Raw genomic sequence first — 71,875 nt, forward strand, 5'->3', positions numbered from 1 at the left:
CTTCTTCTGGTAGTGAATTCCACATTTTAATTACTCTCTGTGTGAAGTAGTATTGCCTTTTGTCCATTCTGAACCTACTATCCATCAGCTTCATTGGATGCTGGAACTCATTGGAGTTCCAATATTTTGGGAGAAAAATTTCTCTTTGTCAATTCTAAAAAGATAAAGGTAGTCCCCCTGTGCAAGCACCAGTCATTGGGAGAGGGAGAAAAATGTATCTTTGTCAACTCTCTCTAAAAAGGTAAAGGTAGTCCCCTGTGCAAGCACCAAACGTTTTTATGGCAGACTTTTTATGGGGTGGTTTGGCATCGCCTTCCCCAGTTGTCTACACTCCCCACCCCCAGCGAGCTGGGAACTCATTTTACCAACCTCGGAAGGATGGAAGGCTGAGCCAACCTTGAGCTGGCTACCTGAACCCAGCTTCCACCAGGATTGAACTCAGGTCGTGACCAGAGAGTTCAGACTGCAGTACTGCAGCTTTACCACTCTGCGCCACAGAGCTGCTCTCAACTCTCTCTACCCTGTGCATAATGTTATAAATTTCATCCCCCCCCCCCGGTTGTCTTTTTTCTAAACTGAAAAATCCCAGACTCTTCAGCCTTTTTTCATAACAAAGGTGCTCTAACACGCTAATAATCTTGGCTGCCCTCCTTTATACTTTTTCCAGTTCTGCAATGTCCTTTCTGAAATGTGGTGACCAGAACTGTACACACTATTTGAAATAAGGCTGCATCATAGATCTATACAGGAGCATTACAATATTGGCTGTTTTGTTCTCAATTCTAATAATCCCTAACCCAGAGTTTGCCTTTTTCACTGCTGCAGCACACTGGCTTGACACATTCACTGAGCTATCCACAACCCCAAGATCTTTTCCCCTCTCAGTCTCAGCAAGTTCAGATCCCATTAACCTATTCTTGAAGTTGGGACTGCTCATCTTAATGTGCATCATTTTATACTTAAAACACTGAACTTCATTTGCCTCATCGTTGTTTAGCTCACCTAGTTTGTGGAAATTTTCTTGGCACTCTTCACAGTCAGCCTTAGTTTTTACCATCCTAAATAATTCTGTGTCATCTGCAAACTTGGTTGCAAATGTGATTTCAAGAGTTTTGCCTTCATTTCATTGAACTGATTATTTTCCTCTCTGTCACTGGTTGAGCCGCTATGATGTTAAGGGAATGCTCGCATACATTCAAAGAATCAAACAGTCAGCAGTAGCACTGATTATGTCGAAGGCATTCTGACTAAACTATGAGTCCGATAGTTCAAAGTTATATGCCACAAATGCGTTAGCTCTTGTCATTTGAAAATAAAATATTTAGGCTATTTTTGTACATGTATATACAGAATTCAGATGATTTACTGATGGCTGGATTCACAGTTGATGTGGGAATGAAAGGGCTTGTGATAGGGTTGCCAAGTTCAATTCAAGAAATATCTGGGGACTTTGGGGGTGGAGCCAGGAGACATGGGGGGTGGAGCCAGGAGAAAGGTTGTGACAAGCATAATTGAACACCAAAAGGAGTTCTGGCCATCACATTTAGAGGGGCTGCACACCTTTTAAATGCCTTCCCTCCATTGGAAATAATGAAGGATAGGAACACCTTCTTTGGGGGCTCATAGAATAGGACCCCTTGGTCCACTCTTTTTGAAACTTGGAGGGTCTTTTGAGGAGAAGCATTGGATGCTATGCTGCAAATTTGGTGCCTCTACCTCAAAACACAGCCCCCCCAGAACCCCAGATACCCTCAGATCAACTCTCCATTATTCCCTATAGGAATCAGTCTCCATAGGGAATAGTAGAGTAACCAGCAGACATCCCCCCCACCGCTTTCTGATGACCCTGAAGCAAGGGCCTCCAAACTGGGGGATCCCCTGCCCCCACCTGGGGATTGGCAACCTTATCTTGTGATGGCTAACATGGGGAAGAATGGCTAGGACAGAGTTGGGGTAGTGTAGGGGTTAGAGTGTTGGTCTAAGATCTGGAAGGAATGGCTTCAGATCCCAACACTATCATGAAACTTTCTGGGTAATCTGGACCCAGTCACACTATCTCAGCCTAACCTACTTCAGGGTTGTTATGAGGGGAAAATGGAGAAAGGAGAACCACATATGCCACTCTGAGCTTCTTGGAAGAGGGGTGGGATGAAAATGAACCAAGTAGATAGAAGGGTCTGATGAGCTGGCTACCTCCCACTTCCTGTTTGGTCAACCAAACTATCCTAGACAGGCCTACAAGAATGAACTGAATGCAGGTATTATGTTTAGGCATCAGGGGTTCAGGGTACCTCTGGATTCTTACTAGTCAGACTTAGAGTAATCACCAAAAGCAGAAGTCAAAGCAAATTTGGAAGATGCAACTTCGGCAAAAATGTAGGGCTCTTGAGCAATCAAAAGAATTTGGATGAGGTTTGTGAAATGTCTCAGACAGTTTCATGCTTTTACATATCTCTAACAGCAGCTGAATTTCAAATGAAGGGGATCTTGCACAAATGTAGGGGATCTTGCACAGTTGAAAACTGTACTGTTTTGAGAATATGTGATTTTGCTTTTAAAAATCAGCAACAGATAGCAGGAATCTCCCACATCTCTAGTTAAAACATCATAGTCAACGCAATGCCATGTCTTTCCTTCCCCTCTTACCAATACCTGCCCTGGGCTACAAGGGACCATAGGCCAAGAAACCCCTTAAAGCTCTGCAAAACTTCCTTGTTGTGTTCCTCCTGTAGGGCTGGGCTTTTTGCCAGTCTTTGGACAGGGAAATGGAATAGCACAAAGGTGCTGGAAAGATATAAAGCAGAGCTAAATTTATACCCTAAATACTGAAATGGAAACTGCTCCATTGGAGACTATCTGCTCCCTGGAGTGAGGCAGGCGAAACCTATTGCAGAAATGCCACCCCAGAAGTTGGAATCTTCTTGTGCAGACTTCACAATTATAGGCCCATAAGGCTGTGATTTTGGGACATGTACAGAACAGCATATGCCTGTTTTTAAGAAGTTATTTTAAGGCCCCTGGTCATTATGTAGACTAGGTGTTGCCCCTTTTTGTGTCTTAAAAAAATGGAAGGACAGGCATCCAGATGGTGCAAAATCTAGAACAGATGGAAAATAGAATATTTGTCAGGGTTCCTGCTTGCTGTTTGTTTATGGTGCTTAATTTCCAAAAGAAATTTGGAAATTTTCTCTGGGCTAAATTTTACTTTGTAGAGCCATATGTGGGTGGGTAGGCTAACTGGGCAGAGCTTAAAGTCCAGACCCAAAGCGTCTGGAAGAGATTTTGTTTATTTAAACCACTGGAGGTGTCACTTGGATTGACTTGCATGCTTTTCTCCTTAGAGGTACAGCAGGACTAAAACAATGTCCTCATGCCACGGCACAGCCATACAGAGAATGCAGGCTACATTGATCAGGTGCACTGCCTGCCATCCCCCACCCCCAAAGGATGCCTGGTGCAAAAGTCTGGGGTATGTTTGGGCAGGGGGCTCTTCATCCCATATCCTATTTGCAGCTGCTTCCCAAAGTCTCATAAAAGCCAGATGAAGAGTTTAATTGACTGGACCACAGGATAAGCATCTTCTGGTCTAGTCAATTTCACTCCTAATGGGAAAACTCAGAACACTCTTATTTCTAATTCGATAGATCCAAGCGGGCAGCCATGTTGGTCTGAAGCAGTTGAACAAAGCAGGAGTCAAGTGGCACCTTTAAGACCAACCAGTTTTTATTTAGAATGTAAGCTTTCATGTGCTCTTAAGCACACTTCATCGGACAAAAGCTTACGTTCTAAATAAAAATTGGTTGGTCTTAAGAGTGCCACTTGACTCCTGCTTTGTTCTTATTTCTAAGTTATTGTTTTGCACTATTTTTTCCTTTATAATGAGCTAAAGGAAAGTTTGTGTAGCTAGGGAGAGAAGCACCCATCTTTTCATGTATTGAAAAACAGCTTAAAAATTAATCCAGATTTTGTTGAGGAATAGAGTTGCCAGCCTCGAAGTGGCGGCTGGAGATCTCCTGGGATTACAGTTGATCTTCAGGCAACAGAGATCAGTTCACATGAAGGAAATGGCCACGTTGAAAGATGGCTGCTATGCTTTATACCCCACTGAAGTCTCTCTCACCTTCCTCAGTCTCCACGTCTCAAATCTCCAGGGATTTCCCAACCTGGAGCTGACAAGCTCTATTGGAGACAGTTGTTACTTGTCTAATGCAAGCACTTACACCAGTGGTATTTACTCTGCATCTTGCAGGGAGCCACATTTGTGATTACTGTCAACCAAAATAGTTACATTTATTTTTACCTGGCAAAGATGCCTGTACCTCAGGGAGGCAGCAGCTTACCTGTTCTTCTGGAGCAGCTGTTTCAAAGTGGCAACCACCTGTCAAGTACAAGCCTCACTGGGTAAGAGCCTTGCCAATTTCTTGGCACATACAGCAATTGCCACACTGGGAAACAGTGTTCAGAAGAGCCACAAGAGGCATGTCAAAGATTACATGTGGCTCTTGAGCCACTGAGTATCATCAATTTACACAATCTTTTGCAGCAATTCTATTCTCATTTTCCGGGGGAGGGGGGAGTTTTTCTTGAGTTTAATTTGAAATGCTATGAAAAGCTGCAGAACGGGTTTTACTCAAGAGCACAGCAACACACAAATGGTGAGCCCATGTACTGTAGAGCAATGGTGAATTCCTACTACCCAAAGCCTCTGCAAATTAAAGAAATGTTTCATTTGCATGCAGCAGCCCAAACTGTTCTGCTCACTGTTTTGGCACCTGAGGGCCCTTGTATTGCATCCTTCTGTCTCTGGAGTAGTTCTTGAAGGGGGAGGGGGATCCAAGAACAGTTCAGTTACTTAGGTGCTCAGAAGCTGTTCTGGAATTGTCTGAGTTCCAGATTTCTTACTGATCTTTCTCCCCTCCTTATTTGAGGATGTAATCTAAGCAGAGCTTTGCTTCCCTGATTAATATTACCATTCATCTCTATTGAGCAAATCCATGGACATTTTTAAAAAATAACACCAACAGAAATCCTAACATCACAATCAAGGCATTATTTAAATAATTGCAGCTCACTAACTCTGGCAGAAGAAATGACAGTATAGAGATTTATCTTCAGTTTTGAAGCTGGAAGGACTATTTGCTGCTTTCCCTCACTGATGCCAGTTCATATCAAAGGATATGACTGGAGCCCCACAGAATTTACACCAGGCTGAGCAAGAAAGACAGAGGAAAAGGCTTCTAATTTAGCAGCAGAAGAAGAAGACATTGGATTTATATTCCGCCCTCCACTCAAGAGTCTTAGAGGGCTCACAATCTCCTTTATCTCCCTCCCCCACAACAGACACCCTGTGAGGTGGGTGGGGCTGAGAGGGCTCTCACAGCAGCTGCCCTTTCAAGGACAACCTCTGCCAGAGCTATGGCTGACCCAAGGCCATTCCAGCAGCTGCAAGTGGAGGAGTGGGGAATCAAACCTGGTTCTCCCAGATAAGAGTCCGCACACTTAACCACTATATCAAACTGGCTCTAACCAGTTTGGAACTAGTTTGGTTTCAGCAGGAAACCACACTGAAACTTCCCTGCTATGATGGGACTAAGGAGAGCTTTGAGTCTCCCGTCTTCCAGAGGGATATAGTCACTGCATCAACTTCTGAATTTAAAATTTCCTTCTGAATTAAATTGAAGAGAATTTAAAAAAAATTAAAATTGCATGAGTTAAAATAGCAGAGACAAATTGAAACCACATCCAAGGGACACTTTGAGGAAGGCTTCAGCTTCATGCCAAAGGAGATGCCTGGCATGGAGGAGGCCCCTGGCTTGATCTTCTGAATTTCCAGTTAAGGCTAGAGAATCTCAGGCAGCAGGCTGGGAGGGAACTGGAGTGTGGCTGCCAGGTGGAGCCCACAATGGCTGCTTCCATGAGGAGGGTGTTCTTCACTTCAGCATTAAAACTGGAGTGTATCCACACAACTTCGTTTTCTTATAATGCTCCAGTTGTCTTTTCTCCATCCTCATTACTCTCTTTCCCAGACCTGTTTTGCTGCAATCTTTTTTGGAAGAATCCAGTCTAAGCATGTCTGGACTGGAAGGTTTGCATTTTTAAAGGTCCCACCCATATCAGCACCATTTTCCTTCCATTTGCCCCTCGCAGTTATATAGTTACAATGCTATCATTTTTTTTAAAAAAAGCTGTCTAGTGATGCAGCAAAGAAAAATGATTGGGAAATGGTAGGTGATGGAGAAAATTGCACAGAAAACTCCTGTGTGGATGCTCAATTACCCGTGTGAATTCTGAGTGGTGATGAATGCAAAACAGGAAATCTTCCCTATGTGCATGTAGGCAATAGTAAGCTAGCTAGCTAGACCAATGGCCTCACTTGCTATAGGGCACCTCCATGTGTTCCCCTGAGTCAAAGCTTCTCCACATGGCAACAATACTGAATAAGCTAAAGCCTGCAAGGAATCCCCCTCCTTCCTCCTCAGTGTGCAGGGGAACATCCTTAGCCCTGTAGCCACTGAGTTCAGACAATATAGCAGGATCAGAAGGAATTCAGCCCTCTGGTCAGGCTTTCTATTTGCCTGCGGCTAGTGTTTGCTGGCATGAATTTGAACGAACTTAGGAGGGTGGTGCAAGATAGGAGGGCCTGGTGTGATGTGGTCCATGGGGTCGCAAAGAGCCGGACTTAGCTGTGCAACGAACAGCAAAAAATGTTTGCTGGAGTGATGTGTAGAATCACCCCAATTCATCTGCATCTCTAGAGCAATATCGGTAAAATCAGAGCTCAACATAAAAGCCATGCTTTGCTGGAGCTTGGCCTTGGAGCCAGAGATAATCCAAGATCTATTGATGCTTGACATAAAACACTCAAATGGTGTCTGCTATGATTTGTGGCCCTTGACAGTTCCCCAGAAACTCAGTGCTTGAGATGGGCCCCCTTCCCTCAAGTGGGGTCATCTCTACTCTTTTCAGTGGGCTCAGGGTGCTTTTGCAATCCAGAAATACATTCCTGCACCAATGCCTTTCTGTACTGGCTGTACAGCATCTACTGAATATCCCTTTATGAATGCTGATGAATCTTCCACTGATCTATCTGGGGCATGCAAATAACATGAAAGGTGAAATGGAAAGCTTTCCCACACAATTAATGAAACCAAAGGCGATTAACAGTCCAGATGAGCGCTGACATGATGCACAGGGCAGCCTTCACATGGCAAACAATTACACAATCGCATTATGGAACAAAATGGGATGAAGCCACAGAGGAACTTCCAGGCACAGAATGACAGGCTGCCTTGCCCAGCATCCTGCCATTGACGGTTCATGAGAGAACACATTTGAGGGAGAGGCCAGTATCCTGCATGCAACAAGGGGACATGCATCAGAGAAACGAGGAATCCAGCCATTCAAAGCAGCATGAAGAGTGGCATCCTTTTTTGGGGGGGGGGGGGGGGAATCCCTTCTCAAAGGCAGTTCTGTATCAGAGTGGCCAAAGTTTGCTGGCCTCAGCACTGCATTACAAAGCAATCCATATGGCACAAAGTCACAGCTTGCACTAAAGACACCTTGCCTCCCCAAGTAAATATTGTGCCCATTGCAGGAGCAAGCAGAGCCCCAGCAATGCTAGCAGCACTGCAAGAGGCTCACCTTGTACTCGCTGAATCCAAGAAGGGACCACAGTAAAATAGAAAATAAATAAAGGAACCCACACTGTGTATATACCAACTTATACACTACCAATAAACTCTTGCCTATAAAATATGTGTATTAAATAATTATGCGTGTCAGAACATAATTCATTGAAATATAAATACAACGATTTCAATATAGACCACTAATACATCAACCAGTCCACCTTGTTAAGAACAACTATGGTATGCAAATGAGTAATATGAAAGGCACTTCTTATCCAACTATGTAAGACATCACAAATATGTAGTCATTACATATATATCCAGCCACAAATCTGTTAGTGATCCAGTGTCCAAGCAAAATTCAAATATGATCCAGTGATTTGATTCAGTCCGTTTCAAACAAAGGCCTTTCTCAAGGATCTTTAATCTCTTAAACCGTTGTTCTTCTTAACTAGGTGGTTTCCACAGACTTCACTCCTGGGACTGGTTGGACCCAGGTGCCAACAACTGGGACGTGGAAGGCAGATGTTGTCTGCTTCTTACATCTGGAAAGATACCATATGAGATTAGTGCAAACTGCTCATGTGACTGCAGCCAGTGCCTCCTGAGCTTTTTTTGAGCCCTGTGACCATGTGAGTCTGGGAGGTACAAGTAATAACCATTGCCTCTTCCTAGGGTTGCCAATCCCCAGGTGGGGGCAGGGGATCCCCCGGTTTGGAGGCCCTCCCCCCGCTTCAGGGTCGTCAGAAAGCGGGGGGAGGGGAGGGAAACGTCTGCTGGGAACTCTGTTATTCCCTAGGGAGATTTATTCCCATAGAAAATCATGGAGAATTGATCTGCGGGTATCTGGGGCTCTGGGAGGGCTGTATTTTGGGGTAGAGGCACCAAATTTTCAGTATAGCATCCAGTGCCTCTCCCCAAAGTACCCCCCCAAGTTTCAAAAAGATTGGACCAGGGGGTCCAATTCTATGAGCCCCAAAAGAAGGTGCCCCTATCTTTCATTATTTCCTATGGAAGGAAGGCATTGAAAAGGTGTGCCGTCCCTTTAAATGTGATGGCCGGAACTCCCTCTGGAGTTCAATGATGCTTGTCACAGCCTTGATCTTGGCTCCACCTCTAATGTCTCCTGGCTCCACCCCCAAAGTCTCCTGGCTCCACCCCCAAAGTCCCCAGATATTTCTTGAATTGGACTTGGCAACCCTACCTCTTCCTGTGCCGCTGCTGGCTGGGAGCAAGGTTAGGCCTAACACCTTCTTTTTATTGGGGCACCCATGTGGCACCTGGATTGCATGGGCCAAATGAGATATAAGTGGGAGGCTCAGTGCTTAGTCTCTTTTTGCTTGAAAACAGCCCCAGAATCTTCTGCACTGGATCAGAACCATGGGGGTGGCAGGGAAGGGCCATTCTCCCTGCAGATAGACCAAGCAGGAAGGGTCTGTTTCACTTCAAAGAAATCAAGCTGGTTCCCAGCATTTTGTTTAACACGAGACAGCTATGAAATAGAGATACTAATTATAACCTTACTTCTTTGAATGTTATGCAATGGAATGGAATGCAATCCTGTGCACAGTCACACCAAATTTAGTGTATCGTTCAGCTCAGTCTTGCACTTCCAGTGGATTCCAGGCAGGCAGTGGAAACTGTGAACCAGTGCCTGGAAGCAGTTTTACAATGGAAAAGGGTTAGTAATCCCCTTTGGAGGTATTACTGGTGGGTGGAAGGGCTGACCCAAGAACTGAGGCCTGTTCTGGATGGGGTTGCACTGTTCCTAAAGAAGCAGGCTTGTTGCTTGGAGGTGCTCCTGAATCTGGGCCTCTAATTAGATAAGCAGGTGGTGGTGGTAGCCCAGATTGCCTTCCACCAGCACTGGTTTGTGAGCCTGCTATGGACTTTCCTGGGCACACAAGATTTTGCCACTGTGGTGCATGCCCTGGTAACAGCTAGATTAGATTACTGCAATGCTCTCTTCTTGGGGCTGTCCTTGAAGAGTGCCTGGAGGGTACAATTGGTACAGAATGCTGCAGCTAGTATGCAGACTGGAGTGGGTCATAGGGATAATATTATTATTCCATTGTCGTTTCATCTATACTGGCTCTCAGGTTGCTTTTGGGCCCTATTCAGCATGCTGGTATTGACCTTTAAAGCACTAAATGGCTTGGGAACACCCATCTTCCTAAGTTCCGTTTTGGGTCCCTGTGCTTCCTGAAGCTAGATGAATGGTAACCTGAGAAACTGTCTTTTTGGTCATGGCACCAAAACTGCAGAATTCCCTCTCTGTGGAGATTCATCTGTCCCTCTCTATCACTGACTGATTTCCCACTCACCTTATGCTGCTCTCAGTTTGCTCTTCTCAGCGGGGCTTCCTTCCAATTTCACACCATCTGCCCTAGGGTGGCAGCTAGCATCGGCTTTTTCATGCCACAAACAGAAACCTCTAAAAACCAGTTTCTGTTTGTGGTGTGAAAAAGCCAATGCTAGCTGCAGCCCAGGGGCAGATAGTGTGAAATTGGAAGGAAGGCCTGCTGAGAAGAGGAACCTGAGAGCGGCATAAGTTGAGTAGGAAATCGGTCACTGTCTTTTTCCCTAGCAAATTAAGACTTTTCTGTTTTGTTTGGTGTTCCTTCACTAACCTTCTTCCCTGCTTAAGTGTTGTACAAAAACACACACATCCCATCCCCATCGGTTTTAGTGTTTTGAATCGTCCAGCACCTAGGGAACTCCACGTTGGGTGGAAAGGCGGAATCAAAATGTTTCAAATAAATAAACCTTGTATTTCCAAGGAAATATGCATAATTGAGCATCATCTTGTCCTCATCTTGCTGTAACATGACAGGCTGCTGTAACACCAACACCCTCAACCTGGGATTGGCTTTTAAATGAAGCTAGTGCAGAAGGTTGCAACAAGATTGCTACCTGGGTCATGCTGTTACAGTTTAAATTCAGCTTCACTGGCTGCCAGCTTGTTTTTGGGCACATAGACACTGCTGCTTCTAACCTGAGCCCAGGACACGGAAAGGGCAGCTTATTACCATGCAAATCTATCTGCCTGTTCAGGCCCTCCTTTAGTGCCTCATTAGAGTTGCCAGGCCCCTCCTGGCAACTGATGGGGGGGGGGGAGTAGGGGGACTTACCAGGAGAGACAGAGACCTTTTGCCAATGTCACATGAGAAGTGAGATCATCATACTGTGATGGCACTGTGACACTCTTGTATTTGGGCAAAATCTATAGTAAAACTAGTTTCTGCCATAGAGTTTTTACCTGAATACCAGAGTGTCACCTGGATGTTGTCTGTTTGATAATGTCACTTCCTATGCAGCACCAGCAACAAGGCTTGGGCCTTTCTCTTTCTTCTGGAAAGTCTCCCACTGGCCTGCTAATCGGCACCTGGGGGGGCAGGGCCTGGGGGCAGGGACCCCTGCCTCCACCTGGGGAATTTGGCAGCCCTATGCCCCATCTAGGGTTCCCAGTCTCCAGATTGGTCCTGGAGTTCTCTCAAAGTTGAGTACAATTCTCCTGGAAGAAATGGCAGCTTGGGAGGGCAAATTCTTTGGCATTACATTCCTGCTGAGCTCCCTTGCCACCTTTAACTCCACGCTCCTCAAGTACTGCCCCCCCCCCAACTCCAGGAATTTCCTGAATCAGAACTGGCAACCCTAGCCCCATTAGACTGGTAACACAGGAAAGGCCTTTTCAACAGTGATGCTGAGACTATGGACCCCTCTCCAAGAAATGTGCTGTGTTCCTTTATTGTTGGCAGTTATAATCCCAGTAATGGAGGGGATCTTTTGGGAGGCCTTTGAGGCTTCCATTTAGAAAAACTGGAATTAGTCTCATCTCAGTGAGCACAAGCTATGGAACAAGACTGATGCATGAAGCATTTGTGCATGGATTCCTCAAGTCCCACAAAAATGTTAACAGCATTTAGGGTGTGGGTTGTTCAGTGAAGGTTTTGTTTGAAACAGGGGTGAGAGGCCAGCTGGATTGCTGCAGCTGAGGCCTCTTGAGTAAACAGACACAGAGAAACAGAGTTTTCCTAAAGCAATAATATTTGCCTTTTCAGATCATCAGAGATGTCAAATACCATTGTAAGTGATCCAGGTGGGTGCTTGGCGAGAGCCAGCAGCCTAAGCAACTTTAAAGTCAGCAATGAGGTTGGGAGAAACAGGGGTCACACTTTTTATGACCTATGATTTGGGTGTGTATGTGGGTATAGGAGGGGTTCTTCTTGCTAACTGCTTAGCTGACAGGTAGCAGCTGCAGGGGGTCCAACCTAGATGAGGCTACAGGCTGGGGACAGAGTTTAAACCTTCATTTTTTTGGTAATCTCAATCCCGCCCCCCCCCCAGCTGCTATTTGCTCTGGGGGGGGGGACAGTTAAAATGCAGGTGGCTGTTCACACACCATTTATTAATTTGAGAAATAGATGTCACACTTGTTAGGGGAATCTAAGAAAGCTGCTGATAAATTGCTTATGATGCAATCCAATGCATTACTCCATACTGTTGGAACCAAGGCCCTTTTGAAGCCAGGAGCTGACTGTTGAGGGCCTCCTTCCTTCCCACTGTACCCTATGTTGTTCTTTTTCTCAGCTTAAAAAAATAGATGTGCAATGTGCATATAGTCTTTTCAAAAACAATTTATAGTTGACATCTCTATTTAATATAGCTCTGCGGTAAGATTTTATGCCTCCAAAATGGCAGGCTACATTAAAAACAAAACCTCTACCATTAGATTCACTTGCAAAGTACAACACACGTTATGTACTTGGGATTCTCCCATTGCCCCTGTGGTCTGGGCCTCAAGTGTGTGGGATTCTAGAAGAAAAATAGTTAGCAATGCTGCCTATCAGGAACTTAAACTGAGCTGGTAAATATTCCTGGTTGATTTGGTCTGTGCTTGGGTGATCCATCTCCTCTCCTCCCACTGTTGGCCAAACTCTTCATCTGCCTGGGGATATGTGGGGGGGGGGGAGAAGGAAGGGGGGGGAATGGGTTATGCCTGGATTAAATTTGTAAGCCATAGAAGACAAAAAAAAAATGAGGAGCCATGAAGATCTATTAGTACTAACAACAACAAACCGGACCTGCAGTGTGTGACTAGGCAAAGAAAAACAGGTATCATCACATATATCCTTATTAAAACTGCAAATTAATTGTCTTCTTGTTATAAATGCAAATTAATTGTATGTGTTCACACAGTCCATCAAATAATCAAATTAATTGTCTGTGTTCACATAGTCCATCAAATAATAAAGTAAAAAAGTCCCTTGTTAATTTCACTACAGGTTGTATTGTTCATAGAACTCATAGGAACTCATACAGCAAATGTGACCAGTGGGCCCATCCGGATATGAAGACTGTTTCAAATAATCAAATTCTTCCTCAAGCTTGCCTTGTTGTTTTTAGAACCAATGCTTCTGACAAATCCTCGCGTGCTAATATCCGCATGCTGCAACACAACAAAATAATAGATCCCCCTTATTTATTCTGCATCCATAATCCCTAATCTGCAGTTTTTGCTTAATTGGAATGGAAACAACTCTTGTCATGGGTGTAGGTGTAGGTTTCCAATTGCCCTTTCATAGCTGCGCATAAGCCTCCAGTAAGCACTTTTAAGTACCTTCCATTTAAATCCTCCCTGTTCAGTTCCATGAATGAAACTGACCCAAGGAAATGGCCACAAACTTGGCTGAGCCAGTGAGAGAGAGATGGGGCACACCACAGCCTCCCCTGTCTCTCTTCCTCACCCCCACCCACTTCAGCTCACTGCCACATAGGGATACAAGCTCTGAGGTTGGGAAGAAATCTTTCCAGCAGAAACACTTCCAGAGAGCAGAGGAGTTTTTTTTTTAACTTGCAGGAAGGAGTCCAATAAAAAGTAGATGTTTTGCTCCCTCCCTCCTTCTGCCTCTAGCTCTGCACTGAACCATATATTTGTGGGGGAGGGGGGGGGGAAGGGAGGCAGACAGCAGCTCCCAGTAGTGGGAACTTGCATTGCTGGAGCAGAGAACCCATCTTTGTAAAGCTCCCCCGCCAATGAAATCTGCCCCAGCTTTCCCCAAAAAAGTGAAAAAAAGAAAGAAAAAAGACAGATTTAAGCCCAACCATGCTGCTGATTGCCTCCATGTACCGGATGCAACCGGCAGAGGCAAGCTCACTGCCTTGGGCATTTTACAGAATACAGAGAACCTTTTGGTTTTTGTCCCTGTGGCCGCCTTGTCTCCTGCAACTACATCTGGTGGGACCTGTTGCTTGCAAACATGAAAGTCTTTGGGGAAGCTCTTGAGAAAAAGTCCAGTTGAAACCATGTGCTATGCCCATGCAGTACTTTTCTTTCTGTTGCAATCACAATGAAGGACTCCCTGGAAGAATGCAGAAGTGGATAGGCAGAGGAGTGGCCTCAGAGGGGGCTGGAGGGAGGAAATCTGAGGAAATGTAAATATTTCTGCATGCAAATTACTCCAGCATAGGCGTAGGGCAATAGAGAGAACATACATATGAACATATGAGCACGAACATATGAAGCCACCTTATATTGAATCAGACTCTCGATCCATCAAAGTCAGTATTGCCTACTCAGACTGGCAGCGGCTCTCCAGGGTCTCAAGCTGAGGTTTTTTATGCCTACTTGCCTGGACCCTTTTTAGCTGGAGATGCCAGGGACTAAACCTGGGACCTTCTGCTTACCAAGCAGATGCGCTACCACTGAGCCACCGTCCCTCCCCAGAGGTAAAACAGCATTCAGAAAAGCCAGTGAAACAGCAAAACAAAGCCGAACTGAGAGCTGACCAATGCAGAATTAAAAATAAACCCGATGGAAATGTAAGGCAAAAGCAGGAGGTAATGTAGAATGACAAATATATTGCAAAGCAGAACAGCTGTGAGAGTGGGGTAAAAGCCAATGCAGAAAGGACCATTCTTTTAAGTTTTAGAAAACTGTAGAACTGTAGGGAGAACAGTTTAAGAGGTCATTTGGTTAGCTGAGCTGTTGAGCACTTCTGATAGCTGCTGATGTTTTGTACATTTTAAGATTAAATTGAAATAGTATTTCTGGAAGCCATCCTTTTTAGCTGTCTTGAGTCTATCATGAAAGAAGGGCAAATTAAAAATTTCTTAAGTAAATAAATAATACTTTCCCTGTTTCACAGTCTTCCTGCTGCATTTTGCACAGGCTGAAATGTCTATCCAGCCTTCAGAGGCAGCAGTCCTATGTAGAGTACATTGCAGTAGTCTAGCCTGATGTGATCAGCTCATGAATTACCATGGCTAAGGTTCACTTCTCAAGGGAAGTCTATAGCTGGTGCTGTGCCCCAAAGCGGAGGCTGGCGTCTACCTGTAGATGCAAATCCGGTAGCATCCCCACCTGCAAGCTTGGTAATTCCACCCACAACAGACTGCCTCCTTAACCCTGATGGGTTAAAGTATTAATCAACAGCCTGTCAGTCTTATCTGAATTCTCTCTTTACTATTACTTACTAATTCAGATGTACAAATTGCCATTGTATAGGGAGGTGCTGTAAAAAAGAAGTAAACCAGAGTAGTTTCACACATCATTTTGAAAATGAGTACGTATATCAGAATTAAGGCACAATTATTAAGAAATCAATCTGTGCATCATGTCCGATTGCTTTTAATGGGAAGCACATTTCTAGTGTTTTTCCATGGAATGTACCTCTCAGTCAAGGGATCTTCATCCCAAAATTCAGGCAGAAATATCTCCAATTTTGGGTAATAAATTTTAGCTGCAATCTTAACAACACTTCCCTTGGTGCAAGCCCTACTGAATAAAATGGAATTTACTTACAAGTAGACCTACTTAGGATTCCTCCCTAAAATCCTCACTAGCAGAGCTAGTTCGTGGTGGTATGACTTGGCACATGAATGGGTTTTCCCTTAATTTCCCAGAACCCTCCTGGAGTGGATGGGTTGGATTGCTTTACAAAAGTGGTGTGTGCAAATGGGGGGATCTAACACTGTCCTCCCTTACCTCGCTGCATTTATTTTGACCTTTTCTTCCTATCCCATGTGACTTCCCATGTCAGAGCCTGACCCAGCAGAGAATATACTGCAGAGTAAAATTTGCAATGGGGCAAATTTTTGACTTCCTTTTCCTGCTGTTCTGGTTTTGTTTAAACACTGACTCCCACAGACTTTCTGCTTTCTTTGTGCATGGGGGTGTGTATGTCTCTCCCTCACACTGGGACTAATAGTGGCTGAAGGGATCTGTATCAGGGAGCCTTGGTGCAGCTGCTGAAGGCTTTGGCATGAAATTACAGTTGTTGAAAGTTGATCACATAACCTGAATCAGCATTTCTTTCTCACAAAGAGAGGTGATAATCTGACCTTTTATCATCGCTCATCTTTTATTGTCATCTGGCTTGGTTGTGTATGCATTTTACGGTTTAGGAGTGAATAGGGTTGCCAGGTCTGTGTGGGAAAATATCTGGAGACTTTGGGGCCGGGGCTGGGAGACGGTGGGGTTTGGGGAGTGGAGGGGCCTCAGTGCCATAGTCCACCCGTCAAAGCAGCCATTTTCTCCAGGGGAGCTGATCTCTGCCAGCTGGAGATCAGTTATAAAAGCGGGAGATCTCCAGGTCTCACCTGGAGGCTGGAAACCCTAGGAGTGAAGCACTAGAAGAAGAAGACCACAGATTTATACCCAGCCCTTCTCTCCGAATCAGAGTTTCAGACTGGCCTACAATCTCCTTTATCTTCTTCTCTCACAAAAGACACCCTGAGGGTAGGTGGGGCTGAGAGAGCTCTTCCAGAAGCTGCCCTTTCAAGGACAACTCTGCGAGAGCTATGGCTAACCCAAGGCCATTCCAGCAGGTACAAGTGGAGGAGTGGGGAATCAAACCCAGTTCTCCCAGATAAGAGTCTGCACACTTAACCACTACACCAAACTAGCCTTTATCTCTACCACAACAATACAGATAAGGTACATTAAATAAATAAACTACTATCTCTCCCCACCCCAGAAAAACCACATCTGCCTACATGGAAGGTAGTCTGTATATCACCTAGGAGCAGAGGAACCTGGACAACTGTCTCTATGCCCTTAGCTTCCACAGCCAAGGTAGCTCACACAGTCTTAAACAGGTAGACTTCTGCCTATTGTGAGGGCAGGAGCTATAGCTTCTGTGCCTCTCTTCCCCTAGTCTAACTGCCCATGTGCACAAGCACAATTTTCTGCTCTGCTTCCTGCAAGGCATGCAGACTACCTATACTTGTCTGGGTCTCTGCATCTAATTTTCCATCCTTCATGCCCTGATGGTCTATTGGTTTATATAAGCAAAACATTTCCCACTGCCCCTCTGAGGCAAAGCACCCCTGGCCTCCCCCTCAAGGGTTAATGTGAACAGTAAAGGGCATAGTCCATCCTGCAGGTGTTACTATTTGGCCTACACAGTCTTTATCATCTTCAAGGCCAGAGATGGGTATAATGATAATTTTTTTTTAAAGGCCAGAGTTGGAAGTCTGGTAATTAGCTTCTCGTGAGAAACTGCAGCCTGTAGGATGGGAGGGGGAGAATCAGGGGTGCTGAGGTAATCTAGAGGCTTTTCCTGAGAATGTGCCCTGATTGGATGTCATAATCATGTGACATTGCTGGGCCAAAAACTGTAATTAAACTAAGGTTTTGAAGAAGAGAGACTAGCTTGGATTTTGATGGGCTAAAGGCCTGGACTATGATATGAACTGTTGTTGCTAGAAATGCAGAGAACATCTGAGGTTTGGCCTTCGACTCTTGGATTTAAGGTTTGTGCCATCTTAATGAGAGTCCCAAAAAGTGTTACAGAGTTACCCTAGCTTTTTTTTCGGCTGCATGCTATTAATGTTTTGCCTGTAGAGTAAATCTATATTTGACATAAATTAAATAAAACTTCATCACCTTTTGAAAAATAGAGATCTGGTTACTTGTGTACAACTGCACTGGGGACCCATGAGGTTCAGTCTTGGACTCCTTGACAGTCCCTTGCAGGACATCATTGTAGTTTGGCAAAAGCGCTATGTACCTGTGGGGAGGAAGGTTTAGCCCTAGCTTCTACCTCCCCCCCTCCCAATCTACCCTTCCTTATAGCAGTTATTTATTTATTTATTTATTTATTTATTTATATTAAGATTTATACCCCGCCCTTCTCACCTAGGTGTCTCAGGGCGGCTTACAACACAATAATTAAAACAATTTCAGTTTAAACAATTAAACAATTAAAATACCATTAAACCATAATTTAGTAAAAACAAGATAGAGTAAAAACCGGCGGCCTATAGATACATTTTTTCATCCAGGATATTTTGCATTGTCAGTTAATATCATAGGCCTGCCGGAAGAGGACTGTCTTACAGGCCCTGCGGAATTGCCCTAGATCCCGCAGGGCCCGCACCTCTTCCGGCAGTTGGTTCCACCAATAAGGTGCCGTTACTGAGTAGGCCCGATCCCTGGTGGATTTTAGGCGGGCCTCCTTTGGCCCGGGGACTACCAACAGGTTTTGTGAACCTGAACGTAGTACTCTCTGGGGAACGTGTGGGAAGAGACGGTCCCTAAGGTAGGCAGGTCCTAGGCCATATAGGGCTTTAAAGGTCATAACCAACACCTTGTACCGGACTCGGAATATTACTGGCAGCCAGTGCAGACCCTGGAGCCCCGGTCGAATGTGCTCCCATCTTGGGAGCCCTAATAACAGCCGGGCAGCAGCGTTCTGCACCAACTGCAGTTTCCGGGTTCGGCACAGGGGTAGCCCCATGTAGAGGGCATTACAGTAGTCCAGCCTCGAGGTGACCGTAGCATGAATCACTGTTGCCAGGTCGTCACGTTCCAGGAAGGGGGCCAACTGCCTCGCCCGCCTAAGATGAAAAAAAGCGGACTTGGCAGTGGCTGCTATCTGAGCCTCCATCGTCAATGAAGGCTCCAACAGCACCCCCAGGCTCTTAACCCTGCCCGACGCTGTTAATGGAGCGCCGTCAAAAACTGGCAGGGGGAGTTCCCTTCCCGGGCCGCAGCGACCTAAGCAAAGGACCTCTGTCTTCGCCGGGTTCAGTTTCAGCCCACTCAGCCTAAGCCACCTAGCCACTGCCTGTAACGCCCGGTCCAGATTTTCTGGGGCGCAGGCGGGCCGGCCGTCCATAAGCAGATAGAGCTGGGTGTCATCAGCATACTGATGGCAACCCAGCCCATACCCTCGGGCCATCTGGGCAAGGGGGCGCATATAGATGTTAAATAACATCGGGGAAAGCACCGCCCCTTGAGGCACCCCGCACTCAAGCGTGTGTCTCCGGGACAGTTCCTCCCCAATCGCCACCCTTTGTCCCCGACCGTCAAGGAAAGAGGAAAGCCATTGCAAGGCCAACCCCTGAATCCCTGCGTCGGCAAGGCGGCACGCCAGGAGCCGATGGTCGACCATATCGAACGCTGCCGATAGGTCCAACAACATCAGCACCGCCGAGCCGCCTTGATCCAGATGTCGCCGAAGGTCATCCACCAGGGCGACCAGCACCGCCTCCGTCCCGTGGCCCGGGCGAAAACCAGACTGGTAGGGGTCGAGGACAGAAGCATCATCCAGGAAGCTCTGTAGCTGCAACGCCGCTGCCCTCTCTATAAGTTTGCCCAAAAAGGGCAAATTCGATACCGGCCGGTAGTGTGCCAATTCGGTCGGATCTAACGTTGTTTTCTTCAGGAGGGGACGGACCACCGCCTCTTTGAGCGCCGATGGAAAATGTCCCTCCAATAGGGATCTATTTATGATATCCCGTATAGGATATCTTAGCTCCCTCTGGCAGGTCTTAATAAGCCAGGAGGGGCATGGGTCCAATTTACAGGTTGTTGGGCGTGCAGATAGGAGGATCCTGTCAACTTCTTCCAGGCTGAGCGCGCCGAAACCGTCCAGGACACACTCCGAAGACAGGCACGGAGCCTCAGGTTCGCTAACTGTATCTAATGTGGCAGGGAAGTCGGAACGGAGCGATGCGATTTTATCCGCAAAAAAATTCGCAAAAGCCTCACAGCCAATTTCCAATTCATTAAAATTTGGTCTGCCCTGTGGCAGCGTTGTAAGAGTCCGAATTGTATCGAACAGTTGTGCCGGGCGCGAAATTGCGGACGCAATCTCTGCCGCAAAGTAAGTTTTCTTCGCGGCCTTGACTGCCATCTCATAGGACTTCATAACCTCTCTATAAGATGTTCGAGTCGCTTCATCTCAGTTACAGGCAGAGTGTTTGTTGTTGGATCTGTGGACTCTGTAACATCTAATTCACTAAGGCATGTTCTGCCAGAATCTGAGCTTGAGCTTTTTCAGTGGTTGCCCTGTGCCCCTGTAAACAGCCTCCTGAGTTTGGAGGACACTTGCTTTCCTGGCTTTACAGAAATAGAACTGTTCAGGAGAACTTGGGGCACCTTTGGCAAAGGAGGAATCCCCCACTGGTTGGGACACAAGTTGTGTCCAGTTTTGCTTTTCATGCATTGTTTCAGTGTATATTTTATCAAACAGCTTTATGTTGGTTTTTACATTGCTGTTACCCAGCTTGGGTCCTGGGATGTTGCGGAGAAAGGCAGGTGAACCAATATTTTAATTAAACAAATAAATACTGTTTAGTATTTGAGGAGTGAAATTTGTGTCAACAAAAATGCATATGTGATCCCTGGAAGAAATTTATATTTTGGGATAGTTTTATAGAGGGGTTGTAAGATGTTGCAGGCACAACTGTGGTCACAAGTAAGCGACTCTTTTTGGGGTCTTTTTCTAGGTCCTTCAGCCCATGGACAGGGTTTGGAAAAAGAGGTGGACTATCTCGACTTCCCAGGTAAGAATTTAAGATGGAAGAAGGGTTCCCCCCACCCCAAATTGGGACAGTTGTCGTTCTTTGCAATCAGAAGGGACTGCTGTCTTGATCTCGGCTGCACTGAAGCAGCAGCCCTGTTGATGGTTGGAAGGTCTACTGCAGTTTGCAGGCCAGTGGGGTCAGGTGATCTGTACAGCCAACAGGGTTCCATCTGGCCTTATAGCTCTGTTGGGTTTGGCTTGGCTTTGCGATTGCTCACGGTGGGCTAAACTGGCCATGGAACTGTTTGAATCCCTGTTAATCTGCTGGCTTGCCTGCTTGCCTGCCTCCAGTGCCAGGCCTGAGGAGGTGCAGGCAGTAGTTAGGGGAAGTATAGACTTTTTAAGCTGACTCTTTCCCAGTCCCAAAGCACATTTTAGGTGTGTGTTTTGATATGGTCAGGAAGCTGATGAATGTCATAATAAGAGCTAGACTTGTGGCATTCCCCTGTCCTCCAACTGGACCACCTTCTATCCAGAGAGGTCAAGGACCAAACCAGCATCACAAACTGTATGCTTTGCTCTCTGTTAGCAAGGATGAGGAGCCCTCTTCCCATACTGAATCCCATCTACTCAATGCTGCATCTCTTGAATTTGGAGGCATCACAAACAATGGGGAGAAGCATGTTTCATGGCTCAACTGACAGCACTGCGTATTTTTTAAAGCACAGACTGTACTCAGCCCTGCATCTTGCTCCTTTAATGTCAGGGCCAACAAGATCTTGGCCACTTGTAAATGACCATGGGTGTCTGCCTCACTGCCTGGCATCTGTTTTGCTGTTCTTCCATCGTGTGCTCTCCTCTCGTCTCTAGAAGCCCCCTGCCTTGATATAAGGTCAGGAGGGGAGGGAAATAGCCTCCACTTCCTCAGGTGCCAGAAACCTCTGTCACGGAGAAAACCAGACCTTGGCCCCCACCGAGTACTTAGTAGGTCAGCTCAGCTTCTGTGGGGCCATCTCTTCTCCTCCCTTCCTGTAATCCTATTAGCCTTAGAGAATGGATCGAGCTATAACCGGAAAAAAGCCCCTCTCTTAGCAGCACTGCTGACAGCTTGCCTTTTAAATCTTTAATAAGCCTTAGCTTCAGCAGTGGCTCCAATCTGCAGGGGAAAAGCTTCAGGAGGACACCCAGCTATTTGGGCATGCTGAGTAGCTGCTCGGCTGGAGGAGGAAGCAGCTGGGCTGGCTCTCACACACATCCCCTCCCCCGCCCCCAGGCTAAAGATGGTCACTCTCAGTACAGCAGGAAAAGCTCCTCCACTTACCTGCCAGGACCTGAAGAATGGGAGTGGAGGGGCCAAGAGTTTTCCTGATTTGTGATGTCATGGAGAAAGGACAGCCTAGCCTAGGGGTAAGCAGATTAATTCAGGGGTTCTGAACTATAACACAGCCAGGTACTTCAAAGACTCCCACACCTTTAAGAGTACCATCAAAGGGATGGTCCTCTCAGGTGAGGCCTTTCATCTCACTACAGCACTGCTGGCTGCCAACTTCCAGGTGAGGCCTGGAGTTTTGGAATTACAACTGATTTCCAGACTACAAAGATAGGTTGTCAGTTTTTCAGTCAGCAATAGGCAACTCCTTGATGCTGCTGCAGCCAATTGCTGGCCACCAATTGATGTGGTGGCAGGAGGAAAAAAACAGTATTGTTGATGCTGTGACATTTCCAGGTTAACCCAGAAGTGACATCACACCTACCTTGCAACACTCTAGGAAACTCACTAATCTCTATGGTTAGAATATTGGTTTCCTAAATTGTCATAGAGTGGTGTGATGCCACTTCTGGGTTTTAGCCAGAAGTGACATCACAGAATTGGTGATGCTATTTTTTTACCTCCTGCCACTCTGCCATGCCATAGCAACAGTCTGACAAACCTATACAGAGCTCAGTTCCCTTAAAGAAAATGGCGGCTTTAGAGGGTAGACTCCTTGGTATCACATCCCCGCTGAGCTTCCTCCCTTCCCCAAATTGTGCCTTCCCCAGGCACTACCTCTTAATATCAAGGAATTTCCCAAGACAGATTTAGCTGCCCTATGGGAAAAGGTATAACCTAGTAGCATGTTGTTTTCTGTGCAGGATCTGAGGAAACTTCAAGGCCCATAGCAGAGACAGTTAATGCTGAGTACTCAGCATCATACCAGAAATTAATGATGGGTGTGAAACAGTGTCACTCCTATGAATTTCAAGAAATCAGCAAATCATGCTCCCTCGGGTTGCACACATCCACCCACACACACATTGCTGTCAAATGCATCTAAGGAGAGCTTTCTTTGAATTCTGGCTCCAGTGCTAAGCAGCACAGACAGGACAGGGTGTTTATCCTAGCTGGTGAGCCTTGCTCAGAATACAAGAAGCTTCTTCCTTACAAACCACCATCACCCTTAAGCCCCTGACTCATTAGTGCACAGCCAGAACCTGACCCTGCAGCTGGCCCTATAATTGGCTGTTAATTTGCTGTGTACTGAAGTCATCTTGTGCCAATTAGTGGGCAACAGGAAGTCCAGGGTGGAGGCCTTGCAGAGGGACTAAGTAGTTGCTGTTTGTACACAGGGGGTGCTGATGCTGGAGTGGAAGTGGAGGATGCTGAGGAAGGGAAACAAAGGAAGGGCAGGAAGCAGGGCTCTCCTTTTGACTTGTTGCATAGAAGAGGGCGCTTTTGGAGGCACTGGTTCTCTCCTCTGACCGAGAGGGATCAACTGCTGCTCAACTCCTTCCCACCTGGAGCTGGCTCCATGGTTAGTCTGCTTGGCTGTTATGTTCCCTTAATGTACCTCAATTTGCTGATTTAACTGTGCTCTCCCCCCAACCCCTTCTTTATAACACGCTTACAAAAATTCAACTAAATCAAGCTGCATTTGTCGACATTTTTATACAAGTATGAAAGATTCGGGCTGAACAAAGAGGGGGATGGCTTTATGTGAAAAATTCAGTCAGAAAACTCCCTCCTCCCTTTTCCTAAGATCTTTAGTTGTGATTGTTTTGTTCTTGATGGTGCGTGTGTATATGTGCTTTCTTTGCTGAATTTTCATGGGTCGTTGGTGATGAAATTATTTGTCCATTCAAATCAAGGGCAATAAAAGGTCAAGTGGATCGTCCTCATTCTCCTTTGGCTTTGTGATACCATTATATCAATTCTACTTTCCCAAATTGGTTACAATGACAGTTCCAAGGGGAAAGGTCCACTTTGTTAAAAAGAATGGTGCTGAAACAAAAATTAAGAGAGATCACAAAAAGCAACAAGCAAAATGAAAGTAGGGATGATTTTGCTCCCTCAACTCTCCTTTTGCCCTGGAAAATGAAAGGGGGTGAACATACGGCACTGCTCTGCTGCAGATACTAACACCCAGACACTTTCCTCTGCTCCTGGTTATCTCATTCCAACAACCTCATCTGGCTTCCCTGCTGTTGCCTTGATATATTATTTGAAGGGTAGAGGAGAGAGGAGAGAAATAGGGCACGCCTAACACATCATCCTGCTACTTTGCGGCAATAAAAATGCCACTGGGAAAAAAATCTACAATTTGCCCCCAAGCATGATATTGTAGGTATACATGCTGCAAAGAGCAGCTGCATATTGTCCCATGTAGAGATATCATCATTTTCAATCTAAAACATGCAATTTTTGTTATGCTATGAAAGCAGAGTTTGTAGACATATGCTTTCTTTGCAAGAATTTCATTGTCCACAAAGACTCATTGCAGATTTTTGGGAGGTGCTGACTGGGGAGGCATCATACAGGAAGACAATTCTCCATTTCTGCTGATTGTGACACATTGAAAATTTTTAGCATCAGGTGTCAAGATTACAGTCCTCTGTCTCTTGCAGAGCTGGGTTAACAATTAGGCCAAGTAGGCACTGGCCTATGGGCCCCTTCACCTTTAGGGGCCCCAGGCTTGCTTTCCCCCCCGGTTTCCCCCTCACTTGCTGCCCTCCCAGCCTGCATGTGTAGCCAGCAACTGAACTTCTCTTTGCCCAACTTGCTTGGTGCGGTTGCTGCTGGCATTGTCGCCAAGTTTGCCTCTTTCTGCCTCTCCCCCAAAGCTTAGTAAAAGGGACTTTTGAGAAGGTGTCTGCAATGGGGGCCTGGGTGGTGGAGTGGGTGCTCTTGACTCTGAGATAATTTGTGAGGCCCCCCCCCCCCACAAGATTTCGACTGCCTAGGGGCCTCCACAAGGTTTAATCCGGCACTAGTCTCTTGCCATATCCCTGCCCCAGTGCATTCTGGATAACTTTGCCTCTTGCTTTGAACTCCTGAGATAGCAAAGATTATCAACCAGGAGTTTTGTGAAAGGCTCTCTGGTCTGCCAAGGCTGCAGATTCTTGGGGAGGGATTCCCCTCTCTCTGCTCCACTGTAAATGTGACCTCCGGGGTGTGGGTGTTCATATCTGCTGACTGTCCAGTGGAGAAAGCTTGAGTCAGGATGAAATCAAGTCTATTTCAGCAAAATTGCCTCCAGCATAGCCCTGGTTCAAGTCTGCTTTACTCATCAAGAAAGTTATTTCAGGAAAATTATTTCTGTTCAGAAAGTTGCACAACTCCTGCTTATAAATGAAGATGCATGTGTCATTTCATGACACATTACTTGTACTGTATGACACATGCCACAAAAAAATGAAAGTGTGATTTCAAAAAGTACTGCCCTGCCCATCTAGAAAATATGCAACAAACCCAGAACACAACGATGCTGCCATGACTTCATCTAGCTCATGGTTGTCTGCTGGAGCTGGCATCACCTTTGCAAGGCCTCAGGCCAAGAAAAACCTGAGATACCCAAACTGAAGAAGGACTGAGCCTGGGATCTTTTGTTGCACAAAGGCCAGTTCTATGGGGGAGAAGAGGGGGTGCTTGGCCTGGGCGCCACCCGAGAGGGGGGGTGCCAAATTGAGTATGGAGTCCATTCTATTCTATGGGTCCATAAGATAGAATAGGCATATAAGAGGTCGTCATTTTTAAATCCCACCCCTCAAAAAAATGTAGATCTGGTCCTGTGTGGCACTGCCCTTCTTTCCTACAGCTGTGATGGCAAAGCATGGCAGTTGCTGTTCTTCCAGCCAAGTGGCTGAATTCTTGGCTTCCTTATAGAGTCCAGGTTTGGCACTTGCTGCTGCTTCGAGCATCCCTTGTGAGAATGTATGCATCAGATCTAGCAAAGTGGTTTTGGGACCAAAGCCAAAATTTACACATGTACAAAATTTCAAAATTTGAGCGTGCCTTTACATTTTTTAAAATTTTCTTTTGCATGCTTTAAGTTTTTAAATCTATTCTTCAGTGATGCTGAATTTTAAGGCAGTGATGGTAAGTCTTCTCATTTCCTATCTGAAATCTATAGTCACATCTATGAATGAGATGGTTGGAAGCAACTGACATTAGAAAAAACATACATTTGAATGTTTGCCAATTCAGACTTGGAGTTTGGAAAAATTTGCTTCAGAATTCCTTTTCCCAGATTCATTTCCGTTCCAACAGATTAGAACAAACAAGATGTTTTCTCTCTCTTTAGGAAGCTCATGGCTCACTATGTCAGCTCCAGCATCCGCAGAAGCAGAACGGAAGGTCCGAAAGCATCTGGCCTCCTCCTCAGAGCCAATCCTGGATCTCAAGACAGAAGCTGAAGCTGGGCTTCCAGGTGAGGAAGTGGTTGATTTCCCACCTGTAGAGAGAACAGGAGACAAGAAGCACCTGGAGAAAATCCCACAGCCTCTCTCACTGGAAGGGCATGCTTTTGATACACACAGCAGGGGCAGGAGATTTGGCATCCAATGAGAGATCTAGCAATATCCAGACGTCCTATTCAGAATTTTGAAAATGTTTTGAAAATTCAATTTTTAATCTTTTTTAAAAAAATAATAAAAGCCTGCTTCTTGCCTCCCTGCCATAGGGAGCATTTGCCACTAGCCAGACTGAGCCAAACATTTGGAGTGAGCATGCTGGTATACAGATGTGCAGTGCTGCAGACTGGGAATGGAGATCCCACTCCAGATGCTAGGCAGCACTTTTTTTTGCTTCCAGGCCACAGCTGATTTATGGTGACCCCATACAGTTTGCAAGGCAAGAGATGAACAGAGGTGGTTTGCCACTGCCTGCCTCTAGGCAGCAACCCTGGACTTCCATGGTGTCTCCCATCCAAGTAGGGCTGACCCTGCTTAGCTTCTGAGATCAGAGGGGATCAGGCTAGCCTGGGCTAACCAGTCTGGGACATGAGAGAGACAGGTAGAGAGACATTAGTATCAACTGGGGAAATAAGTATATTTATTTATTATTTGGTTTGATTTCTAGCATGCCCTTCCTGTGAACGGGCTAAGGGTGGGTTACAGCATTGGTTACAAAAAACAAAATCCACTTAAAAACTATAACATTCATAGTTCTAAAAAACATTGGCGTCCAGACTAATTCCTTGCATTTCCATGGTGTGCTGGTGTCAATCATAAACTTCTCCAAGCAGGTTGTCATCTAGTCCTTGAGGGATTGAAGCCCTTATAGTTGGTAATAACGATTTGGAACAGATGGAACAGATGGATAGCAAGTGAAACAGAGGGGCCAGATGGTATTTGACGCATGCTGCCTCACCCAAAGCCTAGCGGAATAGTCTTGCAGGCCCTAGGGAATTGTAAAAGGTTCTGCAGGACCCTGATCTCTAGTGGAAGCTCATTCCACCAGGCTGGGGCCTGGCCCTAGTTGAGGCTAGACAGACGTCTTTTGGGCTAGAGATCACCAGCTAAAACATTGTTCCAAGGACCCATGAGATAGGGGGAGGGAACGTTGAGTCTTTAAAGAAGTTCACTCATTTGCAAATAAAGACATGATGGGAAAGTGATGGTCTGTTTTTAAACAAAAATGGAGCATATGGACAAGAAAAGCTAAATCCTGCCTCCCCAGTTTTTTTGACATGTGGAGGAATAGATTCATGTAAATGACAATGCAATTATCCTACTTTTTCCCCCAGTGTGGACTCAAAGTGACTCAGAACATTGTTCTCTACTCTTCCAGTATTTCACAACAGCCTTGTAAAGTAGGTTAAACTGGGAGAATGTGACTAACCTAAGGTCACCCAGAGAGCTTCCGTTGAACCTAGGTCTCCTAGGACATTCTGTCCACTATGCCGTGCCAGCTTCCCCCAGTAAAGGCACAAGGATCCCCTTATTTGTTACGATTTGTACTCCCTGCTTTCCTGTGCTCACTTTGCAAATGAGGATATTAATTGCTTAAAGAACAGGGATTATTTTTCATATGTGCTTGCAGTCTGGCAGAAGTGCATCCCCTGAGTAAGGGCTGCAATCTCTGGGAATTTCATCCTGGTTGAATTGAAGAGGGGGAGGGGGGTGTTATAGGCAGAAATTTGTTTCCCATTGAATCCCAGAGGAAAACTGTATATAGTAACAAAAGCCATAATGTATAGCACCAACAAAATTGAATGAAAGCAAACCGGGAATGATTTTTTAATGCACCTGTCTATTAATTGTAGCTTTTTCCTGGCAGGGCTTCAAGGCTGCAGAATTTCTTTCTCTCCCTCTCCCCTTCATGCCCAAGCAAGTGCCTTTGCCCACTTTCAATGTGAAGGCCATCAGGAGGAAGACAGCAGCTCTCAATTTCTCCATCCCTAATTAAAACTCCTAGCCCTTTTCTTTGCTGATGACAGCTGCTCTTTTGATTTTAATTCCACCTGACTATGCCTGGCCCTTGGCCCCTCGCCTTGATGCTCCTGAGCATCAGAGGAGCTCTTGATGCATCCCACTGACAGCAAAGGACAGCAGAATGGCATGGAAAATGCAGATGGTGATTTACTTTCAGCCTTGCTTCTTCGTTCAAGGACTCTGGCTTTTGGAGCCTCAGTGCTACAGCTCTAGAGATGCTGGGCCAGGAATGTCTTAGGGAAATGCAAGAACAGAAATTTCTAGCTAGCCTTGGCATAGCGCATTCTGTATTTAGACCTGGCACAGTCTCATGGGGCAGGAGAGACATCAGTCTGGGTCTTACTTTAAAGCACTGTGGATGACAGTACAGTTCTCCAGAGCTGACACTTCTCCAAGAGTATCATAGGAGACTGGATCATGAAGATGAAGAGAATTGAGAGGAAATATCAAGGTGGATAGTAATAAGGGGAGTAGGTACTCCAGGATGGAAATCAGCAGAGATCTGAAAAAGCCAGGGTAGAAGTAGAGGTTTGGCAGTGACTGCAGTTACTGTCCAGAGTAATAGTGGGCCTGTTCAGGAGCATTTCAGGCAATAGATGGTGTACTTTGAGAACAGGGCTAAAAGTAACCCCCAATGTGAGATTCCAAATGTTCCCTGTGTATGTTTGGAATGGGTATTTCAGGAAAAAAGCATTAGCTGAGAATAGATTTTAACAAATGCTACTGAACCTCTTATGAGAAACAGCATACACCAAACTCATGGAATGTCCCAGTGGTGATAAATTGTAGTGGAACAGTTTTTAAAAAAATGATTCTTGAAAAGTAGTTGGTCAAATGCTATAGTGATTCCAGCATAGCTCTTTTATTGAAAACCCAACTGAAAACACACATGGCTAGCCGCAATTATATAAACAGAAACTCCACACAAAACGCACCTCCAGCAATGAACAACCCAATAGAAAAACAGGCACTCGGAACTGTCATTTGCATGGGCTTCGTTCAAATGGATATTACATAATTGGCTGGCTCAGCAAGGGTGGCCACTCTGGGTGTAGCTGCAAGGAGCCTCTCAAATGATGGGCTTCATTCAAATGGATATTACCTGATTGGCTGGCTTAGCATGGGCGGCCAATCTGAATGCAGCTGCAAGGAGCCTCTCCAACAAAGGGTTTTTGTTTAAAGCTCTCAGTATACTACAATTCTACATAGGGTATTTGTATTGAGTGTCAAAACACTGTTAATTCATGGAAAACCTCTTTCATTTCAATTGGTCAGGACAATAAAAGGTCAGATTTGATCTGTTCAAATTTTCTTGCAGAGTTGGGAGAGCATCACTGCTTGGGCTCTCTGTTTTCAAATGAAAGGGTCACTAAAATTTTCACTGAAAGTACAAAGGACCTTCAAATAACTGTTTCACATGTTTGACCACAACTAGTTTAGCCTAATCCCTGTCTTTCCTCCCCTCAGAGAGATGACCTGTCACTTCCATGCCTAGAATCTGGAATCTTATGTTTTATGTCCCACTGTCTTCATCCTAAAAATAAAACAGTGCAAAGCAGGCTCAAAATATTAAAAAGTGGCCAACTCTGTCCAAAACTCTACTCACTGGGATGAAGAATGCTACTGTGAATTACCAGCCTACCCAAAGGCTCTTCTTAATACCCTTTTGAGAAGATGGTGCGGTAATTTCCCTGGGCAAAACACATCCCTAAAATTTAGAAGTATAATCTACTGGGAATGGAAACGATTGAGAGTTGTTGGGTATAATCATTCTCTTTGGTGACAAGCTAGTGGTAAGTGCAGTTCATAGAGGGAAGCTTTACTTTAGCCTGCAGCTATTAGTTCTTTCACAAAAGGCAATTAGCTATTTGCTGCTTTTTAAATGTACCTCTGTGCTAAACAAATGTCATAATAAATGTTCTGGGGTTTTTTGAAAGTGCCAATAACCCCCATATAAGGTTGCACTGATTTCTACCAGCCCCCCCCCCCCCCAATCCTTTCAGGACTTAGGAGGTGCTGGTACTCAGTACCAGTGAGTACCACCACCAACCACCACTAAACAAATTAAAAAGAGAGCCTTAAATTTTCCCAAAGAACCTAGCTCAATCAGAATGCTACCAATCCTTTCACCAACCCAGTCTTGGCACTCCTAAGAAACGGAAATGTTGTCATGGCAATTAATCCAGCCTCAGTATAGCTTGGATCTAACTAACAGCCCCTGGGAACCTGCAGGAATCAGTGTGGCTCTTGGGAATATGGACCGGAAGAGTTTGCTCAGATCTTCCTTCCTCTCCACCACACTGCAATCTGTTTTGAAAGACAGGGGCAGCTGGTGGGGGGGAGGGGGATGGAGAGAAGTATCTCTCAAATAGAAATATATTTTGGCATTTTGCAGAGTTTCTGCAAGAAAACAAAAACACTCGGCCTGCTGCAAATTGCAAACCTTGGGCTTGTTCCCAAATATTCAGTGTCACAGAATGGCCCTGGGCAGAGAGAAGCTCTAATAAATCTGGAAATATGTCTTTTCCACACTGAAACAACCACTTAATCAACTGGCATTACTCCACAGGGAATTGATGGGGATCAATGATGCGCCTATCTCCAGTAGAAGGACCTCAGCCATAATGCTGTCCTCAGCATCAAGTCGCAATTCCGGAGGCCTTTTCATGACCAAATAGAACTCAGTGCAGTCAGGGTACATGAGAGGGGGAAAGCTCAGACTTCATTTGGTCTTAGCTACATTTACTGCTCAGTTACTTATTGGCTACTACTCAGTTACTCTTGACTACAACTGGCCCTTCCTGGCAACTTCCTCCTCACCTGCTACTTATATGTAATGACAAGTGACTTCTGTTTCAACATATCTGAAGAAGTGTGCATGCGCATGAAAGCTTATAGCCAAAATAAAACTTTGTTGGTCTTAGAGGTGCCACTGAACTCAAACTAATCTTATTCCTAATTGCTGTTGAGAAAGCAAGGTGCAAGTTAGCTGCAGTGGCTTGTGGTGGATGTGCTTTTACTCAAATGGCTAAATACATATGAAGATTTTTTTCTGGTTATATTGAATACATGAATACATGACCTGTGTTATTCTGACTCACACCATTGGCCTGTCAAGGGTAGCATGGTCTGTTATCACTGGCAGTGAATCTCCAAGATCTCAGGCAGAGGTCTTTGACATAATTTCCTACATGGTCCTTTTAACTGGGAAGGGGGGGTGGAGCCATGATCCTTCTTTAGACATTTATGTACAACTTGCTTTGCTGATTCATCACCGCATAGGAGTGGCCTTCCACAACCACTCTGTCATGGGCTCATTTGCTTTTTGGGTAGGCTCTTGTTTGCAAGTGACTTGCGATACCCTAAGGACTGAAGCTTTTGGGTACTTGGAGCAGACACTTTCAAGAGCCAGAGGTCCCATCACCAGATGCATGAAGTTGGTAGATAGATCTGTATCTGCACCCCCCGAACTACAAACAGCAGGTAGGCAGGAGACCGAGGAGTTATTGCAAAACAGAAACCAGAAGGCCCAGTCTCCTGAAACACTCCAGTTTGTTACTTTACAATGAACAGCACAGATGGAAAACAAAATCTAACCAAAAGAGTAAATTATCTGCAAGACTGGATGTGGGCCTCTGCAAACAGTTAATGAGTATAACATGGCTATCTCTTGAACTGCTGGCCTATTTTAAAAATATCTTCCCTACCTTTTTTTTTAAAACTTGTGTTTGTGTGTTTCTGTCTGTTTCTGGAGTTGAGAGTAACACCTCATACTTCCTATGAAGTAGATTCCAACTCTGCAGTCACTGACTACAACAATACATTTGTTAGTAAACCAGATTTTGTGTTTCTGGCTCCTCCCCACCCCTTGCCACAGTGGCATGTAGAATGAAGTCCTCACTGGCTTTGCTTGCCCCAGTTCAAGACCCCTGGTGTTTTGCAAACTGGATTGCTTTGCTTTCTACTGTTGTGCCATTTGGCAGAGAGAGAGAGAGAGAGAAAGAGAAAGAGAAAGAGGCTGGTTTATATTCCCAGTCATGGCTTTCATTTATTTATTTTTTTACACACTCTGTGTGTGTGTGTGTGTGTGTTTATACGCATGCATGCCTTGAAGTCATGGTGACTTCTGAAGACCCCTGCGGGGGCATGGAGGGCATTCAGAGAAGTGGCTTTGTGCAGCCTGCCTCTACCTCCCAGTTGCTGGTATACCAAGGAGGTCTCCCATCCAAGTACTTGCCAGGGTCGGTACTGCTTAACTTCTGGGATCTGACAAGATCAGGCTTGCCTGGGCATATGCCTTTCATCTTTAATGTTTTGTCATGGAGGTTACTAAGCTGCGTCTCTTCTTCCTTCCAGTGGTTGCAGTGAACACAGCAGAGATCATCCCGCTGATAGACCTAGAATGTGCGCCTATAGCCACTGTGGGGGGTACCCCCCTCTTCAATGTGCCAGTGGCAACACAAGACCCAGCTCAAATCCCAAAGCCCCCCTGGGATTTTTCCACAGCTGGCTTCTGTGAACCAGATCTGCCTCTGCCCCCTCCACCTGAAAAAATCCCCCCTTCAGAAGCAGGATCCTTTGGGTCCCTGCCATGGCCGGAAGTCCCCGATGAATGTGTCCCACTGCGGCCCAACACCCTGGACCTCTTAAAGCCACTCCGAAAGCTGGAAGAGGTGAAGCAGATGGGAGAGCGAAGGAACCGTGGCAACACCAATGTCAAGGAAAATGGACTAGAGAACTGCCCAGGTGTGCCACGCATCAGTGAGGAGAGGAAGGCACTCCAGTCTGAGCTGGGAAAGTGCATTGAAGACTTCCGGAAAATCAAGATCCCTGCCTCTTTCCCCAACAAGAAGCGGCAGTGGCAAAATGAACTTCTGAAAAAATACCAGCTCTGAAGACACCCTGGTGCCAAGATGTTTCTCACTCCGTTGGTGGGCTGCAGGATTCCACCTTCCTGGAGGAGGAAGAAAAATGTGCATTAATTTTGTCCTGCTTGTGTGGTGATGAAGGGCCTGTGCTTCTCCAAAAGGGGTCGAGGGAGACATTACTGGTGTCACTGTGTGACTGCCAAGGCCTGTCCAAAAGAAAAGGAGCACCCTGACATCAGAGGATTGGAGGACAGAATCTCCCCCCCCCTTTCACATGGATGAACACAAGCAGATAGGAGAAAGGGGAACAGGGTCATACAGCTGGCTTGCCCCAGAATATGTGGGATGCAAAGCTGGGGGAAGTTTCATGCTTGTTACTATAACAACCTACACTGATATGGGTAGCATGGACTCAAGCTGAATTTAATTATTTGTTGATATTATTTATTTGTGTCCTTTTCTTAACTTGCCTTTCCGCTCTGCAGCGCTCAGTTGTGGTGTGCAATTGAACATAATAAAGCAATGTGACAAGAACATTTGCAAAGTAGGCTGCAGTAAGAGGAAGGTTGAGAGCACACACACACGCAGTAAAGACATCCACCATCCCAACCAATGCCACACCTTAATCCATGAAATTAAATATCTAGAGTGATCACAAATCTAGAGAGACCCCCCCCCCCCTCAGCCATGCCCAACATTGGAAGCTACCACAGCTCTGGCACCACCACCAAGAAAATCCTGCCATGGGCTCATTAGATTTAACTTTCTAAAGGGATGCTGCCAAGAGCAGGGATACGCTTATGCAGGGGGTTTTTTTGTAGAAAAACCACAGCAGTAACTCATTTGCATATTAGGCCACACCTCTTGATGCCAAGCCAGCCGGAACTGCATTCCTGCTCAAAAAAAGCCCTGCTCTGATGATCTCAGGGCATCTGGAGGTTATAAACAGCTGCTCTCTGATTCCATACTGTGAGGGACATGAGGTAAGTAAAGACCAATGATACATTTTATTGGACCATTTCTGGTTGTATCTGAACCTCCCTGGGGAACTGTGCCAGGCCAGGGCTCCTTATTCTTAAATATTTGAGGCACTGTGGCTCATCACCTGGCCTGCTGCAGACAGCTTAAGAGTTTCCAGACCCTTTTGCTAAGATGTTATCCCTCTCCAAGATAGCTCAGTTCTTTTGCTTGCTAATTAGCATTTCTGCTTCCCCTTTCAAGTTTTTCGCTTTACTCACTCTTGGGACATCACCCAAAAGGAAGGAAATTCTTGGCTTAGCAAGGGTGCCCCACTGAGGGGTTTCCTTTTTGTTGCATCCTGTTTTGAGACCTTAGAAAGGGTGTTTAAAGTCCTCTGGGTGTCTAAGAAGCATCATGGAACAGTGCTATGAAATGGTCTTGGCTTAACACCTAAGGGAGGGCTTCTGCTTCATCCTGAATCCTGGCACAGGACTCATCATTCCACAGACAGAACAGCACTACTTTGACACAGACCAGGGGCCTGTTCACTGGGCTATGTCATCTCTCTCTATGAATGGAGTCTCTTTATGAATGGAGTCTCTTTATGAATGGGGTCTGCAGAAGAGTGCCAGACAATTAATGCCCAGGGAAAAGCTCTAAAGTCTTTGCAAAACTTTGTCATGGAACTCATTGTTAGAGTTTCCTGAAATGGCAGCCAGACAGGCACGGTGGGTTCTACCTGCATTCCCAGTCACTGAGGTTAAGTTGGTTGCAAAAGATGCCACAAGCTCTGAGAGCCAGCCAGTTCTGCACAGGCAGAGATAAATGAGCCGCTGCTCACCTGGCCTGACTCAGCACCATCCCCCGCCCCCACATAGAAAGGTGCCAGCAACTCTGGCTAAGGTCACAAGATGATGGAATTGCTGAGATGTAACAAATTGCAATCACAACACATTAGCAGGCTTGGGGCTAGCGGTGCTCGGTTGGTACTGGATAGAGAACTTGGGGATCTTGATTGATAAGCTGATGCAGCACTGAGGCGTGGCCATTCCTTCTCTTTTTGCAGCACTTCTCCCAGCGTGATGGGAACTACATGCACATATCCCTGACTGGAACATGTCCACTACACAGTAGGGGAAAGCCCTAAAAATGTTTAATCAACACTTAATTTAAAAAACAAACAAAACAGAAGGGCTTACATAGCCTGTTTATTCTCAGTAATGTGGGAAGGCTAGGTCGTGAGCAGCTCAGATATCAGTGAATCCTTCTTTGAACATCCCAGCTTTGCATATAATAGGGTAGGCTAGAATCATAAATGTTGGAAGGGACCTCCAGGGTCATTTAGCCCTTGCAGAATGAGCATCAGATTATTCATCCTAGAAAACTCTGCCTTGTGTATGTACCTGACTCTACAGTTCATGGCTGCATCTCTCAACGAGTGCTCACTTCCAGCATATCTCCATCTTTCTACCTTTGAATTCGGAAGGGATCCTAGGCTTCCTACATGGCAGGCTGAAACTCAACAGGAGCAGCTTATCTCACCCCTTCTAAGGTCTCAAAGCAGGATGCAACAGACAGGAAACCCTTCAGTGGGGCACCCTTGCTGAGCTGAGAATTTCCTTCTTCTTGGGTGACATCCCAAGAGAGAGTAAGGAACTTCACAAATATCTCCTCCACACACATACATCCCCAGTGACCCTTGCTCCATGCCCAGAAGATGGCAAACGCCTCCAGGATCCCTTGCCAAACTGGCCTGGAGAAAAACTGCTGACTGACCTCAAAGTGGCCATCAGCAAGGCTTTTTTTCCCCCTGCTGGAGCCCAGAGTAGTGGAGCTGCTGGACTGGTCTGACCTGCCATGCAACAGCCATGTGCTCTCAGGCCAGGTGGTGTGGCCTAATATGCAAATGAGCTCCTAATAAGCTTTTTCTACAAAAAAAGAGCACTGGAATCAGCATTTCCCTGGACATGTAAAACAGAGCCACGAGAACGAAGCACTTATACAACCCTTCCTGTCCTCTCTCTCATGATCTGCTCAAGCTCACAGAATCAGCAGAACCTCCCTCCCTGGTATCTGGTTTTGCTATGGATGAGGAAATCTTTTTGTACGGAATGGAGTCCAGCCACATGATCAGCCTGAAGTCATGCTGCCCAAACACAGGGTTATCGCTTAATGGATCTCTATTCCCACATGATTCTCATCAAGGACACATTTGCCTGGAGAATACTTAAATGGGACTTTCTGTGGACAGCTGCATCTTGTATATGAGTGTCTGTGCAGTGGGGGTTGGAGTAGTGATATTTATGGATATCCAGGGCTTTTTTTGTAGCAGGAACTCCTTTGCATATTAGCTCACACACCCCTGATGTAGTCAATCCTCCAAGAGCTTATAGGACTCTTAATACAGGGCCTCCTGTAAGCTCTAGAAAGATAGGCTGCATCAGGGGTGTGTGGCCTAATATGCAAAGGAGTTCCAGGGCTTTCACTATGTGTTGCATGCACGCAAATATGTCTGTAGTGACACTAGGAGAGCACTGCATGAGGGCAAAACTGGCTATGTGAGCTGGCTTTACACTGCATCCACACATTCTTGGATATTGGACTATCATTGCACTATAGCACAGGGGTGGCTGAACTATGGCTCTTTCACACATATTGTGTGCCTCTTGAAATCGCCACCACCCCATCAGCCAGCTTGAAGAAGGCATTTCTCTCTTTAATTCACTTCTCCAAGTCAAGCCAGCTGGCAGCTTGGAGAATGTACTTAAAGTTTTTTTTCTTCCCCCTCTCTCTCCCACTTCCCTCCGCCATCTACTTGCCTTCCTTCCTTCCTTCCTTCCTTCCTTCCTTCCTTCCTTCCTTCCTTCCTTCCTTCCTTCCTTCCTTCCTTCCTTCCTTCCTTCCTTCCTTCCTTTTTTCCACTTTCAAACATCTGACGTTCATGTCTTGCAGCTTTCAAACATCTGACATATATTCTTATGTTAAGCAAGTTTGGCCACCCCTGCTATAGTGGTTATTTTGCAGCTTGATTGCCTTGTCTGCAAATCCTGCTGCAAATGATTGCTATAGCCTAACAACAGTGCAACATCCAGTGACACAGGGGTGCAGCCTATGTACAACTCCAAAGAGCTACAGGTAAGGAACTTCAGTGGGGTTGCTAGCAGTGATTTGCTGGGAAAGAAACAGGGTAACAGTCTTTCTATTAGTCTTGTTCATAACTGTGGAGGACTCTGGCATGGGAGGAGGAGCACAGACCATCTTTCTCAATGAGATGAGAGGGCAGCATGCCTGAAATGTGAAGCTGTGAGCAAAATGGAAGAGAGGTGTTCCTGCTACAATCTAGCATGAGGATGGATGGATGGATGGATGGCAGCCACATGTCTCCAAGAACAGGTATTCAACCCTCCCTCACCACTGGTTATCCCTGCTGAGACAAGCTGCCCCTGTTGAGTTTCAGCCTCTCATGCAGGAGGCCCAAACGGATTCCTCACCGGCATTTGCTCCACCCCCACACTTTTCCTTGCATTGGCACCAGCCATCAATGCTCCTACAGTCACTCCACAGCTCCTCTTGCTTCGGGGCTCCCTCCCATTCCTGTCACTTCAAAAAACCAGCATCCTGTTGCTGCGATGGTAATAGGAAAGAACCATGACACAAGAGGCACCCATGGAGCAACTACTGCAGAATCCATCACTTGAGCCAGCTCAGGGAGAAGCATGGGGGAAGAGCAAATGCCGATGAGGAATCAGTCCCAGGATCCCTTCCAAATTCAAAGGAGGAAAGATGGAGATGTACTGGTAGAGAGCACTAGTTGAGAGATACAGCCTAGAACTGTAGAGTCAGGTTCATGCACAAGGCAGAGTCTTCTAGAATGAGTACCCTGACATTCATGTCGTCCCCCAGAAACCCCTTCCTGAGTTATGATCCTTCAGAAATTGTGTCTTTCTGAGGCCAAGTATTTTTGCTTATGGGCTGCAGAAAGACTGGATTCTGCACAACCCTTTGCTTTGTTGTATAAACCTTTTATGTAAGCCGTAGGTTGTGTCAAATGTGCTTTTAATTTCCCTCCTTTGCCACTTTTTAAGAGTTCCCAGGCAGAAGCAAAGGTTCTCATAGCATGCTGTGGCAGCTACAGTTATTTTATTGTGGCTTTGAAACTTCTGCATATTTAATATTGCCGCTGCATGCAGAAGCCAAACCCGTTTCATTAGAAGAGAGCTGGCATCGTTGCTTGTGTTCTGCAGGTCCAGCATTGCACTAGATGTGATGATTTGGTGAGCCAGGCTGTACGTTCGAGAGAAACTGGAGCAGTCAGCCACCCACGGTTGCTCAGATCACAGTTCAGGACTGAAATATTTAGGTTCATATTTCACACAAGAGACACTTGTGACATGGTTTTCTTTGGTGTAGGGCTGCCAGTTCCAGGTTGAGAAATACCTGGAGATTTAGGGGGTGGATCCTGAGGAAGGTGGGGTTTGAGGAAGGGAGGTACTTTGGTGGGGTATAATTCCCTATGGTCCACCTTCCAAAGCTAGGGTTGCCAGGTCCAATTCAAGAAATATCTGGGGACTTTGGGGGTGGAGCCAGGAGACACTGGGGTGGAGCTAGGAACAAGGTTGTGACAAGCATGATTGAACTCCAAAGGGAGTTCTGGCTATCACATTTAAAGGGACCACACATCTTTTAAAAGCATTCCCTTCATTGGAAATAATGAAGGATGGGGCACCTTGTATGGGGTTCATAGAATTGGACCCCCTGGTCCAATTATTTTAAAACTTGGAGAGTGTTTAGAGGAGAGGCACCAGATGCTGTGCTGGAAGGTTGGTGCCTCTACTTCAAAAAATAGTTCCCCTCTGAGCCCCAGAAACTCATGGATTGATTCTTCATTATACCCTATGGGAACCAGTCTCCATAGGGAATAATGGAGCACCCAGCTGACATTTCCCTTCCCTTTCTGATAACCCTAAAGTGGGGGGGAGGGCCTAAAAACTGGGGGATCCCCTGCCCCCAACTGGGGATTGGCAACCCTATCCAAAGCAGCCATTTTTTCCAGGTGAACTGATCTCTGCCACCAGGAAATCATTTGTAATCCCAGGAGATCTCCAGCCACTACCTGGATGAAGGCAACCCTACCTTAGTGTCCTTATATCAAAAAGAGGATGTGATGTTTTTAAAAACATTCTGGCGAGAAGGGGAATACAGCCCTAAGAAGGCTGGGCGGGCTGGGCCTCCATGCTAAGAGATGCAATTACCAGCATGATCATCATACTTCCACAATAACCAGGAATAAACATTGCAGGGAACATAGGCCTTTTCCTTGATTTCTCTACAGTTTCTTCCTGGCAGAGTCAGCAAATCCACGGAGGAGGCAAAACTCAAACCACATGCTATCCTCAGTAAACCCGTCCCAAGAGCATTCCTCCAAGAACACTAGCCAGTACTACTGGCGGTGGCGGGGGTGGATTCTTTTCCATCCTCAAAAAGCAATGGGGGAAAGAGAGAGAAATCAGAGCCTGGAGATGTCTTCTGCCCAGCATGGCTGATTCTGCCCACCTTCCCTTTCAACGACCAGCCAACAGCCTTCAAAGATATAATGAAAAGGCAGCAGCCACGCTTGCGTGGGAAGTGATGAATGCCCCGTGTACAGAAAGACTGCTAAGAGGCACATTCCCTCTCCCCCCACATCCCACCACCTCAGTCTCTGCTGCTTGCCAAGGCCAAACCAATTTAGCTCCCACTGCATCAACGCCAAGGGAGCCCAGAGGGAATTTCTGAGCTGCGCATGAGCCTATAACTTAACCCTCCATTAGTTTCAGGCAATGCTGCAGGGAAATTAAGCTTTGCTCCTGTTTGTTTAATGCCTTTTCCTTACTCCCTCCTTACGGAATAAACAGCTTTGCTCTCTCAAGGGCCCCTCAGCAGGCACAAAAGATTTGGCTTAGTCATGCCAACACACTCACGTTCCCTCACACACCTTTTCTCTGCTGATAACATGACACTTCTTTTTCCTAATAATATTATTAACGGCCAGCTGGCAGGCCTGGTAGAGAGCTTCAATGCTGTGTCTAGAGTTGCCACCTTCCAGGTAGTGCCTGGATATCTCTTGTTATTACATGTGATCTGGATGTCACCCTCTCTATGAAGGCCCAGGTCACAGTTGTTGCACTATCTGCCTTTTATCATCTCTGGCAGGCCAAACAACTAGCACCCTATCTGGGCCCTCCAAAGCAGCCGTTTTGTCCAGGGGAACTGATCTCTGTAGTCTGGAGATAGGGGCCTGGAGATCTCACGGTTTTACAGCTGATTTCCACCTGGCAGAGATCAGGTCCCCTGGAGAAAATGGCTGCTTTGGAGGCTGGACTTTATGGCATTGTATCATGCTGAGGCCCCTCCCCAAACCCTGCCCTCTCCCAGCTCCACCCCCAAAGTCTCCAGATATTTTCCAACACAGAGTTGGCAACCCTATCTGGAGAGCAGATGTCATTCTGGCAGATCTCCAGGCTCCACCTAGAGATTGGCCACACTAGGCCAAGGGCTCCTCCCAAATGCCTTGCATAACCTCCAAACATATTCTCCGACTTGGTGTAACTCTTCGCAACACCTGCAGATCAAGAAGCACTGCAAGCAATGTGTGATGATCTGGCACCAGAATAGTTGCCCTGATGGCTCGGAATAAAGGCCCATCTGACTCAAAAAAGTTTCAAAAGCATTGGAGCTACAGAGGGAGAGGGGAAAGATGAGTCCAAAGCCCTGTTGAGAATTAAGTACTAGTTGCACAGTGCTCTGGAGACTGGCCAGATCCTGCCATTAACTTGCAGAAAACATTTAGGTGTGATAAAAAAGACGATGAATCGGGGAGGAAAGCAAGACAATTATTAATACCAGAGCTGGCTTGCTGAAGACTTGGCTGCTGCAACATTTTTGATGAGATGCACTTTATGAGAGTCATTCTGGGCCAGAGCTTTGGTTTCCAACTGGATGGAGGCTTCTGGATTCCAAAATGGATGTTTTCCTCCCAACATAGAAGTCCAAATTGTAGTCCCTGGCAGTGGAGAGACTGAGAGCCACGCTTGCTTTTGCAAATGTTCCCTGTTGTGGGGTAGGAGCCTACTAGACATGCCACTGCCAACAATAACACAAATCTGTGTCACATGTCTTATTTAAACCAACACTCCTCAAGGGAAACGTCTGGCCTTCTGTTTCCCTGCTTTGGTGGGGAGAGGGAAAGCAAAGGAGTGCTATGAACTACAATTGTGCAAAGTTTTGTAAACTTGTATAGAAAAGAGCAATAGGATTCTAAGGGTGGCCATGGCTTAGGAGCACTCAGTGTGAGTTAAAGACAAACATCTTGCATTGTTCCACTTGCCTGGCAGCATGAATGCAACTAGTGGCAAGCACTTCCCTGTGCCAGCAAGAAAGGGGTAAACCAAAGAAGCCAGGAGTGAAATCCACCTGCAGAGAAGTGCCTGTTGAGGAGGCCTGATCTGACACAGGAAAGTCCCATCCTGTTGCAGGAGGAGAGCCAAAAGCAGAACAGGAGGTTAGAGCTGATGAGGTGGATAAAGATGCAGTGCCACTCTCTAATTGATTGGTGGTGAGAAAGGGAAGGGGCCATAGGGCAGGATGCCAAGGAGAGCTGAGCAGTAATCCTTCCCAGATGTTCTAACAGCAGGAAAAGTAAAATTAGAGGAGGTGAAAAGCTTCCTGGGTTTATGCTGTTGTTGCTGCAAGGGCACCAGTGGTTGGTGGAGAAGCAATTATAGAAAACCACAGTGGAAAAAATAAAAACAGACAGGAAGAAGGGTTGCTTGGGTTAAAGTTGGTGCTAGGTTTGCTTTTCACCCTTTCTCCCAGCAATCTGATTGCTTTTCTAAAAGGGAGACTTGGAGGAACACTGGGCCCTCAGTGTCTGCCACTGACCATTCTCAAAGCAGAAGATGACAGGCAAAAATGATCCCGGTTGCTCCAGGTGCTGTACAGTACAAACAGAGGAAAAGTCAAGACCCTGGCAGTATTTGACTACCATCTACTCTGAGGACAAGGCCCACAAAGGAGAGGGAAAAGGCAGACAAATGGACATCTACTCAAACAGGCTGGTCAAAAGGCAGAAGGATTTGTACCACTTTGGGAAAAGGAAGAAAATGCATAATAAGCATTTCAATTTTTAAAAATGAACTTCCTCTGAATGTTGGTAGACTTGCCTGTTGCACTGAAACAGATAGCTCAGAAGGAAGTATGGAAGGGTGCACATGGCAGAGGAGAATATTCTGTAATGTGCTTTTCCCACCTGGAGACTATTTTGAAATGAAGCTGCCTGGTTTTTCCAGCAGCAGAGGCAGATGCACCAGGATGCAAAGCGATTCCCTGCATTACTTTGAGCAGTGGGTATTGGGCATAACCAGAAGGGATGAATATGAGTCTCACTGCCCTGACGGCTGAGAAGTTCTCCTGCACAAACCTCAAGGTCCTGTTTGTTGCAGTGGGGCTTGTGCAGGAGAACTTCCCAGCTGCTTGTGCCTCCCCCTTATCAGAGGCGTCACTAGGGTGGGTTGCACCCTGGGGTGTAACTAATTCAAGTCACCCCCCCCCGCATTGGGCATCACCCCTTTTGGAGGGCTGCGTCACCCCCTCCGCACACAACCCCTCTCGGCTCCCGGGGTTCCTGTTTGGCCCGGCAGGCCCCAGGGGCGCGCCGCACACAATCAGAGGATATACCGACCGGAAATGCAGCTGCGGCCCAAGAGGCATGGCCGGCTTCCCAGCATTCACACCTCTAGGCTGGGCCGTGCTGGCGGGGGTGCGCCGGGCCTCAGGATGGATATCCAGCGGAGGCTTCCAAAGGCACACAGAAGCCCCGCCGCCTGCCAAAAGCGCGCTACTTTGCCTGCTCTCTCCTCTGGAGGGGGGGGAAATCTCCCTGGCAGCCATGCCACGATGCGGCGGGCTGCTGGAGGCTCCGTTGTCCAGGGCCAGCCCCTTCCTGGGGCCAATGAGAATGCTCTGGGGGAGGGCCGATGGCCCCCTTGGCCCCGCCCTAGTGACGCCGCTGCCCCTTATCAATCCGTGAGAAAGCTGCCATTTGGGGGGACTTTGGGGACTTGTATCCTAAAATCCTTGTACCATGCCATTCAGCTTGTCCTTTGGGGTGGACATTTTAATAACTGCATATTTTAAAGGAGATGAGCCTATAGCAATGACTCATGTTTTCCTCTCAAAAAGGAGAACAGAATTCCTTTCTTTCTTGCAGGCTAGCAGGAAGAAACAGTGGCAGCAGCCAATATTCCCCTTTTAATCAAGCAAGTAGAGCTCTCTGGCCTTGCAACCTTCATAGCTTCGTCCCTTGAATATTTCAGCAATTTCCTCGGAAAGGCACAGCACGTCCATGGCTCTAAATGTCTCCCCTCTTAATAAACTGTATTTATGGGGGTGGCTTTCACTGCTAGCTGACATTTGAGCACCAAGAATGATGGGATTTGGAGGGGGAAACTTTTTTTTTTTTTTTTGCAGCTTACAAGATTTTAAAAGTAAGCCCTGTGACTCTGTTGATGAAAGTCATACCATTGTAGCTCATTTTTTCCTGGTCCAAGATGGGGAAGATTGGTAGATTCTAGATCAAGAGTGTAAAGGATTGAGGGGGGGGGGGTGCGGGGTGTGGCACAGGACAGACTTCTTCCCCAATACAGAGCTGGACAAGATTTCCCTTTTCCAAATGAGTCACCATCATCCCATTCCTTCAGCAAGGTCCTATTCTCATCTATTAAGAAACTTCATTTTTAAAAAGCCAAGCAGCCTAATCCACCCATGAGGAAATGGGGTCATCTTGGGTTGTCAAAATTCAGTCAATGTTCCAGTGCCATTGAGGGCTGTGGAGAATTTTATCAGAGTTAAGTTCCAACCACTGGATAATGACTGGAGAAACTGTAATTCTTTCTTTTAGGTAAAAGTTAAAGGGACAGGTGCCCCCATGTCTCCAGTACAAGCCAAAAGTTCCAAAATTACCACATATTATAGCTCACTGAGGATGAGGATGTTCCTCTAAAACTTGTCTGTGACAAAAAGGGAACCTGGTTCAGAAAAGCTTCTGCCACAAGAAATGTGCTCATGTTGACACATTTCAAATGTGGTACTGGAGGAGAGTTCAGGGCTTTTTTTGTAGAAAAGGCCCAGAAGGAACTCATTTGCATATTAGGCCACACACCACTGACATCACCAGTGTTTTGTGCAGAGATTTTTGGTAGAAAAAGCCCAGTGGAGACTCATTTGCATATTAGACCACACTCCCTGACACCAAGCCAGTCGGAACTGTGTTCCTGTGCATTCCTGCTCAAAAAAAGCCCTGATGGATACCATGGACCATCAAAAAGACAAAAAAGTGGGTTCTAGATCAGTCAATCTCCATAGAAGTTAAAATGACTAAATTGTGGCTATCACATTTTGGTCACATTAGGAGAAGACAAGAGTCTCTGGAAAAGACAATAGTGTCAGAAAAAGTTGAAGGGAGCAGAAAAAGATAAACATTCAACATGGGATGGATTGACACTATAAAGGAAGCCAGAGCCCTCAGTTTACAAGAGGAGTAATTGAATTTATACCCCACCCTTCACTTGGAGTCTTAGAGTGACTTACAATTTCCTTCCCCTTCCCCCCACACAACAGACACCCTGTGAGGTAGGTGGGGCTGAGAGAGCTCTGACAGAAACTGCTCTTGAAAGGAACAGCTCTGTGAGAACTTGACTGATTCAATGTCACATCAACAGGTGCATATGAGGGAGTGGGGAATTAAACCTGGTTATCTCAGATAAGAGTCCACACACTTAACCACTGCACCAAACTGGCTCTTAAGGCTGTTAAGGATAGGATGTTTTGGAGGGCATTAATCATAGGGTCACACACACACAACTCTTGCCCAGCTTAAAGTTCTCTGGTGCATTAATCAAGTGCATGTAGCTGTTTTGCATGGATTGCAACCAAGATTTTGTTGTAAGCTGCCTTGAACAAGGGTTTTGGAGAGGCAGGACAGATAAATAAAGATGAGAGCAAATGAAACACTGAGCACAAAGTGCCATATGTAGGGATGCTAATTCTTGTTTAGGAAATGCCTGGAGATTTGGGGGTGGTGTCTGGGGAGGGCAAAGTGTGAGGCAGGGAGGTTGCTCAGCAAGGATGCAATACCATAGAATCTGCCCCCTAAAACTGCTGTTTCTACTAGGGGAAGTGATTCTGTGGTCTGGAATAAGCTGTAATTCTACAAATCCCACCTGGAGGTTGATAACCCTATCCATCTCTAAAACCACTGTATGGGCAATGCTACTTTTGTTGGAATATGAAATGTCTGTTTAGGGTAGGAGAAGAGAAGAAGCTTCAACAGGCAACATGTGGAAAGCTAGACAGACAGGGATGTGGGTCACTACAGTCTTCCTTCTGCTAAATGTTTCCTTGTTTGTCCCCAGAATGCTCTGGATGTTCCTTGCTTTGTGCTGAGAACTTTGTCTTTCCTGTCTTCTTACAAGTATGTAGTTAGGATGCTAACGTGCTCTCTTTCTATGCTCCTATTAGTTCCTACTTTGCTTCATCTAATTGGCTCCGCTTTTCTGTGTAGTAAATAGTAAAAAGGTAGTCTCCTGTGCAAGTACTAAGTCATTACTGACCCATGGTGTGATGTCACATCATGACTGGAGAGCCAGTTTGGTGTAGTGGTTAAGTGCGTGGACTCTTATCTGGGAGAACTGGGTTCAATTCCCCACTCTTCCACTTGCAGCTGCTGGGATGGCCTTGGGTTAGCCATAGCTCTAGCAGAGTTGTCCTTGAAAGGGCAGCTTCTGTGAAAGCTCTCTCAGCCCCACCCACCTCACAAGATGTCTGTTGTGGGAGAAGAAGATAAAGGAGAGTGTAAGCTGCTCTGAGTCTCTGACTCAGAGAGAAGGGGGGGTATAGATCTGCAATTCTTCTTCTGTTACAGGGTGGTTTGTCATTGCCTTCCCCAGTCATCTACACTTTAACCCCAGCAATCCTCAAAAGGATGGATGGCTGAGTCAACCTTGAGCTGTCTACCTGAAGCCAGCTTCCTCTCGAATCTAACTCAGGTCATGAACAGAGCTTGGACTGCAGTACTGTAGCTTTACCACTCTGTGCCACAGGGCTCTGTGATTAATGTAGTACAGGGGTGGCCAATGGTAGCTCTCCAGATGTTTTTGCCTACAACTCCCATCAGCCCCAGCCAGCATGGCCAATGGCTGGGGCTGATGGGAGTTGTAGGCAAAAAACATCTGGAGAGCTACCATTGACCACCCTTGATGTAGTACTTCAGTGCAGATTGAATGCAAATAGTTGATATGAGGGAGGGATTTTTAAAATCCCAAAACTTCATGCCTGTCCAGGATGTTACAGGAAAAGAGAATTTACCCAGTTTGCAGAGATATGGCTGGAAAAAAATGACAAGTTTGTCTGTCTGTCCCAACTAACTCTGCCTGGTTATGCAGCCCTCTACCAACCACAGGTAGCTGGGGAGGAGAGATGTGTCTTATCCTCCATGAGTACTTCAGCCTCTGGAGACTGCCAATGCAACTGTTACTGGCATCGATTGTCCGTTCCTTACACCAGAGACTAAAGATAGATGAGGCACACTGCTTGTTTACCAGCCATTTAGTTCCCTGCTAGGCATCCTGTTTGAGTTGGCAGAGGTGTTCTTGAGCTTGGTATTGGAAACACCCAGACTGATTGTTCTGGAGATTTCAGCATTCATGCCAAAGATATCTCACCAAAGCCAGCCCAGGATTTTATAGTTCCTCTGACTGCCTTGAGTCACCCTCAAATCGTAACAGCCCCAACACATTTAAGGGGCTACAGCTTGGACTTAAGCTTTTGTACTGAGACTTTGAAGGACCATCTGGTTTTAGGACTGGAACTTTGGCCTGAACCATTATCTGCTCAAAGTAAGGATGAATGTGGCCCTGACACTTGCAGGAAAGGGGCTTCAGTTAAAATGGTCCACTCTTGGAGGCTTGTAAGTTCTACTGAATTCCAGAGTACTCTGAGGCATTTTAGGATTTTAAACATGTGCTCTGTAGAGGATGCGGAAGGAGCCTGGAAAAATGAAGCTCCTTAAAGCTATCAACAACAAGGTTACCTCTTGTTGACCTCTCTGGCCCCTGGGGCAGAATTTTGCTCCCTGGTTCACCATGGACATGGGTGACCTGAAGAAAGCTGGGAGAAAATTCATACTGAGTCTGACAAATTGTACTGTAGAGCCCATTGGAAGACCTCTGAAGTGATGGTGACTGCAGCTAAGAAGTATTACTTCTCTGGTACTATTGTATCAGCTAGCTCATAACTAGCTAGTTCATACCCACTTTTAAAAAGACATCTGCTTAGTGCTAAGTGTGAACATTATAACACAATAATTAGTTGTGAGGTAGGTGGAGCTGAGAGAGCTCTGACAGAAACGGCTCTTGAGAGGAACAGCTCTGAAAAGCTATTTGCCAACAAAATATTACAAATTCACTTTAATCTAGAAATAGGTTGTAACATAGGTCAGTCAGAAAAAATGTCTAATACATCATCTGGTCTATTTATGGACCATTTTGACCCAGTTTTCATGATAGATTTTGACAGGATCCTGGGATCTGCAGAGGCCACTACTTGTGCCCTGGATCCTTGCCCATCCTGGCTGCTAAAATCATGTAAGGACCACAACAATGAGCCCTTTGTGTCCATCTGAAATCTAACTCAGAGTACTTTTCCCTTGACCACTCAAAGAGACAGTTATCCGTCCACTATAAAAAAAATCTGCAGAAAAAATGATGTGGTCAATTATTTCCCGGTCTCTGATCTGCCCTTTCTGGGCAAAGTCATGCAGAAAATAGTAGCAGATCAGCTCCAGGTCTTCTGCTCTGGATCCTGTTCAGTCTGGCTTTAGCCCAACTATGGGCAGAGATAGTCCTGTTGGCTTTAATTGATCACCTCCATCTGAATTTCGACAAGGGTCATGCTTTTCCTTCTTCTGCTACTGGATTTATTTGCAGGTTTTGATACAGCAGACCATGCCATATTTTTGAGCCGTTTGGTGGCACCGTGGCAGAATTGGGAGGCGGAGACAGAAGAGGAGGAGGAGGAGGAGACTGATTTATATCCCACCCTTCACTACCTGAAGGAGTCTCAGAGCAGCTTACAATCTCCTTTCCCTTTCCCTTCCCACGACACCCTGTGAGGTATGCAGGGCTGAAAGAGCTCTTCAAGAACTGCTCTTGAGCAGAACCGCTATGAGAGAGTTATGACTGACTCAAGGTCACTCCAGCAGTTGCATGTGGCGGAGTGGGGAATCAAATCTGGTTCTCCCAGATAAGAGTCCATGCACTTAGCCACTATACCTAACTGGCTCTCAGATGTGCTTTGGACTGGTTCAAATAATTCAAATGATGTATACCTCTCTGCTGTGATTTAGTGACTAAAAGTGAAAAACTGAAATTAAATCCCAATAAAACAAAAGTCACGCTGGCTGGGAAGATGAAGGCCATTGTGCTTTCCACCTTCAGTGGAATTCAGCTGACCCTTGCTGACTCGGTTAAGAGCCTAGGAGTTATGCTGGATCCCACATTAATGCTAGAGAAGTAAATAAATGCAGCTGCAAAAAATGTTTTCTTCAATTCAATTTAGCCCAGAAGGTGGCACCTTACCTTGACTCAGTTGGTTGCCAGCTGGATCTGTGCCACATAACATTAAGACTAGACTATAGTAATGAATTCAACGTAGGCCTCTCCTCAAAGTCAGCTTAGAGGCCTAAATTAGGGCAGAACGCTGCAGCTCATATTATCAGAAGCTAGGTGGAGTACGCTTATTACTCCCATTCTGCAACCATTCCATTGGGTGACCGTCAGTTACCAAGCTCAATTCAAGGTATTGGCTGTTATTCACAAAGACCTTCATGGCCTTGGACTCTCAAGTCTGCAGGACTGCCTCTCTCCTTATGCTCTGCCACAACAGCTTCATTCATCTGAGAAGGGCCTTCTGCAGGTGCCACCCTGCAAAAGGACAAGATTAATAACTGCCTGTATATGTGCATTCTCTGTGGTGCCACCCTCCCTTTCTGTAAGGGCGTGTTTAATGTCAGGAAGGTTCCCACATGCCTGGCATGTGTGTGTGTAAAGCACCATCGGGTCACAGCTGACTTTATGGCAACCCCAGCAAGGGAGGCTTTCAAGGCAAGTGAGAGGCACAGGTGGCTTGCCATTGCCTTCCTTTGTAGTCTTCCTTGGAGGTCTCCCATTCAAGTACTAACCAGCTTCTGAGATCCGATGAGATTGGCTCTATCATCTTCTCTTCTTTCCTGGCATTATGCAAACTATGAAAACTGAATTCCTCATGAGGGCATTTTTGTATGGATAACAGGGCTATGCTATAACAGAGCAGTTTAGAAAGATGCTTTAATGAAGTATTATTGGATGCCCCATCTTGTTGACTGGATTGATTTTTCACACTAGACCTTTAATCCTGGTTTAGCCCTGTCCCCAAGCTGACATTCTACACCAAAATCAGAGTCATAGGGCGTTTTCCCACAGAGCTTACCTTGGAGAGACGTCCCTCTTCACCGCGCAGCGTCTGCGTGGATTTCCCACGAACTGCTCCGCATAACCAGGAAGAGCCGCGGCTTTTGCATCGCTAACGTAAACTGGTTTTTAGCGGCTTACATCTGTGACGCAAAAGGTCCGGCACTTCCTGGTTATGCGGAGCAGTTGGTGGGAAATCCGCTCCGCGGTGAAGAGGGACGTCGCTCCGAGGTAAGCTCTGTGGGAAAACGCCCATAGAGTCATAGAGTTGATTTCTCTGATTCTAGTGTAGAATGTCAGTTTGGGGACAAGGCTAAGCCAGGATTAAAGGTCTAGTGTGAAATTGGCAGTGTCATCCACCTTCAGACTCAGTGAGAAAGATGGACTATAATTAAAAAATAAATCTCAAGATTCCTGGGCACCAGGATATTGTGAATTTTCTGCCTGCAAATTTACTGGGGCTCATTGCATGATGGCTTTAAAGAAGGTTTTACACACCCAGCTAAAGCTGCAGAAAAGGAGTATGCATGCAGTGTGCCAAACTTGCAGTCACTCCAGCACACCCAGGCCATGCAAATGCTTCAGAAAGGTTATTGGGCAACTCAGGCTAGATCCAAAGGTGGATTCGGATGTGAATCATTTCTTAGATGTCAGTTCAAAAGCCTGATGTAAGCCTTGCCAGCTATCACCACAGGAGGGCATGAAATATTGACATAAAATTTGAGAAAGTCAGATCTGCATAGAACAGGCTCTGCTTCATGGGTAGACCCCAAAACAAAGTGTTGTTCTGCTCTCCAGTCAGAAGGCATCACTTGGTGCGTAAGCCTTTCTTTTTCATCACCTGTTAACCATGCTTCTGGCTTTAATTAGTCCTTGCTTCTATGCTAGGCAATGGGCAATTTGCATACATGGAAATAATTAGAAGGGCCTAATTGCTAAAGGCTTTCATCTGGGTGAGCCAATCACCTTCTGTGGAGCTTCCTTCAAGCTTCTCTGTTGGCCCAGGTAAGAATTTGGAATCAGTCAGCTAGGAAGTTATGTGGACCTTGAGAAGCTAGCACTCTCTGGAGGGAAATAAAGCTCTCCTCTTGGCTGACGCTACATCTGCCTGGAACACGCCATAAAGTTCAGCTGCCAAAGGGCCCCTGAGGTCTGATTGTTTCCATCTATTTGTAAATTAGAGGCATATTAAAAGTCAGTCTCCAGCCAAGGGCAGGAAATTGGAGTTGGACTTTTTATATTTTTAAATTTTTTGAAATAGTAATATAACCTTTTGATTACAGCCCATTTGTGCTGTGAAAGATGTCCCTGCATTCAGAGCTTCATTACCATTCCCCAAAAATAATAATAATGAAAAGAGCCTGAATTGCAGTAGAGCAGAAGAGTGGCTTTTTCCATCCATGGTCTGTGTGCATAACTAAACTCTCTCTCTCTCTCCCTCTCTCTCTTACAGCTTGTATGCTCAGCATAACTCAGCTGAGTTGAAGTGTAGGTCTGAGTGGATTGTATCTGTTTACTTCCATCGCTCTGCACAGCATACGGATTGTGCCTGGCTGAGTTGATCTACCATGTCCAGAAACAATGGACTCTTGAGTTTCTTTCCCATTCACTGCTTGCCAAGCCAGCTTTACTTAAGTAAAGTGGCTTAGCTTTCAGTAGATATTCAAACTTTGTTTTGTGCTTTGATTCTCCTTCTATGGGGCCCCATTAACACCATTTGTAAATGAAGCCTTTTTGGGGTTAGGTACAAACATTCCTCCAAGTTGAAAAGGGAACCACAGTTGCAGGACACACACTTATGTGTGCACCAAAAATGCCACAAGAACTCAGACAAAAGCCTGGGAATTCACATGATTTTTGACCCTGAGAGTCTGAAAAATTCACATTCCTACCTGACCTCCACTGCACTGCTCCTGGTGCTCTTGCATCAGCCCTGTCAACAGCAGTTCCTCTGTGTCCTTGGAGAGGGTGGCTGCTGCCCCATCCCCTTAGAAATGCACATTCCTCTTTTTCCATTAATTGCTCCCCTTCTTTTTAAAGCCATCTGTGCTGGTGGGCATCACCGCATTTTTGCAGCAATTGATTCTACCTAAGTTAGCTCAGTGTTGTATGGAGAAGCACTCTATAATGCCAGTCTCAATCCTATTGCTAGTCCCTGTCCCACAGGTTCTAGCAACCATGAAAAAGGGAAATATTCCCTCTAAGCTGTAAGAGTCTTGTAAGCAAAAACTTCTACTTCATATGCTACTGGCATTAAAGCTGTGAGCTCCTGCATAAATTAGTTTGCTCTGGAGACATTTTTCCTGAGGTAAGACAAAAATGAGTGAGCCAGAGGCTAAAAAAATGTGAGCTAGCTCACACTAACTCAGCTTAAAGGGAGCATAATTATTCAATCCTATTCAGAGTTATTCAAGTATAAGACCATGGGCTAAAACAGCAAAAACTCTGCCTAGAACCATTCTCTCTCTCTCATTTTTTTAAAGGTTTGTGTGTATGTCTGCACCTGGAAGTCATGGTGACCTCTGGTGACTGACCCTTACTGGGGATGCATGGGATGGAGAAAGAAGATGATGAAGAAGAAGATATTGGATTTATATCCCGCCCTCCACTCCGAAGAGTCTCAGAGCGGCTCACAATCTCCTTTACCTTCCTCCCCCACAACAGACACCCTGTGAGGTGGGTGGGGCTGGAGAGGGCTCTCACAGCAGCTGCCCTTTCAAGGACAACCTCTGCCAGAGCTATGGCTGACCCAAGGCCATGCTAGCAGGTGCAAGTGGAGGAGTGGGGAATCAAACCCGGTTCTCCCAGATAAGAGTCCGCACACTTAACCATTACACCAAACTGGAGGTACTTTTCTCCCTTTCTCACAATACAAGAACTCGTGGGCATTCGATGAAATTGCTGAGCAGACAGGTTAAAACGGATAAAAGGAAGTACTTCTTCACCCAAAGGGTGATTAACATGTGGAATTCACTGCCACAGGAGGTGGCGGCGGCCACAAGTATAGCCACCTTCTAGAGGGGTTTAGATAAAAATATGGAGCACAGGTCCATCAGTGGCTATTAGCCACAGTGTGTGTGTATATATAAATTTTTTTGCCACTGTGTGACACAGAGTGTTGGACTGGATGGGCCATTGGCCTGATCCAACATGGCTTCTCTTATGTTCTTATGGGGGCTGGAGGATTATAATATAATGGGTTCTATGCAATGATGAGGCGAGGTGGTAGTGATCATAGCTCTTTCATTGAATACAGCATAGTATAGAGCTGCCTCCAAAGACTGAAAACTGGGCCAACTATATATATACACACACACAAAGTTCCCATGCTAGCATGCTATTGGACCATTCAAACCAGCAAGGGGGTTGTGATTGGAGCAGGGCAGCAGGAATTTGGATCCTACTGCCTATTGTTCCTGAGTCCCCAAGCTCAGTCCTACAGGCTCCAATGAGCCAAGCAAGAACTCCGTATAATAGATACAATTCCAACCACATATGCAACAAGGATATTTAGAGAAGTGGCTGAATAAAGCCTGCCCCTGTCCTGTGGACTCGGTATTTCAAGGAAGTCTCCTAACCAAGTACTAACCACAGTCAACCCTGCTTAAGCTTTTGAGATCTGACGAGATTGGGCTTGTCTGGCCTATTCAGGTCAGGGCATTTTGTTTCTCTCTTGGGATCAACAGTTGTCTGTATCAGAGTCCTGTGATGATCCAAGATTAACCCACTCCCTTCAGATCTTAAAGGCTTGTCCTGCTTCCTGGGCTCCTGCCAGTCACTGGCTACAAAGCACTTCCGGGGTGAAGCTCATTACCCAGTGGGTGCCATTCCCAAAGGGACAGAGATTCCCCAGGGAAGCTGCCTTGGATGGTCCTTGAGAGAGAAGCTGTAGCCATCTTTCAGGCCACAGACCTGCGCTGAGCAGGGATGGCACTGAATAATTCATGGACCCCCAGAGCCACGGTAATTAGGAAACTTGCTCTTTGCATCTCTGTCAGTTCTTCTGGAATGGATGTGTGTATATTGTTAATTCAGGGAGGCTTTAACTATTCATGAGAGGGAACGATTTAATAAGGGTGGCCAGAGACGGGCCCTGAGGAGCCTCGGCAGATGGCATTTACAAAGGGATTGCTTATGCTTATCCCTTACGCACCCACCCACACGAACACTGACAAATGTCATTCATTCAGTAGCCTGTCAGAAACAGAATACACTTTTTAAAAAAAACGTTAAAGCCCTAAGAGTGGTAGCGGTAGGAAACTATTAGATTCTGTGGGGACACTTGCTGTTTCACCTTTTGAATGAAAGCTGGGAATTCACAGAACCTCCAGCACAAATTGTTGTAATGTTATAACGCTATAACAATATATCAATTGCCAGGTTGTTTTTTTTTTTTAAAAAAAGTTGTCTGTTGGTGGAGGAGGGCAAGGGCTGCTACAGGGCACTGGATCGGGGGAAATGACACTGAAGTGGATGGGGGCAGGAAGATCTGGACTTCCCTCTCCACAGGTGTGCCACTCAAAACACTGATGCAAAGCAGGTTTAGGCCACAGGAAAGATGGAGAAAACCTGGGAGGTGCAAAGAAGTGCCATGATGCTGTGGAGAAGAGGGCAAATAACCTGCTTCCAAGAGCATCCAAGCCAGGGTTAACAACCCCTGTGTAAGTGACCCTGGATGAGCTGTTACAGTGAAACTCAGAAAGCTCTCTTGTTCACAGCTGCAAGTTAGCACTAGGTTCCTACCTGTGGTGCTATTTAACCTGATGGAAAAGAAGTTCAGCCTTTGGTTGTATATGTCAGGAGGATGTGGGGGACAGCTTAAATTTGCTATATTTTGCAAACCCAAAAGACAGAGGTTAAAATCGGCATTGTGCAGGCTGGACTGGTGGCTACATAAAACCACTTCTAGCTGGAGTAAGCAGAGACCAGATGCCAAGAAGGACAACACAGCTCATGAACGTGTATAGGTTACAGTATTTCAGTGGGTTGTATAGTGTTTGTCATGCAGGGCTGACAAGAATGGCAATTGCTAAAATTCCGTTTTCTACTCAGCTCTTAAAGGAACAGAAGTCCTGCAATAGAAGATGCATTTCAGCACAGGATATTTACAATGCACAATCCAGCAATGGTGAGGTATGTCTCTTGTGGGCAAAAAATGATAGGAGACAGAGAGAGTAAGATCCTTTGAAAAACTGAATAGTTGCTTACAGAAAGAGAGAGAGGTTTACTCACCTGTCTTCCTGTCTGGCTGTAGACACCCAAGCAGGTGTGTGAGAGACCTTGGCTGACCCTCCCCTTAGCCCCTCTGTGTTCTGATGCAGCCTGGGAACAAGAGCTGCAGACTGCACTGCAGGAGATGAAGCTTTCCTGTCTCTCCAGAGAGCTTCCAGCTGAGCTGTCAAACCCAAGTGGGGTATTTTTGTTTCTCCTTTAAGAAGCACTTTTTAGCCAGTGGAGATGAAAGGGCAAGGTGACCTCTCTGGGGCCTTTGAAAAGCAGTGGGTGAGTCTGCTGGAGGATGGACATCTAGAGCAGCCTGCTAGCCCTGGCATTTCACTCTCTAATGCCCCTTCCTCTGGGATGCAAAGGTCAGCAGCCCCTGCTGGCTCCTTGTCCTTTGGGACAGTTTCCCCTTGATGGGCAGCTTGAGCTATCAGCAAAAGGTCGATGTTTGCCTCTCCTCCCTAGATGTTCTTGCCTGTGTTCTGTACCCAATCTGGAAACTGTCCAGGGGCAATGGGGAAGGGTGCAAGAGAGAGGGGCCTTCTAGATGGAAGGCTGACAGTCATTACTCTGCAGTGAAGAATTCTACAAGGGCAAGGGCAACCTTCCTCCCTCTTCCAGGTTGACTTGCCAGGCTCCAGATGGGGCCTGGAGATCTCCTGCTTTTACAATTGATCTCCAACTGGCAGAGATCAGGTGTCCTGGAGAAAATGGCTGCTTTGAAGGGTGGACTCTATGGCACTGTACTGTGCTGAGACCCCTCCCCTCCCCTCCCCAAACCCCACCCTCTCCTGGATCCACCCCCAAAGTCTCCAGATATTTTCCAACACCACACAGACCTGGCAACTCTGCCACAAACCAATTCCACATGATACATTGGGGTACAATGTTGGTAGGCTTATCAGCCTCAAGTTGGGGTCTAGAACTCTCCAGGAATGACAACTGATCCTCTCTTCTTTCCCTTCTTATTCTTTCTCTTTCTTTTTTAGGGCTTGCCTCCCTATTTAGTTAATGGGGCTGCAATTTTTAAATGCTGGCTGCCCCCCCAGTTGCCACCTGTGACGGATTATTGGGGTGCCATCTGATACAGAAAATTGAATTTTTGGTTTTTATCTTGTAATATGTGGATCTTAATAATTGTAGACTGTTAATTTAATGTATTAAACTAACTTAACTGAGCCCTGTTTATTGGGGAAAGGAGCAGGATACGTTGAATGAAATAAACAAATGATAAACTGCAGAAGTCAGTTCCCCTGGAGGAAATTGGAGATTTGTTTTGTTTGTATTTTCTGTATTTGTGTGTGTGCATGTTTACAGCACTTACAGTGCTTATGGTGACTTGCCCTGCTCTAAGAGCTATTAACTATCATTTAATTGAGCATCTCATGGGAGGCACTCTAAACTGCCTGAAGAGTTGCCATATGATCTGACTGAAATCTGTTTTTTATATTTCTCTTAATGTTAGTTTCATTCAAATTGCTTGTTTGTTTGTTTGATTGATTTTAATGGTTTATGTTACCATGCTATCTAATGGAATGTTGTGACCAGTCCTAAACTGGCTTGCAGGGGAGGGTGGAATATAAATCAAACAAATAAATAATGCCTTGAAGTCATGGTGACTTCTGGCAACCCCTACTGGGGCATGGAGGGCATTCAGAGATGTGGCTTGATACAGCCTGCTTCTGCCTCCCACTCCTGGTATTCCTTGGAAGTCTCCCATCTAAGTACTTACAGCCATGCTTAGCCTCTGAGATCTGACTCAATCAGGGCTGCCTAGGGCTGCCAAGCTCCCGGGGCGGGTGGGGGTTCTCCTGCTCGGGAAGTCCTCAAGCTGTCAGCCCACATTGGTCCGGCGACTTTGCATGCAGGCCACTCTAGGAGCTTCTGGAAAAAAACTATGGTTTTCCCAGATGCTCTAGCAATTTGAGAGGGAAACTCTATGGTACCACAGGGGACTTCACAATCCTAGGTCTACCTGGGCTATCTAAGTCAGAGTGAGAAATTACAGGTTTGGGGTGGTGGACTCTGCCATCTCACCTCCGCTGAACTCCTTCCCCTCCTCAAACTCTAACCTTCCCAGGAACCACCCCATATCACCGGAAACTTCCCTTAAGCCAGAGTTAACAACCCTAAATGCTGGAGTTCTTCATTTCAAAGTGTGCATTGCTGGGACACAAAGAAGTAGAGTTGTGAACCTCCAGATGGTGGCTGGAGATCTCCTGGGATTACAACTGATCCCTAGGCAACAGAGATCAGTTTAGTGGATCATACACTGAACATGAGTCAATTGTGTGATGCAGTGGCTAAAAAGGCAAATGCAATTTTGGGCTGTATCAACAGAAATATAGTGTCCAGATCACGTGATGCGATGGTATCACTTTGCTCTGCTCTAATAAGACCTCACCTGGAGTATTGTGTTCAGTTTTGGGCACCACATTTTAAGAAGGATATAGACAAGCTGGAACGGGTCCAGAGAAGGGCGACGAAGATGGTGAGGGGTCTGGAGACCAAGTTCTATGAGAAAAGGTTGAAGGAACTGGGGATGTTTAGCCTGGAGAGGAGGCGGCTGAGAGGTGATATGATCACCATCTTCAAGTACTTGAAAGGCTGTCATATAGAGGATGGTGTGGAATTGTTTTCTGTGGCCCCGGAAGGTAGGACCAGAACCAGTGGGTTGAAATTAAATTAAAAGTTTCCGGCTCAACATTAGGAAGAACTTCCTGACCGTTATAGGGATTCCTCAGTGGAACAGGCTTCCTCAGGAGGTGGTGGGCTCTCCTTCCGTGAAGGTTTTTAAACAGAGGCTAGATGACCATCTGACAGCAATGAAGATCCTGTGAATTTAGGGAGAAGTGTTTGTGAGTTTCCTGCATTGTGCAGGGGGTTGGACTAGATGACCCTAGAGGTCCCTTCCAATTCTGATTCTATGATTCCTGGAGAAAATGGTTGCTTTGGAAGGTGAACTCTATGGTATTATAACCCACAGAAGTCCCTCCCCTCCCAAAACCCCACCCTCCCTAGAGTTCATGCCCAAAATCATCAGGGATTTCCCAACCTGGAGCTGGCACCCTACCAAGAAGAGGCCTGTTTTTACCTTTAAATGACCACATGTCCATGTGCTACAAATTCTATAAATTTGATCCACATTATTGATGTCATTTTTATTGTTCTCTTTACTTTTTACAACATCCTCCAGCCAGCAGCTGTAAAACTGAATGGGGGAAACCATAGTCTCTTTACATAACTGTAATTCCCAGGATCCTCTGACTGGGAGGATTTAAACTTGGGTTTAAACTTGGTCCAGTTTTTTCCTATGGACAGGGCAGACATTTTAGGTACTCTTTTCTCAAGGATTTACTCCACAACTTCACCCTCCTTGCTTTCATCACCAGGAAGCTCCCCACACTGCTATATTGTGCATCAGTAGGCCAATCTGATGTTGAGGTGATGTTATTGAATGTCAATAGCAACTGGTGCTCTCTGTTCCTGAGCTCTACATTTTTTTCTTTTTCTTTCATCCAAGGAGCTCAGGTTAGCATACATAGTTCTCCCATCCTTCATTTTATCCTCGCAACAACCCTGTAAGGTGGGTTAGGTTAGAGAAAGAAGCAGATCCAAGGTCATCCTTAGGGAAGAGTGGAGACTTCAACCTCAGGTTCTCTTCAGACACTCAAACCACCCTCCGAGAAGGAGTGGAGTTCCAGCAGAGTGAGGTGGCTAGAAGAAGCCCTATGCAGGTCCAAGACAAGTCCATTGCTTGCCACCAAACTGGAAGAGATCACTCCATCCCTCTGCTTTTGGATATCCATCACATGTCTTCCAGTTCTGGTCCTGGCTGACTTCCAGTCCAGGCTGACTTCCTCTTCCTGTCATTTGGTTTTTTATAATGGAAGGAAATACCTCTTGGGCACTTCAGTAACAAATTTTAAAAGTTCAGAATATATCCTTGATAATAGAAGTACTTCAGAACTTCAGAATCAGAAGGGTTGCCAGGTCTAGGTTGGAAAATACCTGGAGACTTTGGGGGTGGACCCTTGAGAGGGTGGGGCTTGGGGAGGGGAGGGGCCTCAGCATGGTACAATGCCATAGAGTCTACCCTTCAAAGCAGCCATCTCCTCCAGGGGAACTGGAGATCAGTTGTAAAAGCAGGAGATCTCCAGGCCCCACCTAGAGGCTGGCAACCCTAAGTGTTTTCATATCTCAAAGACTGACCAGCCTCCTTCCCTGGTGTGTGTGCCTACACAGCAGGGCTGGAGAAGGGCTTTAAGCCTGAACTGGCTGTTTGCGGCTTTGGTGCTCTGGCAGTGGAAACTTGGGATCCTGGAAATGCAGGAAGCAGCATATGATTTATAGGCTCTGCCTTCTCTCTGACTGTATGAAAGGACTGGGGCTATGATCAGCCCTGCAGAGTGCCATTTACTCTCCACTGATTAGTGGGAAAGGCTTTGGGGCAAAACTTGGGGTGTGTGTGGAGTTTAATTCCTCACAGCACTTAAGTGAACTCCTTAACCACCTGCAATCCTAAATAGAGTTACAGCCTCCTATGTTCATGGATTTCAGCAAACTTGTACAGGTATAATTGTGCTTAGGACTGCATGCCTTGATTTAATATTAAATGTTTTGACATGTATGTATTTATTTGCTATAAATGACTATTTTTAATTGATGTTTCAGATATTTTGAAAAGCCCATATTGCAGTCAACTGAAATGAAAACAAACAGCTGCAGGCCTGCAACGCAAGCCTTTTAATATTTTGGTTCAGCTCAAGCTGGACTAGAGTAACATTGCAACAAAATCACAAAACAAAAGAAGTAAAACATATAAAGAAACTATGTATTGGAATCACAAACTGGAGATAAGCAATCAGAGCCCAAAGGCAGCGAAAAGGGGCAGAAAGTATCCCCACCACCACCTCTGGCCTCATCATTCAAAGGGAAATGTCAGCATAAATTCCTGTCTGACATTTTGCAAGCAAGTCCCACTTTGCAGTAATGGCTCCCCAGCATCAATATTCCTCTTTGTGGTGACATTCCCAGGCTAACATGCTGGGTTGGTTCTTGTGGCTTTTGCTGATAGAAATGCATGCTTTGCTATGAGCTTTTCTGTACAGGTAATGCAAGCTCTGCTCCCTGGCAGTGTATAAATAAAAAGAAAGGACTGGCTGTTCTTGGAAACCTGCAATTATCTGGCAATTATCCTGCTCAAACAGTTTCTCCTCTCCCCTCCTGCACTGAGGCAGTGCGGCAAGAGAAGCTTGCACAGTTATAAATACACCTTCCTTTCTCACAGACAGAATCCAGGGAAATGAGAAAAAAAGAAAGCAGATGCACATGAGGACTGGCAGTCCATTCCACTGAACATGCACCTGAATGTTTCAGGGTACAGCATGCTGGAAGCCTCTTGCACATTGACAAGGGTGTGTCATGTGTGGGAGCCTACTCCTCCACTTACACAAAATCCACTTTAACCATGCTTGCACACAGGCTGGACCAACTGAGGCAGAGTTTGCAAAGATACATCAAGGAAATAACCAAAATGTCCATAGGCTTTTTAATAATTTGGTTCAGGCTAGGCTAGTTGCTGGGTCAGTGGAATAACTCCTGTGTTTGTTTGTTTTTGCCCCTTTCAGAGCAGCCGGAGACCTTTGGCTGCAAGTTCAGGAGAGTTTGCCAGGGGAAGCAGATGTATTTTGGATGCCCTTTCTCCTAAACTCTAGATCTGATGGAAGCCTGGCTGCAAGCTAAGATTAGTTGGACTAAACCAGTTAACGGGAAGTCCAGACCATTCCCCTTTTGAGCTGGGCTTTGGGAGAGTTGCCTCTTTTCAGGCACAGAGGGGGTACAGAGCAGTATGTAGTAAGTACAGCCTGTAAGAAAAGTTTCACAGCAGCCATTGAACTTCCAAGAGCCCACAACCTAGGCTTAGGGAGACCCCTAGTGGACAATAGTGTCCAGCATAGTTTCCCTTCACCTCAGGATCTCACTCAGTGGTCTATCTAGCCCAGCCCAGCCCAGCCAACCTTCTGCCCTCTTAAATGTTATTAATTGCATGCTGTCTTCCCAGTGGGTGGTAGCAAATGACAGGACATTTGCTTCCTCCAGCCTGCAGCAGAGATCATGCATCTTCCTGGAGGAGGGATGGCTCAGCACCCCGGAGGGTCATCAGTCCAAATGGATTTACAGTTAAAGAAATGCTGTCCATGGACAATTCTGCATGCAGAATAAGGCTTTGGGAAGTTACTTAGACAGAAATCACTTTGCCGTTTGTGTGTGTGTGTGTGCATGCGGAAGGGGGGGGGAGAGAAATGAAACATATGCAGGAGGCTTGAGAATACTTTCTTTTTTTAAAAAAAATGATGCTGCTTCCAGATGCTCAGTCGAAGGGAATCTATCAGCTCTGAAAGGATTATCCATCGTGTTTAATTTCCAATTAAAACATCCCAGATTCCTGGTGACGGAGCTATTTTTCAAAAGGGAGCCCTCTTCCAAGCACACCCACAAAATGTACAACCTAATTACTCTTGCAGCAACTTGGCCAGGGCTGTGATTAATGATATTCATTCCAACCCCTCAGGTGGGGGGAAGCAGCCCCTTCCCTCACTCTTCACACAGAGAGAGAACTGCAGGGCTGAGCCACAACTTTGGGCCAATGAGGGCACTGGATTTCAGAAAGGGCTGGCCAAGCAAAATACTGGCTCCTGACAGACCATTCCTTGAAGGCAAAGGAAACACCAGACCAGCGGCCGCCTCCTGGTGATCTGCCTTTGATTTCAGGAGCTGACAGGAGAAAGGAGGTCTCCTTTCCCTCAAGGCCTCCATCAGCTAGAGATTACATTGCTTGTTGTCCAAACAATCAAGAGGTCAGAGAACCTTCCCTATGAGGAAAAGGTGGCTGAAGATTTTGGAGTTTTTCAGTTTAGGGAAAGAATGACCGGAGGGGGAAGGTAACACAGATAGTTTAATGTTGCTGGACACTTATGACATTTTGGGATACTTTCAACTTTTGATGTTTTGTTAGGTGCCTTGAGTATGAGGAGATAAGATGGGGCTATAAAGATTTTAAATAAATAAGTAGAGCAGTGGTTCTTCACTTTCAGCTGCTCAAGGACCCCCATTTTGATTTTTTTTTTTTATTGTGTGTTCCTGGTCTACAAGACCTGGTCTCAGAGTAGAGGTACCATGTTCCTACCAGGGAGAGGGGATTCTCTACCCAACCTCTGGCTTCAGTGCCCGCTGGTATACTAGTGGCTGGTGGAAGGGAGAAAATTAAAAATTGGCATCAGGTGATAGCATGGCATTAATTCTGGAGTTGGAGATCTCCTGGGATTACAACTGATTTCTAAGTGACAGAGATCAATTCATCTGGAGAAAATGGCTTCTTTGGAAGGGTGGCTCTATAGCATTATACCCCATTGAAATCCCTTCCCTCCTCAAACCCTGCCCTCCTCAGACTCCACTCCCAAAACCTCCAGGTATTTCCTAACATAGAGCTGGCAACCTTAGGGATAGGCCACTGGCTGAAATGTAGACCAGTTCAGTGGAACACTTGAAGTTGTAAATGATAAATTAGGAGGCCATGATCACTGATCTATCAACCACTTCTTGACTGCTGGAATTGCTGCTGGTTTCCAGTATGAGTCAAATACAACATGAAATGAGAGTAAAAGACTCAACAGAAATACAGTGGAATCCTAAACAGAGTTAAGCCCTTGTACAACCATTTACCTCAATGGACTCAGCAGGGTATAACTCTGTTTAAGTTTTAAATTGCACTGGTAATTTACTAACAAGTTTGTCAGCTGCTTGGAGTTTACATTAAACAGGGGAGAAACAAATATAATTATAATTCATGTATACACACACCTGCATGTTCTCATTCAGATCAGTGTACTGTGGCCAGTTCTTAGGAAAGATGTTTCTTGGGAAATAACAGCTAAACCTCCCTTAACTACACTAGATGGCGCAGGAGACTGGCAAGTAGGGATGGTATAAACCAGGAAAATGCAGAACCAGGAACTGAACCAGGAGATTCATTTGTGAACCAAACCAGTTCATGGCTCTGCAAGTCATTGAAAGGAACTGCAGTCCCTTTCAAAGGGTTTTGCAGGAAGCCTGAAAAACAGCTGAGCTTTTTCAGGCAATCTTGTGAAGTCCATTTAAAGTTTAAACAGACTGCACAGGACAACCTGAAACAGCTGAGCAGTGAGGACCAGGTTCTCTCCCCTCCCCCCTTGGCTCAGCTGTTTTTAAGGCTTTCTTGTGCACTCTTTTTAAACTTTAAAGGGACTGTACAGGACAACCTGAAAGAGCTGAGAGGTGGGGAGCAGGTGCTCCTGCTTCTCAGCTGGTTTTGGGGCTTCTGCGAGCTGTCTTGTGCAGTCCCTTTAAAATAAAGGGACTGCACAAGACAGCCCAAAACAGCTGAGTGGCAGGGAGTAAGCTGCTCCCCACCACGCAGCCTTTTTTTTTGCAACTTTTGCAGGGTACAGAAAGCAAAAGTTTCAGAGGACTCAATCACTTTAAATCCCTGCTTTCTACTCTGTCCATGAACTGCCACAAACTGCTTTAAAAGTTCATGGAAGTTTGTAACAGTAGACCTGTCACAAACTTTGGTTTGCAAACCACAAATAGGGTAAAATTCATGAACAATTTTGCTTCATAGTTTGGTTTGTGGCTATCCTTACGGGCAAGATCAAAACAATGTGCAATAGACACTATCACAGGAAACATCCACAGAGGGAGCCGGACAAAGCCAAAACCAGATGAAGTTGGATGCAAGCTCCTGCCCCTCCCCATACTGGAATAGATCAATCATTCAACTTCATAACTCCCTGAGAAAGCGGGAGTTCCAATCTGTATTGCCTTCCCCCATTAGCATCACCATAAGACAGATGCTAATAGGTTTCGTCCCTCTGGCATGTTCCTCCACTTTGGACTTACAGTTAGGGATGGGCACAAACTGACTTGCAAAGTCAAGCTTATTATGAATTTTGGCTGGTTTATGGTTCGCAAAGCAATGTTCGTGGAAGAGCACTCGGCATGAACATTCCCTGAACTGTTTGTAGCAGTTCGTAAATGGATTCAGAGTCAGAAAGACTGACTCCACTCAATTATACTGTTTACAAAACTCCAAGGTAATGGGAGGAGGTGAGCGGAATTCTCCAGCCTTGGAAACACCAACAGGAGCCCTACAAAGCTTAACAGGAATTGCTGGCTGACAATAACAGAGGTCCCCTTCTGCTCTATGGGATCAGAAAGCTATATATACACTCAGCTCCATTCCACACCCTTGTATTGTTGGCTGTTTGCAGTCACACAAAGAGGCAGAATAATTGTTAAAAGCCAAAAAGCCCCTCCTCTTCCCTTGCTGGGGTTTGGGTGTTAGGTGGACTTAGGGCCAATGTCCTTTCTAAGCTGCAGAGTCTTGTGAGCAAAAATTCTACTTTGTGAGCTACTGGCATTAAAGTTGTGAGCTACTGCATAAATTAGTGTGCTCTGGGGTCATCCCTCCTGAGCTAAGACAAAAACGTGTGAGCTGGAGGCTAAAAATCTGTGGGCTAGCTTATGCTGACTCAGTTTAGAGGGAACACTGCTCAGGGCCATTCAAGAGAGGACAGACCTGATGACAGCCTTGAGAGCCTGTTTAATGTAATGGTAAAGTGCACTGATTCTAATCTAGGAGAACTGGGTTTGATTCCCCACTCCTTCACATGCAGCTGCTGGGTGACCTTGGGTCAGTCACAAATTCTTAGCAGAACTGCTTTCTCAAGAGCAGTTCCTTGAGAGCTCTCTCAATACCACCTACATGATCACAGAGTGTCTGTTGTGGGAAGAGGAAGGGAAGAAGATTGTAAGCCACTCTGAGTGAAGGCCAGGGTGTAAATCCAACCTTTTCTTGTGTGTCTGGTACTCCGAGGGATCACCGTCAGCAGGTTCAGGGAACTTGGCAAGGTACTCTGTTCACTACTGACAACCAGTAGTGGGGCTTTTCCCTGGCTGGCCTCTTTGAGGCAAAGGTGCTGGGCTGCAGCTCCTCCTCCTCCTCCCCTACAGTTTCTTGCATCCACTACTTCCACTGGCCATGTCTGTTGGCATATATATAGCCTCCACACTTGGCAAAGCTCAGGCTTCCATTGCAATAGTTCTGCATGCAAGAGAGCAATACTGCCTTTTATGAGGGTCAGAGATACAGGCCAGCATATATTCCCCTTTATTGAAGAGAGGATGCAACCTGGTGGTGATGCCCACCTGCAACCTCTCTGCCAAGGTCCTGACCCATGGGAGAACACCTGGCTCTAGTGCAGAGGCCGATGCCCAGTCGAGCCCTTGAATCATGGGCTGACTTGCCCCAGGCTGGCTGTATGGGCACACAGCACATCGATGGTGTCCTGGAAGGACTTGAGGATAAGCACCATATGGGAGAGGGTTAGCCAGTTGTTGGAGCTGATGCGGAGCTCCTCTTCCCCATGAAAGATGAAAGAGATGACATCCTGTGTGGCACTCTTCTGCTCCACCAAATCCATAATCATGGCATAGGTGGAGTTCCTCATCCCCCTCCCTCTGCCTCTTCCAGAGCAGATGGCCAGACCTGATGCTGTGCCAGAAGTGGGCCGCCAGATGCTGGCAGATCTCAAGCAAAGACTGCATATTGAGGGAGGGGGGATGTCCTAGGTGGCCTTCAAAGTGCTCCCCAGCCCCAGAGCATACTGGTGCCCTTGAGGCACACTTCACCTCTGCCAGCATATTAACACTGGCATCTGTGATGATATAGCCAAGGATGACATTGCCACCACCCACCCACTCCCTGGAGTGACCTTGGGTCAGTCATAACTCTGTCAGAGCTGTTCCGCTCAAGAGCAGTTTCTGTTAGCGCTCTCTCAGCCCCACCTACCTCACAACATGTCTGTTGTGGGGAGGGAAAGGGAAAGGAGATTGTAAGCCACTCTGAGACTCCTTCCAGTAGTGAAGAGCAGGGCATAAATCCAATTTCTTCTCTTCTTCTTCCTCTGGCAGCAACATCCTGGGGTACATCCTTTGCACGTTCCTGCAGCAAATGGAGGAAGACAAGTGCTGGAGGTGGGTTTGCACTCTGCCACACAGGGGTCACTGGGGAAAGTGTGTAAATGTTTCCCAATTGTGGCCCCAATGTTTGGAGGAGGCAGGAGGCATGGCTTTTTTTCTGTTGTGGGGCTGGGAGGTGTCTACTCAAGGTGGGAAAAGGGAGCTGGGGCATGGAAGGGGAGGAGGCTTCCCTGCCTCCCTCTGCATCCCTGCTGTCAAGAGTCCTCCTCTCCAGAGAGTGTTAGCAACTGCTGGTGTCTCTGGGCAGTGCTAACGACTCTTTTGCCTCTGCAGAGTGCCCCAGGAACAGATCAGGGGAAAGGAGGCTCTGACATCCCTGCTGATGCACTGCTAGGGCTGGGTTCCAGTGGCCTGGCAGGATGTTTGGTGCCTGGGGGTGGGCCTCCGGCATGCAGGGGGCGGAAGACTTCTTCCTCCCATGAGGAGCACCTTTCACACCTGCTTCCACCCTCACGGCACACAGAAGTGTTAACACTCAGGAGGGGTGGGAGGGTATAAACGTGGGAGACCTTTTTTAGGAGTTCATAATTGGGAACCCAGAAATGTAACCTACCCCATTTTGGAGAGATTGTAGAGGAGCCGGTCCTAACATCCAATATGGAACAACCCTAGAGGCACAACTATTACTTAGGGACATCCTTGATATAGTCCCTGTGCATTATTTCAGTGTATGAACATATGTCAGCTCTTCAATCCATAAATACTTGGTTGGGCAAGAAACTCTTTCTTTATTATGCCAGACAGTTTGCATCACTAATCACTTGAAATGGAAAACTCTTGATTTCCACTGGTCTGGTGAGACTGGGAGGCCTGCCAAGCTGTCATAGGATTACTTTGGGGAGCCCCTGATAGAAGTCTTGTCATGTCTGCCTTTCTATCCCTCAGAACCTGCCTTAGGAGAATTGTGAATGGCCCAGCCAACCCGGCAGGTTTATCTTTTCCTCTGTACAATAGAAAAATTCACCACAGATTGTTTCAGCCCTTTTTTTGGTCGCGAAGGAGGGCTGTGAGAGTTGTGGGCAGGCTTCCCTTCCCTTGTCTGGTGGGACTGGCGTGCCTTCCAAGCTGCCATAGGGTAATTTTGGGAGCCCCCTCTTGGGAGTCTTGCATTTCTGCCTTTCTGTCTGTCCAAATATGCCTTTGGTGAATTGTGGGTGGCCCAGCCAGCCCAACAGGTGCTTCTTTTTCTCCGCAGATTGAAGAATTTGCCACAGGTTGTGTCAGCCCTTTGGGGGACTGTGAGAGTTATGGGCACTGGGCACACTTCCCTTGCTTGTCTGGTGGGGCTGGGGTGCCCTCCAAGCTGTCATGAGGTTACTTTGGGGAGCCCTTGTGGGTGGTAACTTGTCATGTCTGCCTTTTTGTCTTTCCAGATCTGCCTTAGGAGAAATGTGGGTGGCCCAGCCAGCACGACAGGTGTTTTTTTTTCCTCCAAAATTAGAATTTCCCACAGGTTGTTTCGGACCTTAGGGGAGAGAGGCTGTGAGAGTTGTGAGCATGGGACATGCTTCCCTTGCTTGTCTGGTAATGTCGGGGTGGATACCAAGCTGTCATGGTAAAACTTTAGGGAGCCCCTGTTGAAATGCTGGGGATGTCTGCCTTTCTGTCCTTCAGAACCTCCCTTTGGAGATGAGGGGCTGCAAGTGTAGGCGGGATGCTTGCCCTGCTTCCAGTGTCTGGCTGGGGGGTGGTCTGCCCAGGTGAAGTTCCCCTGTGAGTTTGGTGTTCCTGGCTTGTTCCTGAGCCATTTCATGGACTCCTGTAACTGCAGCTTTCATTTCCAGAGGGAATACTGGAGAGACCTTTTTTTGGGGGGGGGGAGTCTGTAACTGGGACCCCAGAAATGTAATCTGCCCCCAACTTGGAGAGACTGTAGAGAAGCAGGCAGCAGGGTGAGGTTCCCTGTGCACAAAGTGTGTGTAGCTTGCAGGGAGTCCATTCTATGCACTTTTGAATCTGTGCCTGACATTTTCACTTTCCTGGCTTGACCTTAGTCCTGCTGAGTTTGCAAAGCCACAGTTGCACTGGTTCTTCTGGACACATTGCACTGGTTCTGCTGGGCTTACAAAAATAACCCTACCTTCAGTTTCTACTGCAGAGATTCTTTGGGGCTTTGTTTTTGTTCTGCAGGGCTTGCATTGTCCTTGATTTTTTTCCCTTCCCTCTACTGGAAGCAATGGCGGATGGGGCACCTTCTTGGGGGGATGTAGCTCAACCCCTGTGAGTCCAATCCTCACCAAATTTGCTGGGCAGGTGGAGGAGAGACATCCAGAGATCTCCTGCAAGTTTGATATCTCTAGCATGCCAAGGGGCCATTCTGCCATACCACAAACCTCATGACCCCAGCCAGTTCATCTAGCATCAAAAAGTTTGTGACTGTTGGTGGTTTGCAAACTGTGCATGCCACAAACCACAAACCAATACAAAGTGCATTTTCCTGGTTCATGCCCATCCCTAGTTCCAGTTTCTGGGGAGTCTTTTTTTTAACTGCTTTGATTAGCTTTAAGATTGTATGTCTTTGGGCAGTGGATGGCAAATTGTTACTAGGATTTGTTGCAATCCTTATAGGAAAGCTACATGCTAGCCTTCTGGGCCTACAGGTCCTGGGGATACTGAAAGGATGAATAAGACTGGGAGACATGAAGGTGAGAAGAGTATGTGTTATGAAAGACAAGGGGTGAGATGTGCTGGAGCGCATCACCTCTCCAGTCTCCAGTCTTGAATGCAGGATCACTGTACATAAGCTATCAAGAGTGCCTAGTAAATGCACATTAGTGTCCACAAACCTTGCCCCTTTTCTTCCTGCAAGAGCCTACAACCATGCATACAGTCTTAAAGGATCCCCCTTTATGAGACCTCAGTTCATACGGTCATGAATATTGTGACTAGGGAAAGATGTGTCAGATCAGGAGGAAGGACTCTTGAATACGAGCCAAAAACATGTGTATGTGTAACAACAATTCATTCATTCCCCCACAGACTTTTCAAAAGCAGAGGGGACTACAGAGTGGTGGAAAGGAAAATAATTCTCTTCCCTTTTCTGTTGAGCCCACATTCTTGTACATAGTTACCATCTATGTAGTGGATTCCACTGCACAATGGCTTGTGGTTTGCTGGCTTTGTGAGGACATTCCTGGCTCTGGTTCAGCACTTGAAATGAGAGGCACATTCTGCTGTTTGCAGAGTCACTTTAACCAGTGGTCACCTCTTCTCCCACCAGCATGTCTGCCTCACTGATTAGGGTCTTAGGATAGGCCTCCTTTCCTAAGGGTCTGTCCTTAGCATGCCAGCTTATTGGAAATGTGCACATAGGAGGAAATAAATGGCTTACAATTTTGAATCCAAAAAGCTCACTCATTTATTGGACAGAAACACAGGCCAGCAAAGGCAAAAGCCTACCCACGTGACCACCTGGATCTGCAAGTTATGAGCCTCACCTCCGCCAGTGATATTCAGGGCTTGGTACGTTATTAGAAGCTCCACATGGAGGACTAAAAGGAGAAAAGTATTTCTTAATGAAATGAAATTCTACAGTCCCAAGCTGTGTGGAAGTGGCCCAGTGCCCACCCATGCAGAGAATTGATTCAAGGGGATATTTCAACCCAATCTGTTCCCCCAAGAAGAATCAAATAAGGAATGCAAGCAAACCCAGTGAATACCTGCCACTTTTCCCTTTCTGAAGCAGGACAAAGCACTGTGCTCAGATGTGTGTGTGCATGCACATGCATGTGCACACATGAACACACACACACATGCATTCCAAGCAGAAGGCCTGGTGTTTTCATGTCATTTGTGTGTGTCCCCCCCCCCCCCCACAACAGTCAAGAAGAGACAATACCAGCAGAGCCAATGGACTGATCCAAAAAGTGAAAGGACTTTGCATTGGAAAGAGGAACCGGTTTAGCGGCCTCTGGGCCCCTCTTCTTCTGTGACGGCAGGTAATACTGCTGCCTAGTCTCCTTAGCAACGGCTTAGAGGGGATTAGAGGGCTCCTTCAGTGGTGTGTGCTATTGTGTATCTGTGTGTTTTGGTTACTAGAGAGACAGGCACTTCATCATCTGGCTGTTGAAAATAGCAATGAATGGTTTTATTGGGACTTTAGAGAAGTCCCCTGGCTCCGTGGCAGGGCACCTGCTTTGCATGGCAAAGGTAGAGGTTTTCCCCGGCATCACCACTGAAAGGTTCTTGGGAGGCAGGTGCTGGATACTAACCAGTGTTCCCTATAAGCTGAGTTAGCATGAGCTAGCTCACAGATTTTTAGCCTCCAGCTCACACACTTTTGTCTTAACTCAGGAAGCATGACCCCAGAATACAATAATTTATGCAGTAGCTCACAACTTTAATGCCAGTAGCTCACAAAGTAGAATTTTTGCTCACAAGACTCTGCAGCTTAGAGGGAACACTGATACTAACCATTCTGCCTTTGGTCTGAAGAGTTCACAAGAGATCTGTCTAGGCAGCTACCAAAAGCTCCAGATGCCTTGGATCTTAAGTGCCACTTGTGAATACCTGATCAGATTCTTCTTCAAAAGGAGCTCCTTGCCACTTTCTGCCTCTAGTGGTAGTCAGTGAAGAGAAAGTTCTCAGTTAATGTTTTATAATTGGTTACCAAAGATTGTTCAGAGCAGGCTGAGGGTGGCAGAAGAGGTATTTCACTTTTTTGTAGTAGCACCTCTGTGAGCAACCACATTCTTTAGTGGTGGCAGCAAAACAATGCATAGTTCAAAAGGTGCAACTGGGGGGAGGGGGATGGTTGGGAAGATAAAACAGTCCAGGAACAAATCAGGCCGAGTGGTCTCTGCAGTGCTACATGTCAGTGCTTCTGTGGACACACAGCTCAGAAACTGGGTTGTGGCACCAACAATTGGAATAGGCTTATCTGCTGTCTCTTCCAGCTGTCAATTGGTGACCCCCGTGACTGGCACTGAGCTAAAATGCCCCTGCAACCCTGACAGAGCTACTGAGACTTGGCTTGTTCCTAGCCATCAGGATGCTGGCCCACTGGGAACTTCCCTGAAAGTTAAATGGCCAGTTGGCCAGTCAGGCTCTGGAGGTACATCCTCAGGATTCCTTGTCATGTCGCAGAAGATAATGGATCACACATAAGAGTTGCTTCACGGCTTCCTGTGTACATGGTCTTTCCTGCTGGGACAGACCAAGCAAGGTCTACAATGTCTTACATTTTGTTTCCAACACTGGCAAGTGAGATGCTGCCTGGAAACCCATGAGATGCACTGATCTTAGAGACAGTACCATGCAGCTGCTTGGAGCACTGAAGCATGTTGGTCTAAGGCTCTTAGCCTTTATGGACTCGTTTCCAGCTCCTTTCATTCTCCCAACCATAACTATCTGTACTGTAAACAATATACTCTCTGCACCCACAGCTTCTAGAATTTCTTGCCCCAGATTTCCTATGTCTCAGTAATCTCTATGTTGTGCTCTCCTGTACCCCAAACTTCAGCTGGCTTATTCAGTCAACACCTGTTTTCGGAACCCCAGAAAAACTTCTGCACCATTCTATAGCCCTGGCAGAGGCCCCTTTCCTTCCCTACCCCCTCTCTTAAAGGAGAACAGCAGGCAGGCAGCCAAAGCACCAATATGCTGTTTATTGTCTATTATTTAAACATTAATCTTGTTAAAGCACCTGGGGAGGGAGGCTAGGGTGCAGGGCTGCTGCCCCATGGCTGGTGTTGTCTCCAAATAAAGGCTGCTTTCTCCTCCTCTCCCCCCACTTCCCAGAGGCCTTTATTGCCCCAATTAAACCCCAGAGGGTAATCGTTAACTTTAGCTGCCTGGCCCCTGCCTGAGCTTCAAGAGATGGCGCCAGCTGGGAAGCCCCAGGGATCAGACATGGGCAAACGGCACATTGAGGCCCCCATTAAAGATGGGGTGGGTGTTGCTGCTGCAGCATAGCTAATGCTGTCCAGAGTCAACATCTGAGGCTCACTCACCGTCAGACTTAGCCAGAGCAAACCTCCACTCTCCACAACAGAAGAGGTGAACTGGTCTCATTTGAAGGAGATGTTACTCTGGTGCTTTGCAACCATGTTCACAATGGACATCCCCATAGCAGGAGGCATGTAATAATTTATTTATTCTATAACTGTCCCTGTTTCATGGGCAGTCAT

General features: G+C 46.2%; 1 protein-coding gene and 1 long non-coding RNA gene across 2 annotated transcripts; both read left to right on the forward strand.

The window, feature by feature from the left end:
• The first annotated feature begins 20,320 nt into the window (after positions 1-20,320).
• Positions 20,321-26,332, forward strand: LOC132578917 (uncharacterized). The gene is made up of 2 exons (XR_009555953.1): positions 20,321-20,423; positions 25,942-26,332. It is a non-coding gene; the product is annotated as an uncharacterized LOC132578917 (long non-coding RNA).
• Positions 26,333-32,391: 6,059 nt separating this feature from the next.
• Positions 32,392-33,157, forward strand: LOC132578984 (BTB/POZ domain-containing protein KCTD8-like). The gene has a single exon (XM_060249136.1). The coding sequence runs from the start codon at positions 32,392-32,394 to the stop codon at positions 32,965-32,967; it is 576 nt and encodes a 191-aa protein (XP_060105119.1). The 3' UTR covers positions 32,968-33,157.
• Positions 33,158-71,875: the final 38,718 nt, after the last annotated feature.

Source organism: Heteronotia binoei, chromosome 11 (assembly GCF_032191835.1).
Source record: "Heteronotia binoei isolate CCM8104 ecotype False Entrance Well chromosome 11, APGP_CSIRO_Hbin_v1, whole genome shotgun sequence".
Lineage (NCBI taxonomy): Eukaryota > Metazoa > Chordata > Lepidosauria > Squamata > Gekkonidae > Heteronotia > Heteronotia binoei.

Coding starts and splice junctions, on each gene's coding strand:
- LOC132578984 (XM_060249136.1), top strand. CDS start 32,392: ATGGAGGTTACTAAGCTGCGTCTCTTCTTCCTTCCAGTGGTTGCAGTG.